The following is a 72,089-nucleotide window of genomic DNA, read 5'->3' on the forward strand; positions in this document are numbered from 1 at the left end:
GGAGCTCTATTGTACCCAACATTTCTTGGGGCAATGGTCGTGTTTTCAGGTTCCAAACTGCACCATTATGATAAATAATTGCTAAAGCACAAACATTGTCCTTGCAGAAGCCCCTGAAAACAACCCACAATGGAGATTCTTGGCTTCTCTTGGTGAAGGCATCCTCATATTAACAAATGTTTAATGTGATTTTTGTTTTCAGGGTGGGGTTGTTCCTTTAAGTATATCAGGATTCTTTTGGCAGTCGCAGAGGACATAAAGTGTAATCCTCTAATGACAGTCAGGCCCAGCTTGGCTCACATATTACTGTGAAGAGGTTGTAGCTACAGCAGATCCTGTTAGTTTCAATTTTCTTACTGCTGCTGAGCCAGCAGACTGAACTGAATGATAAGGAACAAGAATCAAGCCTAATCCTTCTATCTCGCTCCCTCTATGTCTCTCTTTCTCAAACTAACCACGACCAGTTGATCTGCCGTCACCCCTGGCTGTGGGAGGAAGCCAATAAATGTTCCTCTGGGTGTGATGTGATGTAAATTTTATTGTCTTCCACATCGACTGATTCTCATTTCTTACTGAGATGCAAGCAGGGAAGGAGGGGAGCCTTAATGTTTTTTTCCATTCAGCCTCTGCTTTCTACCTTCTCCCCTGGCAGCATAGAGGGTTTGGATTGGAAGAGGCAGCCTTAAAGCCTTCCCTGGGTGTATTTGACATTATGTGGCGATGCAGAGATGGCAGTCTAAGCAGCATAATCTGGACCCCCTACCATCTGCCTGGGATGTGACCCATGCTCGCGCTTTGAAGAAATATTGCACACAGAAATGTGCTTACAATTTCAATGCTATAGCGTATGATTTATTTATAAGTTTTTGGTCATTTGCAGACTGGCACACCTGATTTCTCATATTTTTTGGTGCAACTACTCTAAAATGCATGCAGCAGGATAGGAAGGCTTCACTTCAATACGGCAGTACACTTGGTAACTTTATGCCACTTCACTGTTAAGCAGGGAAACATTTTAGGTGAGTGATTCACCTTGAATAAAAACAAGTCGAGCTCAGTGCTAAAAGAACATATTTTTTGTTTCTCCTTTGAAAAAGTTTTTTTCTCCCTGTTTATTGTACTTCATTTGACTGCTGTCAGTGCCGTTTCATGTGCACCAGCATTTGAATTTTGACTCAAAGGGAGCACCTCTGTCTGAACCAGAAACTCAGCGGGAAGCTCAGCAGAGGAAAGGCAAACGACCCAGAAACAGAATTGCGTGTGTGTGTCTGCGTGTACGCATGTGTATGTGTTGTGGGGAGGAGTGAGTAACATTGGGTTGATGTAGATCAGAAGAGCCATTTCCAAGTATGTTATTTGTATTCATACAGTATAAAGAGCCTCATGTGAAGAATTATTCTTAAAGAAAGAGGGACGGTCACAGACATCACAATTTGTCTTTTTGTTATTTGTGCAGAGCAATGCAACAATGTCTGGATATTTTGAATATGCATTCATTGTTCTGAAACAACCTGTGATACATGGAAATGGAAATAATAAAATAATATATTTAATTAATTAAATAATGTAGAATCTCAACATTATGTTTACAATTAGATGCTGATCATCCCTAGTTTTGACAAATGGAGTCACTAAATTCACATTATGCTTTTCAGGATGTCCTTGTTTGATAATTTTGTGTATTTTAATGCAGTGTAATGCATGGATGCAATGCTGTAATTTGCAACCAACTCTCATATCTCAGATTTCTGAGCTACAAGCAGAACATAAAAACAGACTTTTGAATGTATTGCCATTATATGATAAGGTGTTTTATGCATCATTTCGTTATGGATTACTATAGCCATAAGCAAGTTCTAAGTAAACTGAAACAAGTGGAAGCATGGGAAAATTGGTATCTAAAAACACAGGACAAACACTTTTATTGATATTGTTGTTTTTTTCTCTGTGCTATAGCCTTTCTCGTTGGTATCTGTATACATATAAAAAAAAGAAAAAAAATGTTATAAAATCCATTATTTGCGTGTGGCTTGATACTGTATTTGGATTTTAGGGAACTTCCGTATGAGAAATGCAATCACTTGGAGCACCTGGTGGTGTCTCTATAGCGATATGTTGCTGACTCTAAAGTCCCGGCTAGGGCAAATGCTTTGTTCAAATGGAACTCATGACATTGTGTTTACAATATGGAAAGCTGTGTACACAGAGTTGTGAACTTAGAAAGTTTAAAGGTATGAGGTTGTGAATACCATATTATCTGGTCACTTCTCGTGGAAGCAGTAAAAACAACCCCATTTGAACGCAATAATTTGTACAAAGCTGAATGGATCGAGATAAATACATAATAATCTTTGACATAATTTGCAGCCAAAAAGTCATAATTATAAAGGTTTAGATATGATAACATTTTTGGCATTAACAAACGAGAATGGCAATAAATAGAAATTTTAGCAGGTTTCACATCTAGCAATACCGAGTTGTGAGCAGTCCAGAGATTTTTGTGCATGCGTGTGTGTGTGTGTGTGTGTGTGTGCGTGCGTGCGTGCGTGCGTGTGCATCTGTGTGTGTTTATGGGGAATGACTGAAGGGAGCAGTGTGATGAGCCTGGGGACGATCAGACCATCTCATAAGGGATTTTTGCAGCAGATGGTTGTCTGCTTGGTTGGGGTGAGCAGTGATTCTCCCTGCCCTTGTCTCTGACCTGGTGTCATCCTTTTCCAGTATGGAGGGCAGCTGAAGGCCAGTGATTTTTCATACTGGAGCTTGTCCTTGGAGCAAGAAACCAGCAGGCTTATTTAGACCTGTGAGAATGTTTTTCCTTACAGACTGGTATCATTAAATTGCTTGTGAGGTTTTTGTTGAGCCTCATTAAATGCTCTTAGGATGTATCATCGGCTCTGAGCTTTGAAAACAGGCTTCCTGATCTCATGGTCAGTCTTATCATTTGTCTTCATTCATTCTTTACACCTCCAGATTTTACATCCGTGTTGCGTCACAGATTCAAGGCTTTGTTGGCTTTGGGAGGCTTTACTGAGGTGGTTTTAATTGCCCCCTCCCCCCCCATTTCTATATTCTCTCATCAAGAGGTATTCCCCAATATTGTTTCAGAGAAGTGTTTCGTGGGACACAGACAAAAAGCCCTGACTGATGATCACATACACTCTGGATTGAAGAAAAAAAAAATGAATTTACCATGGAGTGATAAAATATTTATGATGCATTTGGAACAAATCCCATCATGTATTCGCCTCTGCAATTTCCTTTGAATGTGGAGCAGAGTGAAAGAGGCAGGAGCTCTGTGCTGCTTTCTCCAGAGAAGCCTGTAGACAAATGCTGGCTATATCAAAACTTCAGTGAGGGAGGTGACAATGTCAGCTGCTGAACTGAGGGGGAGAGCAATCTGCAGGTGGAAAAGAGCATTTGAGACTGGCTGCTCTTAGATTCTGGCTTGTCCTTTGCAAGGTTTCTCTACTGACACCTAATGGTTATAGTGATACTATAAAATATTCAAAATTATCCCCACAAATTTAGAGATTAAATATAGACATGACACACATATTGTATCCTCACAACACCAGGGGCTCCCTGCATAAATCCACCTCTTGTTTTTCTTTTTCTCTCTATAAATAATAAGCATCCTCTTTTCTCATCCTCTTTTTCTCCTCACACCTTTTATGCACTGTGATATTTATATTAAAAAGGGAGTAATAGTATTTTACCACAGCCTTCTTATTGTACATGATTAAATCAGTGACCTATTAAAATGTATTTGTTTAACAGGCAAATCAAAACTTACACCCAAAAAATGTGATGTTTATCAGTTACTATCTTATTTAAAAGGGTAGTTTGATTTTTTGAAGTTGGGTTGTATGAAGTACCTCTCCATAGTCAGTGTATTACCTAGGCTACCGTAAATGATATTTGGTACACCCCAGTTTGTAGAGGCATGACTGAAGTATCGCCATGGAAGCTAAGCAGTGTTCTGCTGTGGATGAAAGTCAGCAACCAAATGAATTTTAGCCACCTCCTACATGCATCAATAAATATAATTTTAAGTTCCTGCCATTTTGAGAATATTTTCATTGCTTTACCTTCTTCTTCAGTTGGTGATTTCTGATGGAAAACTGAAGTTGTTGTATCACTCTCTTAAAGGCCAGACTCCACAAAAAAATTCCAAACAAACAAACAAAAAAACTGTAATTTAACAACGCTGAAGACAGGAGCTGCTGCCTCGATCAGTTAGTTTGTTTGTGTTCCTGAGTGACTTTAGGAGTTTAAAAGATTTGTTTGGATTTGCCAAAGTCACACAATAACACTAACTGAGGTAGTGATAGACCAGCAGATGCTATGTTCAGTGAGCCAAAATTACTGTTTTTGTCTGGTGGCTTTGAAAAAAGCACAAATGAGGAAATTAAGCCGTTACCAGCTTCCTCATTGGAATAGGCGGTCTGAAAGAAAGGTAAAGCAATGAAAATGTTTTACTATAGCATATATGTAATCTGTTATAGATTTTTTTAGGTGGCTAAAATGTGTTTTTCTGCTGACCCCTTTCCACAGCAGTACATTACTTAGCTTGCATTTTGGCACTCTTGTCACTTCTTCAAACTGGAGGCTTGCCAACTGACATCTACTGTATGTAATACACTGACTATGAATAAATGCCTCATACAACCCTACGTCAAAAAATCAAAACTATGATGATGATCATGATCACTATGATCAAACATTTAAATGCATTCTTAAACACATTGCTGTAGTTTTGTTGGATGCACTATTTTGGTTTACCCTTAAATGTCAACCACACTATGAGCCTGTGTTGGAACAGGCCCAAAAAGGAGCCAAAAAATAGAACATTGGCTCCTGACTTTTCAAGTCCTTGAAGGTTAATTATTCAAGAATTCCCTCTTCTCGCAAGAAGCCAAGAACAGCAGGATAGCACAGTGTGCTACGGCTTCTTCCTTTTTCCCTCGGAGAGTGTCAGAAGTTTAAAACCACTGTTTGACTATAATTGAAATGCACATGTTGTCTGAAGTCTGGTGCCTTCAAGCAAGACAGAAAGAAAACATAGTACAAATATAACCTCAGACACTCTCTCGGTAAGCAGAGCAATCACCGATATGGTTCTAATCAGCAACAAGACTAATCTGCTCTTTGTTATTTCGATTATGCATGCATTGTGAGTGTAAAATAGGCTATGTGTGTAGATTAGTTGGTTCCTCTGATTAAAGATTAAAAAACATACTGATACATGAATATGTTGGACATGTAAACAACAACACAACAAGAATATGGGTTCCTTAATTAGATTGCAAGTTGAAAAAAATCAATTGAAAGCAATTAAGATTCACATAAGGAGCTGAAATTTCTGTGAGACTTGCAAGGGGATATAAACAAACCCCGAACAGACAGAAATGAAGGCAGAAGAAGGCCTTCACTAGACTCACATGTTGAAATTCCCACAAATTGTCATCTGTGTAAAAAGGCCTCTTTTATTCTTCTTTCATGACAAATTCCCCATCCCAGTCTTTTGTCATCCTTAACAGACAGGACGAGATACAAAAAATACTTTGAAAATGGGAAGAGCAAAATTGCGGCCTTGATGAAACAACCTTTAGACTCTTAGGCACATTGCTGAATAGTATTCGTTGACATTTCTAACAATCTTAACAACACACCCTAACTTGGGCACTTTCCATTTCTAATAAAAATATCAGCTAGATCCAAGAAGTAGGCTATAGCACTGATGTTTTTGTTTTTTTTCATATCAACTAACTCATATTGCACCTGTATTAGATCCTTCATGAACCAAAAAAAAGCTTTTGTACAAGGCCATGTAGGCTACCAATTGAGCATTCAACAAAACCAGCTTTTTAATGGAAGTGAAAATTTTTCAAAATGTAGGTCTTTCTGGTCTCACTAATCACCTGCAAATGCAAAAAAACATACTTCCAATAAAGGTTGGGGCAGTTGACCTTTTTTGCTTTTATTGGAAACAGGAAAAACAGTAATCTAAAGACCAAGTGCTGTAACATTACTCTAAAAACAAAAAATCATTCCTGGTTAGTAGAGTGAAGAATTTGTCTGGCACAATGAAGTAAATTGGCATAGCGGTCTCCAAGTCTGATGAACCATTAGGTAGCAAAACAATAAGATAAAACATAAATAGAAATCAATGTTTTACACCACTATATTATTGACTATCTGTAGAGAATTGGTGTGAAAACATCTGTGAGTGATCATTGCTGATTTTATACCCTTATTTGAGCAATGTACCCTCAGGGATACAGACACTGAATGCCTAATTATCAAAGTTGTGATAATACAAATATTTTTTTTTCAACAAGAACTATAAAATCATCCTTAAAATACTTTAAAAAAAGAAGAAGAAGAAGTTCCCCCCAAAATACAATAAACATGAAACAAGAACACGCATGTCATTAGCTTTGTTCATGTGTGATTACATTTTGGATTTTGCTACCTATGATGAGAATATTTTTTAATGTTGGCATGAAGTCACATGACCAGAGTAGTTGACCCATCTTCCTCTTCAGTGTTTTACATTATTATTAGGTTCGCCCACTTATACCCCTCCTTCCACAGCCTGTCAAATAACTCTATCCCCCAGGATACAGAAACCATTTAGTTAACAGAATAGTTTATTAACATCATAATAGCCGTAAACAGCTAATGGCTAGATTGGTTAGTAGAAAACTGATTGCAGGAAATAACAAACCAGCAATCAGTGCCCACAGATAATGTTCCAAAAAGTTTTTGGGGAGACTAAATAAAAGATGCTTGTCAATATTTACTTGGTCACACATCACAGACAAAATTGTGGGTGTAACAATGCCAGTTACACTGTTAGAGAACTGTGCCAGGAGTGGTTGCTACTAGCAACATAATGTTCAACTGAAACCAACCTCCAGTGGCGGCACAGTGGGCGTCAAGACCTTCATTTGCTTCTGCATTTTAGATGAAGGAGATCACCCCTCTTTCTTTTCTTTTCACTTCACAAATGGTCATTTTCTATTGAAAAGTATTTCTGTCAGAATACAACTTTAAAACTTGCTGACAACACTGTAGCTGTGAGCCTCAAGGGCAGCTGGGTGGTAAATGGAAAAAAAAATCACCTAATACTGAACAGAAGGAAATCAAACTTCAGACTAAATAGTGGAGAATATTTCAACACTGATCTCTAACAAAGCCTGTTCACTAGGCTATTTATGCCATGTCCCTGCTGAGCATTACATTTAAAATACTCTGGTGATTCTATTCAGAAACATAAGCTGACTTTATTTTTTTGAGCGCCTTAAGAAATATAAAGCAAGAATAAATTGTAAGAAACTGTATTAGTTCAACTTACTTTACAACTTATGTTAAAAAATGGTTGAAAGACAATCAAGTTGGTCATTATGGTGTTATGATGTCTCTCTTACCATTTTTGCACTGGTCTGTCCTACAGTTCTAAGTTATTAATGTTGTGTGGTACTACTTTTATATTGTTGTGTGTATTTGTTAATGTTTCGTGGAACTGACATTTGTGCAGCATATGTCATGCCCTGAGACAATAGATGAAAATTAACCTTGTGCTTTATCAGCTACATATTGAGCACCATTCCTGTATTAAATAAACCTATAAATAAATAAATAGATACCTAAATAATTGTTTTTGTTAGAGAAAGTATTTTATACAAATTATTGTATACTGCAGGGTTTGCTTTGTCCAAACATAACAGCAGGTCTTTTCACTGATTTAAGACAACTGTGAGGGTGAGTGTGTGCTAAAAAGTGAAATGAAATGCTCATGTGTTTTTACCTGCAAAATCTGGCTCCATCAGTTCAGAGTGATAACCTGGTTGTCAGTAACCATGTTGTGCAAGAGCACAACAAACCAAGAAACAAACCAGCATCCAAATATCACCAAATATCACCTGCTGGTTCCCCTTCCCTTCACACAGAGACACTATCAAGATTGCAGAGAAAACTAGGAAAAGCTGCATTTTCCGAGGATAGTGCTGCTTGAACTAAAGTCTTTTGGACCTATTTTGCAGGGGTGATTATGATGATGATCATCATCATTAGGGCCATAACTATCATTGAAGACCCTGAGATTATGTCCTCATATATAGCTCTCAAGATGAACATCTGCAAGCCATATGTTTGTGACCCTTCAAGCTGTGTTGAGCAAAATTCTGTACAAATGTGTATGACAATTAACTGATTTTTTTTCTTTTTAAGTAGCCAAACTGAGCCCATACAAAGGGACACAAATTCTTCCTCATGTTTTTTTGGAAATTCTTCCTCATGTTTTTTTGGAAATAAGCAAATGTCTTCATGTCTGTAAATCACTGTGGACTTTGGACTGCAATGATATCTCTGTGTTGTACTCATATTTATTTTATTTTTATACTCATATGGATATGTGTCTGAAATAAAGTTTCATTTAATTGCACAGACTATTATACCATAATAATAATAATAATAGATAAATATATAGAAAAACATGAAAAACAATCTGTTGTTAACAAAAATTACAGAAAAAAGAAGAGTTAAGTAAATACATATAACATGACCATTTTTTATACCAGGTATTAGAAATCTCAGAGAATGTAATTTAATTAACATTATTATTTGTGCATGGCGACAATGATGCATTGGGGGGACTTGAACTCATGAGACATGACCACGATGTTGTTGAAATACTATCTAGCGCCTTCACCGTTTAAATGACATCTTTTTAATTTTTTCCCCTTGTGTTGGTGATGATACCTACCAATAAGGCTACTGCCATTACTTTTAAAAGAAGAAAATAGTCTATTATTTTAACATAAGAATTGGAAAAGTGATGTCAAAAACTTGGAAATCTGGAGCGACATCACTTTTTTTGGGCTGCTTTCAGATGCCTTTCCCAGTAAACTTTTGAACCCTGAGCAAATTGGTGTGGTTTCTTTCAGAAATATGAGAAAAAAGGCAATTTTCAAGCACTTTTTCCAGATCATTTCCTTGATTTTTAAAAACTTACACACACACACATATATAGTTAATCATAATGACTAGTGTTATCCACTAACATACAAGCACCGCCCATTTCGGTAATGTTAGTCATTTTCATGGTAATATTGCATCAGAATCGCAATATCCGGATACGTCATCACCCCTCACCGGCTTCCTGACTGCCTGCTGTACTCATTGCCCGGACTTTCGAAAGTTGTCGTTCAAAGTGAGGTAACTTTTCCCTCGTTATGGCTGACGAGACTGTGGTGGAGAAAATGAGCGAATTGCAGGTGGACGAAAAGAAAAAGGTAATACCTTTAGTCTCGTAACCGGCTACATTTAGGTCGCATTAGCCAGCTAGCAGCTAGCCTGTGGTCAGATTTAAACTGTCACTCAGCATCCGAAAACTCGGTGCTAACTTTGTGGCTAGCAAGCTTTTTTTTGTTAGCTTTACTTGTATTGTCACTGACAAATATATCAGAAGCGTTACTTTCATGTTTGTATCAATCTGTTTTGACGTTTAAAAACTGTGACTTATTGCCACTAAGCGGCGAGTACAGCTAGCTACACGTATACCATTAGCTCGGGTGCCTTACGCCATTCAAAGTTCCGTCAATTGAATATTTCACTGCTTATCGCGAGGCTTTTACACGTGTTTGAATAACTGTCATGGCCTTGCACAAGTCATTTATGTTTCATTTTCAAATCGGCATTCACCAAATGGACCGAGCGGAATATTTTCATACAAAACTCTCTAAGTCTTGTCTGTACTCCCACAAATGTCTAATAATAACCCTAGTGTGCGTTGCAACTTGGAGGTCGCTGGTCCACTTGTATGCTGGATTTGCCCCAGAACTTTTTATGAAATGTCGTCTGTCATATTCTAACTGCTCTGTACCAATAGCTATGTAACTACCAATAAGGAAGTTCCCTTTAAAATAATAGATTTTTGTATAGTGTTAATGTGTTTAATGGGTATTTTTAGAAGTGTGTGTTGTTGCTATGTCAAGCATTGTGTAGGTGTGTACGTCTCACATCTGTTTGTAAATACTGTGTAAGTTGCATTCATGTAGTTGTGTCTGAACCAGCTTCATCCTAGTGTGATTTTGCATAGGGGGGAGCTGAAAGCGGAAAAGATGGAGGAAAGAAGAAAGCTAAAAGTGCTGCTGGCGATTCTGGAGGCAGGACAGAGGTGAGTTTCAAAAGCATCAGAAAGAATGTAGATGCTATAATTAGACATCATAATAATGTTTTGTTTCACATGAACTTAAATAATGTAGTATTTGTGGAGATATCTGTCTGCATGCTCACGAATTTCTAAGCAGCCACACATTAGTGTCATGGTTGTGGAGGTTTTTTATCAATTGCTAGTACAGTCAAAACATTAAAGGTGCTAAAACAATGCACAGATTTCTAAGTGCCATTAATAACAGGTAAAACTGAAACAGTGAAATAACACTGAAATGCTTTCAGTCTCATTATACTACAGACCATGTACAGTGCTGGTGTGTCTTATTGCTCTCACTGTTTTGTCCTGATATTTCTTCTGTAATTCCACCAAATAAAAGTTGAAGCAAGATGAGAAGATTAAAAGATAATGGATGGATAAAAAAGTCAGGTTATTGTATTTTCTAACTATATTTCCTCTCAACCTCCTGCAATGCGTTGCTGAACATAGATGGATGTGCAGTTGACTAAGACCATCAGCAATTGATGCTTTTCATTAAGGACATAAATGAATTGTGCTGATGCACACCAAGAAGAAGTAATACACTGTGGCAGCATTTTACACCATCTTCTATGTATTCACACCTTTTTTTTTGTTTCTGTTTAGCTGATGCCACCACCCCAGTACATTGATGAGCGTCTTACTTTGTACAATAAGCTCAAAGCTGAGCATGAAGCTCTAATGGCAGAAAGGGCTGCGAACAATAGTCGACCCATCAAGGTAACTCTTCCTGATGGAAAGGTGGTGGATGCTGAGTCCTGGAAGACCACACCGTACCAGGTGGCCTGTGGAATCAGGTCAGTGTGATGATAGGATCGCTGTAACTGTTACTTGATAATGTGACACCTTGCTCTCATTTAGCACAAAAAAAAGATGGAAAACCTCAAGGGAGCTTCAGGATTTTAATTTTCAAAGATTAGCTGTCAAGTTTATTTATAGAGCCTGTAATCAGTGTTACAGTTTCAAAAGGCTTCACAACACCCACGCTATGAAAACAGTAATTAGAAGTGACACCTGCCAACCTAAGACTGTCCACTGAAGACAAGAAAATACCCTGACAAAAAAACTCATTAGTGTTAAAAAAGTAGTGGAAACTTTGCCATTGGATAGTCTGAGAACAATCTCCCCACCAGCATGGTTCAATACACAACTGGGGTTAAGACTGTGTTTGCTAAGATAACGTGTTGATAGCCAACGTTCACATGACCAGACCACTCAGTAAACATGGGAGGGAAATGTAAGCAGCTCTATCACTATTGTTTTGAGAGTTCCCGCCCCACTTCTTAGTTTTCTTTAAAGGGGATCTAATATGCTTTTTGGGTTTTTCCCTTTTCTTAATTGTTTTGTGTAGCGTTTTTGTGCTTGTAAAAGGCCTCCTTAGTAATAAAGCCCGAAGTCCAAGCCAAAGGGAGCACTTTCCCTCAAAAGACAGCTTGGTGACATCACAATGTCACAAATAGATTAAATTGTGCATAGAGAGAGCCAGCTGACCAATCAGAGCAGACTGGGCTTCTTGGGAGGCGGGACATAAGCTCAGACAGACTGTTTCATACAGAGGTGCTGCAGCAAAGGGCATTATGAGACACGTTATGTGTTTTTGGAACATTAGAGCAAGTAAACCTATTCTAGTAGACCCCCAAAATACAAACATGATCCAGAAAATGAGCACAATAGGGCCTCTTTAAGATGCGAAGAGCACATTGGTGTGTTTGGCTGGTGTTTTTTAACCTTCTATGGCCCATAAGTCTGTTTTTTAGGTCCTAAAATTTAGGGATACACAATATTGGATTTTTTGCAGATATTTGATATGCCGATATATGACAACTTATTTGGCTGATAGCCGATACTGATGTCAGTATATACACTTTTTTTCCCACCAAATTTTAGTGATCATCAAGTCTCTTATGTAGTGGGATTAACATATTATGCATACTCATATTGTGGTGGTCCACCAGCAGATGGAGGTATAAAATACAATGCTTTTCAGTGTATGTAAAGTTCATTTGTTGTACAAAATAAGAAAAATACCTCATTGATGTTTTATACATGCTGACTGACAAAAAAATATCAGTTTTATGTATTGGCAGAAGTCAGCAGTACAGATATTTCATTTTAAAGCCAATATAGGCCAATACCGATTACATGCCAATATTATTGTGCATCCCTACTAAAATTCCCATTGTATAGTGGGGTAGTTTTGTATGTGTATTGTTATTTCAAAAGCATGGGCAGGGGGACTTAAATGGTGTGACGCTGCACTGTAAGCAGCATCCCATTATCTCCTCAGAGAGTACAGGATATAAATCTGTCAAACCAACAAACCCCTTAGACCAGTGGGATTGAAGGAGATGTAACAGAAGATGTTTTGTTTGATCTCTTTTGACCATATTGGGTTTTTTTCCCAGTACATGTTATAGTATAATTTATGTTTTTGTACAACTGCACATTCATTTGATATGGAATATTTTTCTGTTTTGCGTCCAGTCAAGGCCTTGCAGACAACACAGTGATTGCGAAAGTGAACAAAGGTGTGTGGGACCTGGACAGACCTTTGGAGGACGACTGCAGCCTCGAGTTGCTCAAGTTTGATGATGAGGAGGCCCAAGCTGTAAGTCCACCTCATCCCTGGTCTGACACAGTGCATATATTTGTTTTTTTTTCCCCTACATATGTATTCAGGGAATATCATAGGCACTGGACACTATGAAAATTTCATGTTACAATTATCCTTGCCAAAATAATTGTAATAATTGTAAATATGTGTAAAACTCTTAAATTAGCACCAAACCATACTGGAATCACTTTACATTCCATTTTGGTAAAAGAAAAATATTTTCATTGCCTCACAGATAAACTGTTTAAAATTGTATCATATCTTTCAGTATAAATTATGCCAATTCTTGATTCATTAATTATTTGAGTTTTTGGAGATTGGTGCATATGCAGCCTGTATTTGCAACATCTGTTTTATTGTTGCTTGCCGAGCAATCTCTGTTAATGTTGCTGGACACGATAATCAAAATTTTCCGGGTAATGGAAATTCACTGTGATTATCTTGTTGTGAGTGGGTTTTTTATTGTTAGTTTTTTATTCTGATCAGGGATAATATCTTTATATCCACTCATTCATTCATTTTCGGCAGCCACTTTTTTAGCACCTGAAACTGTACTCACCTGCCAACATTTTAACTCTGAGAAAGCCTTTGAAAGTATGTCTGACATAATAGCAATGTCATTGACATTCGGTTTATCTGAATTGCTTTCTAATTGTACTAACTTTATGTCTGTGTCATATAGATTACACTCCTACATGGTGTACAAATTCCAACAATTGTTAATATTTTCCACCATTAAAACTAAGTATTAATAGTTTTTCTTTATAGTTTTTGAGACATGAAATGCCAAGGTTATGAATAATCATATCACAAGTAAAAGTGTTAATTTTCTTAGATTTTATTAGTTTTCAGTGATTTTAAAGCAAACTCCAAATTGATCCATATTTGGCATTTCATGATGCTATATTTGTGTTTTTTTGTTTTTGTTTTGATGCTGCATCTCTTGAATGCCTGATGCTTATGATCTGTGGCACCTGGTCTCTTTATCTTTTTATAAAGCCCTGATCTCACCTGCGTGCTAGGGGGTACACACAGAAAGTGAGACAATCTAGGCACAAGGCAGAGTCTCTGCAAATAAATACACCACCAAACACTTTCATTGGGTCATAAGTGATGACTGAGAAAAATACTTTTCTGTGAGTGCATACATTGTCTGGAAATGCTGCATAGTATATCTTTAACAAATCTGTCGATTGCTTCCCACCCTTACACAACATCTTGCAGAGTTCATTCAACCTTATTGATATGTAGTTAGGGCAGGCAAGGTTAAAGTGATGAATGAGAGGTTTACAATCAATAATAAACCTCAAAGCTCTGTGATGCAGCCACTGTCCGAGACACAAAGACATTAAGAGGAGACGTGAGAATGTAAAATACTGCACTAATCATGTACTATCATAAAAGTGGCAGGAACTGATCTCTGAGAGGGAATAATGGGACTCATTCTTAAATTATAAGCCCAATTTCAACTTCATTGTCTACACAAGGTACTGAATATTTTACCTGAAGAAGAGCCATTTGTCAGTTGACATTTTTAAGTACCTAGGAGATTCCAAAGTCGAATGGTACCATTTGTCAATAGGTTTTGTCGCATATCTTTTAGATTTTCTACATGTTTTGTATTGTTACCATCTAGAAGAAGAGTCCTTACACAGGTTAAATGGTTAAAATGTCCTTACGGGCTTCAACAAGGTCTGCAGCATATAAATGGTTGTGCGATGAAGGTCAACAATCTTTATTTTTTTTATTTATTTATTTTTTTAGCAAAGTCATACTTTTCATTCTTAAAAAATGATGCCGTTTTTTTGTATGTTCTTTAGGTTTACTGGCACTCCAGTGCTCACATCCTGGGTGAAGCCATGGAGAAGGTGTACGGAGGCTGCCTCTGCTACGGTCCCCCCATCGAGAATGGCTTCTACTACGACATGTTCCTGGAGAGCAATGAGTGAGTTACACAGGCTTTGAGTTCAGATTTGTCTGTATAATTATTGTTAGCCTGCTCTCAGTGTTATTTTGATGTGTACTTCAAGGCTTAGCAGCTTGTCAGTCTGGTTTACTGGAAGAGACCTGTGACAAACACAAAACAGGTTGATTGTAATGACACTAATGCTGTCAAGCCTGATTTTTCATGGGTGTGCATTTGAAATGACATCTTTGTATATCTGCACAGGATTGGAAGCCTAAAAGCAACTCTATTCAAAACACAAAACTAGAGGTTATATGTGTGACGCTTTCAAAGTGTGTTGAGACACTCTCAGAAATTTGAACACTTCTTCTTCGTAAACAACTTTTTCACTTGACCTTTCCCTGGAACAGATGCATTTCTCCCTGCTTCAGGCTGCAGGAGAGCGTGAGGAGTGCTGTCTAATTAATTCTACAACCTCTTTAATGAAGTCATTTTATGCTAATGGCATTCTTGGAAACGTTTTTTTTGCAAGGATGTTTTGACATTGCTCCAGCCCTAAAGCCAAGGACTTTCAACTATTTGCCTATGCTTGGCTGAGGTTATCAGTTTCTGGAAGTCAAAGAATTACATTGGTGAACAAAAGGCACGGCTACATGGCTTATTGTCTGGTCACATCCATGGTGCCCTCTAGAAACACTGGCAGACTAAATTTAGCATCAACTGCACTTTGCATATTAATGTGAGACTAAGTACAGACAGTCATTGTCATTGGCATTAGATGTAATGTGCTTGCATGTTGTGTTTCTCTTTTGATGCATGGGACAGGGGCGTATCGAGCAATGACTTCCCATGTCTGGAGACCTTGTGCAAGAAAATTATCAAGGAGAAGCAGCCGTTTGAGAGGCTGGAGATAAAGAAGGAAACTCTGTTGGAAATGTTCAAGGTATCTGAAAACAAAAAACACACTCACAAAACAAAAATAAAGAACATTTACCAAGGAGCAAAACTCTGAAACTTCTTTTTCTCCTTGACAGTACAACAAGTTTAAGTGCCGCATTTTGAATGAGAAGGTTACCACTCCCACCACCACAGTTTACAGGTGAGTCCAGGCCCTGTGCATTTAAAAGGTTTTATCCTTTAAATGCTAGTTAGTTATTTAGTTTGACATGGACATCACGTTTGCATGTGTAACCTGCATTTATGCATATGGAAAAGATGCAGGGTGTTTAGTGTTTGTAGCAAAACACAAATTTACTGCAGGAAGCTATTTTAGTAGTTGACAGGGAAAAAGGAAGAGTGCATTCACAAATACATACACAAAACACCAAATACAGGTGTGTCTACAGGGGTATAATATGTGGAAACAATGTTGCTGTTTTTTGCCATGAATATTATATCATGGCAAAAAACAGCAACATTGTTTCTCACATACATAATGAGAAAAAAAAGAAGCGATCTGGATTGTCCTGTTTTACAAAACATATTAAATCCTGTGACTAATAAAGTCCTGTGACTTATTTCAACATTGCTACTCTTGACACTTCATCCACCTTATGTTTGAGGTTTTGATGTTCTACCGTGTACTACTGCATTACTCCGTAATGGCCCTTTTACAAGCTGACAATAAGATTTTAAGTAGATATCTCACTTTGCTAAACACAATATCTTTATTGAAAACATTAAAGATGTGTTGCATTTTCAATTTAGTTGGTACACAGTTTGCTCCTTTATCCGAGACGACTGATTGTCCAAATGAGGTTATGTGTAGTGCAATGTGACACAGTTTATTGAATCAACTGTAATTCTGGTGATATTTTATATTTTGTTATGTTAACAAATCCTTTTAAAAGACTAAAACCAGGAATGAATCTAGCTCACTGACAAGTATCGTCGGTGTTGCCAAAGCCAGATAAAGCTTATTTCTCTGTGTCGAAGGCCTCCCTCATTTCTATAAACATAAGCAATGTGTTATGTTTTGATTCAGTCCCACCTACACTGTTGTGCAGTGGTAAACACACACCAAGGCACCAAATTTGCAACCAAAAATATCCTCTAACAAATGCACCATATTTGGGTAAAGTTTTTTTTAAAAACCTAGTGCCCAGTTTTACTTAGAAAATTATAAATTTTTAATTATAGAATTAAATCATATATTTGTGTTTTTAAGATTCATTTCTTTAGAAAGCATTTAGCTTGGAGCCGAGTGTCATAGACAGCTTCAGGAATTAAGAATGCACTGACAGAGTGAAGATTGAATCCTTGGTTTTGGTTTATTTATGGGATTTGAAACCAACAACAAAAACAGTGCATATGTGGAGTATTTCTAGCTTACAATGTTCCACAAACAACCGTTTTCATTTAGTATTTTATTCAGTATTCTAAAAAAAATGCTCAACACTTTCAAACATTTTGCGTTTCAGGTGTGGTCCCTTAATTGACTTGTGTCGTGGGCCCCATGTGAGACATACAGGGAAAATCAAGGCACTTAAGATCCACAAGGTGAGCCTTTTTTTCTCTGTGCTTTACACACAGTAAACCTGATGTCAGTGTATATGCGGATTCATTGTTGATTAAACCAGGTAGGACTTCAGGTTCCGTAGACTGTGCCCTGAATGTCTGCAGTAAGCACATTTGTCCCCATTTGTAGAGCTACCTTATGTTTTATTCTCAAGGGGTTTGAAGGACCTAAAAGACTGATGAAAGTTAACATATTCCCTTTGTGGTGTGCTAGAATTCATCTACATACTGGGAGGGAAAGGCGGACATGGAAACCCTCCAGAGGATCTATGGAATCTCCTTCCCTGACCCCAAAATGCTCAAAGAGTGGGAGAAGTTTCAGGAGGAGGCCAAGAACAGAGATCACCGCAAACTGGGCCGGGTATGAACTGAAATGTGAAGAAGCTCTTAGAAAAAGAGCTTGTCTCCATAGTAATTTTAAAATAGTCTCCTCCAGGTTTTACTCAAAGGAAGGTTATTTGCAGTTTGTTATGAAATACAGGTAGAATTCTTCTAATGTATAACAGCCAGGATTGGTTTTGATTTGGGTCTAAAGTCACATCTTTTCAACAGCCTTCTCAAAGCCATTTCTGAATGTGTGAAAATATAGTACACCTGGTGCATTTGCAGTAGTATAGTAACAAAAACTATTAATCTACAACCAGAAAAGCACATTTTCTGCTTTTGTATGTTAAGCAAATGCTACAGAAAGTATCAGTTACTTTGTGAATTGTTAAAGTTGGCAGTTAAAGTGATTGTTTTCATTTAAATATCAATCTAGAAAGAAATACTGAGAATGGCTTTGTTTAAAAAAAAAAACATGACCCCTTTTTTGAGTCACAAAATTAACCCATGATGTGAGGCAACACTTAGTTAGATGCTCTTCACAATCTTTGGAATAGTTTTATTAAACTGTAAGGCTATACTTATTGCCATATAATGAATAAACAAATCTTGTTGACAGGGTATTGACAAGTCAGGGTGAGTGTGTTGATGCCATTCTTTCAAAAACAGGTGCAGAGAAGCTGTCTGAGCAAGAAATTACGTGCATTGTCAGACAAACCCTGAATGCAGTTAAACAAGTGATCAACTCTTGCATTATTTGTGAAGGGAGTTTTGCCTGAGTGATGGCTCTGTTTTGAATTGTTTTTCATCGTACTAACAAACCTTTTTTATTATTCAGGAGCAGGACCTGTTCTTCTTCCATGACCTGAGTCCAGGGAGCTGCTTCTTCCTGCCTAAGGGGGCCTTCATCTACAACACCCTGATTGAGTTCATCAGAGTAAGTCAAAGCGGTCTGACCCACAGTGGGTAATTGCTGTGATCTCACTCTAAACTTTTTGACATAAGAAAAGACAGAGGTTATGAATCAGAAAGTTTAAATTGGCATTGAGACCTGGGGAGATGGAAGGAACAGATTTGGATCTTGAGTTGGCCTGTGCAATAATAATGGCTTTATATACGTATTCACAAGATGTATTGCTGCAATTTTAAATCTCTTTAAGCATCATTTTCTTTTAAACAGAGGCACAGGGAAGGATTGGTCATATGTTGAAGTTACAGCTTTATGTTATGGTCCTGAAACTGATAAATTAAGGGCTAATAAATAAAGGCTTAAAACCTTGGGGCTGTGCATATAAAAGAAATTAATTTTAAAACCTGAACATGTGCTCGCAGATACAATAAAATGCAAATTTATGTCCGTGAGCTCTTATCCCACAGCAACAATGCAGTAAATAGATGTTGACAAACCAAATTTATGCTCTCTCAATAGGCCATTTCTCATTTTTAGCAGGTAATAGAAAAACTTTGTGTTCAAAGGTTAACTCCACAATGAGCAAACTTATTTACGAATCTCAAAATAGCTTATTGTTATTACTATTATTTGGAATAAATTGAAACATGTAAAACAGATGTGATTGACAGCATTGGAAAAAAGAGCTTCATTGCACCTGTTTTCTTATAAAGAGCCACAAAATCGATCTGATTTAAAATACTTTCTTGGTTTTCAGTCAGCACCGTCATAATGCAGTGCACATTGGAAGCAATTTCACTTTGATGTGGTAAAATAGATTTCTGACTGAGGAGTAATGAGATGTGTTTATTAAACAGCCCTGCCTGTACAGGCAGCAAAACACCTAAAGCATTCAAACATTTTCTGGGTATATGACTGTCGGGATTCAAAATAAATTACCCCATTTTATTTTATTGTTGCCATCAGCTTTCTGTTTTGAATTTTAAAGTTATAGCAGATAAAACAGGCCAACTCAAGGTGCATTAAAGCACAATAAAAATGTTTCCTTTCAGCTCACCGGAAGTCCTCTTCAGAATGTGCAAACAAACTGGGTTGTTTATATAGAATAGAATCCCTTTTTTCTCATTGCACAATATACAACAAAATCTGTGCTGCTCCTGAAATGGATACATTAATATTCTACACATGTACACACACTGACACCCACACTCACATATGTGTACCTGCCAGATAATAATAATAGTAATAGAAGAAAGATGTTATAAAAAGTGGCATCTCAGAAGCAGCTGTTTTAACATTGTGCCAAATGCTGTTTCACCTTCAAAAAAAATATTCTATCCATCAGTTCACATTTATGGAAGTATTATTGCAAGTTATAAAGGATTTTTTCACATTTCCTCATTTGTATAGAAAATACTATTCTAATTGTTATTCCTATGGCGCGGAGTATTATGATAATATTTGGGAGGGTGGTTGTGGTTTTGGAGTTGGTAACTAAAGTTGGTACTTTTGCAAGGGTACTGATCGAATTATTTTGGAAGTATGGATTTATGTTTAATGAATTGTGGCTGAATTTTGCTACTTATGAGCAGGGCGGCAGTAGCTCAGTCCCGAGGGACTTGGCTTGGACTGGCCTCTCCAGCTACCAGGTTGGAGAGGCCAGTTCACCTCCTGGGCACTGACGAGGTGCCCTTGAGCAAGGCACTGAACCCCCAGCTGCTCCTGGCGCCTGACCATGGGCAGCCCCCTCACTCTGACATCTCTCCGCTTAATGCATGCATATAGGTCCTGTTTGTGCATGTGTGTATTTCGGGCCTCTTCGGACAACTTGTGAGATATGACAACATAGTGAAAAAGAAATTGAATTTCCCTTCTGGGATAAATACAGTGTGTCTTCTTCTTCTCCTTCACATCTGGGCCTCACCTTTTGGCATTACCTGCTTTCAGTGTCCATGTTAACAAAATGGTCTGTTCAGATGGCATGCGCCGTGTCTGGCACATACACACAAGCAGACTGAGACAGAAGCTGAACATGTTATTAGAAAAGCAGAAAAGCAAAATATCTTGTTGACTGGCACAGAGTAAAGTAAAAACCTACTACATCACCCCTGCAGCTTGTTCAAAAATTATATTTTGTTATTACAGAGAGAGTAAAGTACCCCAAAAAAAGGTACTTTTGGCCACTGGTACTGTTATTGGTTCGAATGTGAATGCTACCCGACCAAAGGTGTTGGTGACAGGGCTGTGTTTTTTGAAGTTCAGTTCATTGATATCTCTGAGGCAGAAGCTGTTTTTAAGTCTGGAAGTGTGGGTCTTCAACACCCTGTAGCGCCTTCCAGATGGCAGCAGAAAAGAGATGGTGATAGGAGTGAGTTGCATCCTTCAGATTGCTGCTGGCTCTGTGGAGGCAGCGTGATCACAAGATTTCTTTCAGTGAGGGCAGGTCCAATTATTTTCTGGGCTGTGTTTATGGTTCTCTGGGGAGCTCTTGTAGCTGCTACTTAGCAGTTGGCATACCGTACCATAATACAGTACGTCAGTACGCTCCCTGTAGAGAAGTGGTAGAAGGGCACGTGCAGCTTCACAGACAGGTTGGTCCTCCTAAGAGGCAGGGTAGAGGTAGAGGTACTGCTGAGCCTTTGTTACCATAGCAGTGGAGTTGATTGTCCATGTGAGGTCCTATGTGATGTGTGATCCTGAAAACTTGAAGCTGAAAACTCTGTACTGTAAGTCTTGTGATGATAAGAGGAGAGGAGTCCTCACAGTGTTTCCTAACGTCTGTGAGGAGTCCTTTTTTTTCATGTTCAGTGATTGATTGTTTTCTGTACGCCATCCCGCCAGTTTGCAGACTTCATCTCTGTGAGATAAGATAAACTTTATTGTCAGTCACAAGGCAACAGAAATTCTCATTTGACAAGACTCTACATCAAACAGACAATGATAAAAAACACATTTATAAACATCACAGCCACGCAAAATAGGATTAAAACGGTTTAAGCTACAGTTGACAAGAACAATACAATTGTAGGGTATTTTGTCCCAATTTGAGATCAGTCCACCACTGTTGTATCATCTGCAAATTTAATGATTTTGTTTGATAGGTGTGTAGGGAGGCAATTATATGTCTAGATGAAAATAGAGAAAAGGGCTCAGCATGCAGCTGCAGTATACTGGTGCTGAGGGTCATGAGAGGTTTGACCGAGTCAGTCAATGGGCGGTTGAGTGGGGACTCCATGATCCACATACAAAAGGAGTTGCTGAGACCCAGAGCAAGCAGTCTGGTGACTAACCTGTTGTGGATAATAGTGCTGAATGCAGAGCTGTAGTCTATGTATAAAAAGCATCCTCCCATGTGCCCCCCTCTGTTACAATTTGAATTGCGCAGATTTGTTATTGTTATTTATTATAACAGTCAAAAAACTGTTGTTAATGAGTTAAAAACCTGTATTCTTTAGTGTTCTAGCAACAATCTTACAGCACAGTAATTACTTGCATTCATTAAAGAATTCGTTCATTATTGATTTAAGAAATACACTAATTTGTGTAATCTGATGAATTATTAATCTCTTATTAACACTGAGGATTTTTTTCGAGGAGTCTTTTTGGAAAGGGCAATAACATCGTAAATTTAGATTGTCATTGAAAACATTCTTAGAAAAACTCAATAGAAGCTTCAAATGTTAAAAAAGAGGCATTTATTACAGCCCTAGTGCTGGTCCAGGTTGTGGGGAAAGGTGGCTTTTATGTACTTTAAAATCACTTTTTCAAAGCACTGTGCCATGATGGATATGAGTGCCACTGGTTTATAGTCATTCAAAAAGCTGGTGTCGGTCTGCTTGGGAACTGGTACGATTATGGCTCTTTTAAGGCAGGCTGGCACAGTAGCCTGGTTCAGGGACAGGTTGAAGATGTTCTTATATACCTCCTCAAGCTGATGGGCTTTGTCTCTGAGCACGCTTCATGTAATCTCATCAGGCAGATGCAACAGTTTAAACATTCTCAGAGGTAGTTTACTTTTTTAAAAGTTCAGCCTTTGCTTGTCGCGTTAAAATGTTTTAGAAGATATTCACTTTTTATCAGTGACTCTTCAGGCATTGACAGTTTAAATCAGATGTTTGAAGTTGTGACATGAACAGAGCAGTATGAAGCTGAGGTGCTTGAGCTACCAGTAACTACTCTAGTAAAGAGTTTTATCAGTAAATTGTTCGTTTAAAAAAAAACCAAAAACCCTTGTTCTGTCTTTGGCAGGGTGAGTACAGGCAGAGAGGTTTCCAGGAAGTGGTGACACCCAACATCTTCAACAGCAAGCTGTGGCACACCTCTGGCCATTGGCAGCACTACAGCGAGAACATGTTCTCTTTCGAGGCAGAGAAGGAGATCTTTGCCCTCAAACCCATGAATTGCCCCGGACACTGGTAAGGCCTCTATTTTATCACATTCTGATCTCTGTGAAAGTATGATGTTCATTTTAGTGAGAAACGAAAAGAACATGAAGTGTAAAGAAAAACACACCCACTTCTGTTACACACTGTATATCAAGTCTTGCTTCAGTGTAAAAAAAAAAAGTCTGTTTTTGCCTCTAATCAGAGAAAAAACTGTGTTTGATGGAGGCAAGGCTATTCGTTCCTCTCCAGCACTAAATGTGTTTGTAGCATTTAATGAGCTCAGTTGTTTAACCTTGGTACAATATTTAATTTAATATCTAAAAAAATCTACCACAGTACTGTGGCAAACGGAGATAGCCATTAAGCAATGTTTTATCACACTTGAATAGCTTTGTAAGAGTTTGCACAGGGGTTTATTATCAGGAGCTGACACACTCTTTGTGAAATAGCTTCACATTTCACTGCTACGGTAGATTGTCATCCAGTTCTGCTCAACTTGTAATGGACTGATGCTCTTGCCATGTTTTCTGTTGTTGAGTGACCCAGTTCAATTTGCTGCTGAATGCTGCATTGCAGTGTAACGAGCCAGGCTGCAGCTCTTTGTATTAAAATCTTTTATCTCTTTTTTACTCTTCCAGTCTTTTTGTTATCCACACTGGCAGCCTCTCTGGAAAGCTGACTAAAATGGAAATTAAGCTTGCACATTTTGTCAAAGTGTTGGATGTCAGTTAAATCAAATATTGAATGCAGTCTTTTATAGTAGTATTAAGGCAGTAGAGCAATTTAAGGTTATTTTGATAAGTCATGGTTGGAGTAGGCAGTTGTAATCTGTGTGTTTTTACACAATGCCTGTCTGTCTGTTCGGCTGTAGTCTGATGTTTGATCACCGGCCGCGCTCCTGGAGAGAGTTGCCCCTTCGCATGGCCGACTTTGGCGTCCTGCACAGGAACGAGCTGTCAGGAGCCCTGACAGGCCTCACCCGTGTCCGCCGCTTCCAGCAGGATGATGCTCATATCTTCTGCACTATGGACCAGGTAAACCCTGCACTGATACATTGACATGATTCAGGAAAGTTCACACATTTTGGGGACATACAAGTCTGATGTAAAAAGCTGCCTGGTGGAGCCAGTAAATTTCACTGAATGGTTAATTCCACCAGTTTTACACATCAAAGTCTGTTTACAAATGTGACTGTGACTGTATGAAAAAAATTGTGTAAAGCAGAGAGAAATGCCTGATGTCTGATTAATTGCTGAAGGCTACAAAATTGAAAATGAAAATAATCTGGGGGTGTCAACTAGAGTAGCAATGATGAGCTGAAAAACTGATCAGACAATCAACAGAAAATTAGTTCACAACTATTTGGATAATTTATCGGAACCAAACATTTGCCGGTTTCCTGGTTCTTCCTGGTTCCTGTATCATAGATGACAATAGACTGAAAAGCTTTGGATTTTTGAACTGTTGGTCGGATAAAATATACCATTTGAAGACATTACTATGGGCTCTGGTAAATTACAAAGCACTATTTTCTGACATTTTATAGACAGAACAATTCATTGAGAAAACAATGGACAGATTAATTAATGAAAAATTAATTAATGAAAAAAATCAGTAAGCTACCAGATCTCTGAGGCGAACTCCTTGCTTGAGGCCAACATCTTGAGGCTACATTAACTGCATCCAGAATAACACACCATAACTTAATCATTTACTGAGCTGCTTGCAGTTGAATTGCATTGTGGGTAATGTAGGTGCCAGGTTTTGATTAGGAGGAAGAATGTGTGGAATAAAATCAGCCAATATTTCCGCTATTGCTGCATTGATTTTGATGCTTTTTAAAAACACAACTGTCCATCATGAGTCTGACAATGTCACACAAGTACGATGCTAAATCGGTGCAATACTCTTTGAGACAGGATTTTATTCTACCAATGTCACATTTTCCCAGCAATACCTTAAATCAATAACACAACAGATGTATTTCTAAGAAAACACACTTCAAAGCAAGTTTAAAAAAAATGTTGAGACAAAAAAACAAGCACACAGTGGTAAACATAGTGGGAAGCTATCACACTTTACTGAGCAGTGGCTTTCTGTAGAGAAGAATGTCTACCAGTTTGAAGAAGCCCAGTTTTGAAGGCTCTCAGTAAATCAGTGTCTTGCTGGCACCGTTTATTGAATAAATTCAGGTAATGTTGTCAGCGGACAGTCTGTCACATTCTCAGGTTAAGTGAGAGGACTCCACAGGCTGCTGCAGTCTGGTGAAGCAACTTGCATCTTAAGTCCTTTCACCACAGAGGAGCGCTGCCAACATCGATGCACACAAACAGGATTTTGGAAGACATTAGAGATTTCTTAATTAGTTTGTTGTTCTAATGTAGTAACACCGCAACTTGAAGCCAGGATCCCACTGATTTTGTTTTCTCTTTATCAGTAGTGGTACTGGATTGGATGGTTAATTATTTGATTGCACTTTGAAGACAAATTATTTCACTTTAAATTTTTCACTTTGACTTAAGCAGCAGCTGGAAAGTTCTGTTTGTCTTATCTTTTGTGACTTATCAAATTCAAGTTTGTAGGGTTTGTAGATGGTAGCTCATATATAAGACATGAGGGAGCCTTTTCCCTCCAACATTGAGGGGTTTCTTTTAAATTTTTTTTTCTTCTTAGTTTTTTTTGCCCTGTTGTTCCTCTGCTTTTTTCAAACAAAGGTTTTTCCACATCAAGTTAGTCACTTGTAGTGGAAGTGCATGATTGCCCTACTGGGACTAGCACTGCGTTGCGGAGCACCTCAGTACTAATATTTTAATACTACAGCTATTAGAAATATTCTGTCATGAAGTATACTCACCAATAAAATGAGCAGTTTATTCTCATATTCCAATGATTGCATCATATGACTTAATTCTCTGTTAATTGCCAACATTATTGTCCTCCAGAGGCTGTAGTGGGCTGAAGCTCTTGCTTCACAGGAAGAAGCTTAATTATTGCTGCAAATTCAGGTAAAAATTTGGTGAGGTAAAAACTTGAATGGGCATTTTCTTACCTCAAAATTTTTAAATGAAAATGTGTCCTATGGGTACCCATAAGTATCACCTTTGCAGACATTCTCACTTTGTGCCAGCCTCATGCAGTTTTGGGCACAAACCAAGCACCTTTTGGCATTCAGTACAAATGTATTATTTGTGCCTATTGTATTTAAATATTTCTGCATTCTTGGGGCCCAAAATAGACTTAGAATTGCATAAATTGGAGATGACTTCAAAAGCTGAGACTCTTTTGGTTTCAGTAAGCCCAATTGTATTAATGTAAATTCACACTTGTTGATTTCAGCTCCCATCGTAGCCATTTTTTTGAAGTGAGACAAAATCACAGCATGGATAACAAGGTCTTGGTAATTAAGTATTTGAAGGGATTTTCTACCATTTCTGTCAATTTTTAAGTGGTCAAAAATGCTTATATTAAGCACAAATTCTGTGTTAGAAAAGGTATCAGTCCACACATTGCTGCAACAACTTGTGAGATATGACAGAGCATGACAATGGCCATCGTATACCTCCATCACAATGTTCTAAGCCTCTAAACCCTTTTAAATTATTAAGTTTGAATAGGTTCCTAACCAAACACAATGTTAACTAGATGACTAGAAAAACTTGACCATGTGCCAAGGTGCATTTCAAAATAATCTTCAATTTCCCAGCTTTCAGAAGATGTAGACCACTTTCATGTGATACATACTGCTGACTTGCCATCTCCCCTTAATGACCCTTTGCCCCACTCCATTAAAAAAATGTCTACGACAGGACAAATAAGGGCCAAATCAGTCATAGATGAAATTACAGCTTTGTCCACATGAATGATGCATTGCCCATTGTTTACATTTTGTTTTTGATTCCAGATTGAGGAGGAGATCAAGGGCTGCCTGAACTTCCTGCGAACTGTGTATGACGTGTTTGGCTTCACTTTCAAACTCAACCTCTCCACAAGACCAGAGAAGTTCCTGGGGGATGTGAGCGTCTGGGATCAAGCAGAGAAGGTAATCCGAAGGCCTCTTGTTTCCCTCGTATGGCTGAAAGAGTGAACAGCAGTGTCACAGCAGTGTCACAGGAGAACTGTGATACTGACCTGTTCTATTATCAAGATGGGAATGTGTGAGCCACATCACAGACGGCAAAATACAAGTTTGATTTGTACACCAGAGAACATCTATTTTTTTATGTGTTATTCTGTAGAGCTGCTATTAATTCAGAGGAAGAAAATGCTCATTCATCTCCAGAGAATCTACATCAGTGCAGTCACTGTCTGTCTTTGCTGTCAAATCACATTCACTCTCTGTGGACTCGTGCTATATTTTACATCTTGGGTTGAGCTCAAAGTTTCTCTGGGAGACAGCAGGTAGTGTTAAAACGATCCTGAACAAAGTAATAACAAGAGCGAGAGATAATGAGTCTTTATTGCTTGGTGCTTTCAGCATTAGATGAAACACAGTGGGTGTCTCTCTTGCGACGACTTCAAGTCGAACAGATAAATCTGTAAATCACAAAATGACAGTTGTTGGATAAAGATGCCACTAATATTGTTTTATCAGTAGCACAAGTATACGAAGCAAATCAAAATTGTTTATTAGTCTGGCAAACCTTTACTGAAAGGCTCTGAATGAATGAAAAGGTGTCTGTTGACACAGCATGCATTGAGTTTCAGAGCAGTGTGATATTTTCTTTCAAATGACGGTTGTTGTTTTCTTAATCTGATTGTTTAGAGGTATGATTTATTTAACCAGTGAAATATTACTTCTACAGTGTGCATTGCAGCACTAGATTATTGCCACAAAGTTGTTTGTTTGGTTTTTCCTCTGTTTAAAGGAACAGTGCGTAAGATTTGGGGGATTTAGTGGCATTTAGTGGTGAAAATTGCAGAGTGCAACCAACTGAAACTTCTCCTGGTTAGAACTCGAAGAGATATTTTGCGGGAGCTAAATTATCCTAAGAGGTCTCTTCCTCTCCAAAATTGATTTAAGCAGTAAAAATACTCAATAAAGCTGTTTCATAGAACAAATCAGTATTTCTCTGATGCTGTTTGGCAAGTCTGAGACGGGCAGATAGCCCAGGGCCTCCTAATGTTTGCTCACCCTTCTTCTCTATAATTTAAGATCCAGACATTTACAAGTGTTTTGTTTTGGGAGCCCAATTATCCACAGAGGTCTTTTCCTTTCATTCCCAACCATGTGTAATCTCTCCCTTCATTGATTGTTTTAATCATGTTAATTGTCTCGTCCTTTTTTGTGGCAAAATGTATCTTCTGTTTTCTCATGCATGACCTTCTAGAAAGATTTTACTTGGTCTGGGGTTCCAACAAATTGCATACAGTGGCCCACAGGGGACTGTATCCACACTCATACTTCAATAGATGACAACTCAATAAGTATGGTAAATGAGACAGATATTATGCAGCCAGATACGAGTATCTACTGGTATTTGATAAACGCTAAAGAGCTCCTTTTAATTTCCGTCCCTGGTTTATAGTTGTTCTGTCCTCAGTGCACGTCTTTTGCCCGCTAGCAGCAGAACATTATTGATGATGGTGGAAGTTATTTTTAACATGTTATTTTATTAACAATCAATCCAATGGCTACAATATCTATAAAATATTAAAGACTTTGTAGTCTGTTGAGAACTTCAAGACTACAGGATAGAGATCGTGATGCTTCTTACTCACTGCAGCTGTTTGTAATGATAAACCTCTTGAGTTTGTCACAGTGGTCGAAATGAGGATAATATAAGTTCAAAAAGGAAAATATCTGGAGTAGGGATGATGACAATTAAACATGATCAATTAATTGTTAAGAATTTAATCGAACATGAAATTTAATTGATCAATCGATAGTCCATGCAATGCAAAGTATATAAAATATGTTGCTGTGAGTTTTGATTGAGGTATTGGTATTGTTTGAAGTGACTAAACCTTTTATGTTTTTTTCAAATAACAATCAATGTATTAATTGATTGTTAATCTTTACCAATAACTGATAAAGGAAAGTGCTTACAATCTGGAGATGTGGGGGAAAAAAAAGAATTATAACAGCTTGTAAGTTGCACAGCTGTTTTGTTGACCTATCAGGACACTTTCCCGGGGAAAAACTTTTCCTAAATTCAGCTCTGACTTTTTATGATTAATGTTTACATGCACAAAGGTGGAAAATTATATACACAAAAAAATTGCCTCGCAAACTTGGCACAGTGACTGGAACAGAACTTGCTGCATGTTTCCCTCACCTCATTAACTCCCATAAAATATTATTGAGACGTTAACATTTCTCAGTTCAGTGATTAGTTCCAGATGAGGGAAATGTCAGGTCTAAATATACAGCTTTGCTTTACACAGCTGTTTACTTGTGTGTTGGTCAGCCATTGATATTGTAACAGAGCAGTAATTGTTTGTTTTTACAGCAACTGGAGAACAGCTTGAATGAGTTTGGGGAGAAGTGGGTTCTCAACCCTGGTGATGGAGCTTTTTATGGACCAAAGGTGAGCCATGCGCTGCAGTAATGATGCACTTAAACTGTGAAACAGCAGGAGGGTTGCTGCTGAACGCCTGTGTCGTTTCTTTGCAGATCGACATTCAGATCAAGGATGCCATCGGCCGGTACCATCAGTGCGCCACAATTCAGCTTGATTTCCAGCTCCCCATCCGCTTTAATCTCACCTTTGTCAGGTAACTGTTCTACTGCATTTATACACATTTTAAAGTCAAATGGTAGAAGAATAGAACATTATTTTTTGTGGCTGCAAATTTGTCTTATAGAATTTAAAATTCAATACAATTAATATCACCAAAGATCAAAGTTTCACAAGAAATGTTTAAGAAATGAATAGATGTTATGGCCAATAGGATGACTTTAAGTGCTGATGTGAAAGCAGAAAATAGGACTGGCTTGAATGAAACTATATGATGTGCAATCATCGCGAAGAACTAAAACTTTTGTGTCTGCCCCGGAGGCTATAGATTTTTTTTTTTGTTTTGTTTTGTTTGTTTTTTTTAATTGCCTTTAAAATCATGAAGTGCAGCCCAAATAATGGCAATATACTCATTTCTCCAGATGACCAATGTTGTTTTTCTTTTTTGGTTCTTTTCTTTTTGTGAGCTCCTAATTTCTTTCTCTCCTTCATATGATTTTGTAGCCATGATGGTGACGACAAGAAGAGACCAGTGATCATCCACAGAGCTATCCTGGGATCAGTAGAGAGGATGATTGCTATTCTGACTGAAAACTACGGAGGCAAATGGTTTGTAAATAATCCATTTTAAAAGGTTTATTTGTCTAGAAGGCGCTGACTGCAGACAGATGTTTTTGTTTTATTGTATTTCCCTCTGAGCACTGTTAATGATTTTCAAATTGACTTAACAGAAATATATTTTTGAAAAAAATGCTTCTGTAGCAGTGTCAATATTTGCACAGGTACCTGGCCTGCTTTTCTGCTAACCAGTTCAGTGTGTCCTGTTCTGTTTCAGGCCACTGTGGCTTTCTCCGAATCAAGTGATGGTTGTACCCGTGGGACCGACATGTGAGGAGTACGCTCAGAAGGTAACCACTGACCACAGCTACATTAGTCCACAATCTCACTCCAAAGGTTAGATTAGATTTAGATTTATTGTCATGGCACAGACTACAGGTACTGAGAAAACAATATGCAGGTCAGCATCTAAACACAAGTGTAAAGAACAGTAAAGTGTAGAGAAATGTACACAGTGGTATTATAAATAGTTAACAGTAGGGGACTGATATCAATACACTGTGCATACACAGTATTAGCAGTGTGTAATGAATACCCAGATATAGACAGTATGAACATGTGCAGTATGAACATGAGCAGCACAAAATATATATATATATATATTACAAAAAAATGGCTGATGAAAACTCTGTCAGATCTTGTTAAGTTCACGTTTCTTCACCTTTAAGACAAAAAAACCCATTCTAGTACAACTTATTTCTGATGACATTTCACTCATCAAAGTGACCTCAGAATGGGGCTACTTTGTTAAAATCAGGTCCAGTGGAGCAAAAGACACAAGTGGCCAGAAAATCATACAGGTTTTAATCAACCTTATTTAAGCAGATCAGCACTCTATTTAGAGAAACTGAAAAAGAGCACACAGGAAATATTGGGATGGTTTCTTAACAGACACTTCACCTCTGCTTTCTCTTCCAAACACATTTGATTATCCTGTTGGCTTGTTTACAACCTGATTGTCTGGTTGCTTGTGCTTGTTGCTACGTTGCACCTATTTTTAACACGTACAGTATTATTACAGTTGATGGCCAACAAAAATAAAACCCACGTTAAATTTGTGGAACCTGAATTTGATCATTTTTTGTGTTGAGCGCATTGCCACTTACTGAAAAAGCCCATTTGTAAAATACACTTTTGCTGTCCTGATATCAATGTAATTGGAAAAGACAGCAGGTCGATTCACACAGAGTGATAATAGTGGCTGCAGGAATATAATCTTCATTACAGCCAAACTGACAACCTGTCCAAAATGTGCTGGTTCACAATTGAGAAACAGAGTTTAAGGAAGTTTATAAAGTAAATTAATGAACTTTTAAAACATGCTGGCATGGACTTAACTGTTTTTAACCGTCGGTTGTCTCTGAAAAATGCGGCAGGTCAAGCAGGAATTCCACAACAGCGGCTTCATGACTGAAGTGGATCTCGACCCCGGCTGCACTCTGAACAAAAAGATCAGAAATGCACAGTTGGCGCAGTACAACTTTATCCTGGGTCAGTGGCAACACACTCTTTCACTATTATGTCTGGTTCCTGTCTTTTTCTCGCTGTCAGTCTTGATATTGATTTTTTTCTTCTTTGCATGTTTCCCTTCTTGGAAAAGTGGTGGGAGAGAAAGAGAAGACAAGTAACACGGTGAACGTACGCACCCGGGATAACAAAGTCCATGGCGAGCGCACTGTGGAGGAGTGCATTGAGCGCTTGAAACAACTCAAGACCTGCAAGAGTCGAAACGCAGAAGAGGACTTCTGAGCTTTCTCGCTCTTCTGTCAGCTTGTCCTCTCAACAGCACCTTGAGTCTGGTAACTTTAAAAGGGCCATGTGGTTAAAATTGGTTTTGGATGAGGGATAAAAACTACTCTCACAATGTTGCCTAGTCTCTGCTAAATCTTTTTTTTTTTGCAGTTGTCTTTTTTTTGTGGTGTCTTACTATTTTGTGTTGAACACATCTGTGTCTTTAATGTATTATCATAATTTCGGTTATCAAGTCTCGTGGCTGCTTTACTCTCTCTGCTCATACAGAAATACCAGCCCAGTTGCCAGAAGGAAATGTTTTCTTTGTTACTTTTTGCAAACCATGAATGTTACATGTTCATATTTCATATTAAGGTCTCTAAACTGATGCAACAGAAGCTGATTTTTGTCATCTGGAGGTGGAAGGGATGTTGGATGACTAATATTGAGGCAAGCCGCCTGCCAAGCTGCATGCCGCATTTGAACCAACAACCCGGTTGTTTTTGGCAACCTTTTGCAGCGTTTTTACGGGTAAGTTTGTGGCACCAAACACTGCTGGCTTTTTAAAAGACACAAGGTGTATCTAATGACACATTGCGGTGTCTTTCACCGTCCTGCCCCTGCTTATGTGCCACCACAAAAGCCAAAACTAGTCTTTTCATAACTATAACAAAGTCTTTTTTGTGCCCAGACCTAACCACACCTTCGTACATAAAATTTCAACATATCTGCTACAAAACTATGTACAAATGTATCTTACCCATGGTTTGCAAAAGCATTCAATACAAAGATATTTTTCCTGGCAATTTGGTTAAGAAATACCACTGAGACTCTCAATAAGATTAGGTCTTTAAACAGCTGATTGATAAATGAAGAAATGGTTTGTAACACTGTCTTAACTGGAATTGTACATGCGTTACAATTTTGATAATTAAACAAATCTATTCTTTATCTGCATGTCATGCTTTTTTTCAATTAGATTTACCTTTTTCCTTGGTGAAATATAAGCAGTTTTTTTTAGTTGTATCATCTCAGTTAGGCAGCCACAAACATCAGTCAACTCTGTCAGGCTGTGGAGAGAAAAAAAAGACAGTTAATATGAGCATTAATAGCATAAAATTCATTACAGCAATGATGTTATCATGCAGCTGACAAAGCTAACGTACTGAAATTAAGACTATAGCAATATATTCAATATATAGTTATAGCTTTTAGTAACAGTCTATATCAAATGGTTTTTTCAAGTCATAACTCAATTTACAGGTTCAACATGCTGCATATTGAGGCCAAAGTTGAAATTATCAGATAGTTTGGGAGTGGAAACATTTAATTTTCCATAACAGGGTGGATGAGGAGGTTCAGATGAGAGTCTGAGAGATGAATGTCAGAAAGGTGTTCCGCTACAGTAAAAGTGGATCCTTATCACCTTCCTCCATGAGTCCATCATCACTTAGGGCAGAAATTGGTGATGTGCTGGAGGGTAAACACCTGATGCTTCTCATTATTACATGCTTACTGAACTCAGAAACCATTTGCTCTCACTGTCAGCACCATTACACTGAAGCATGAGTGAAATTTTACACTCTAATACTCTGTCTGCTGTACTTTATTTATAAACAGCAACAGGAGTCTGTTTATTCCTGTTTTCATAAGAGGAATTTTTTCCAATTACACATAACCAGCTGAATGAAACATGCCAGAAAAACAAACAGAAGATCACACAACTAAGTGCATATTACTATTAATTCTCCAGGTATTAATTTCACAGCATTTCTTGACTTTCTCTCTGCCTGCTCTCATTACTTTTGCTCCAAACATGTGGAAACATACTAAGCCTTTTCCAATTAGTTTGCTTACAGTTTAAATGATATTTTCCCTAAATCCTCACTTTCAATGTTATATTATTATTCACACCACTAGTGGGTGCTATATCTGTGTGCTTGAGCTGCACAGCTGGAGCACACATACAGTGAGAGCAAAGTGTCTCAGCAGTCGTAACAACCACAGATCAAGTTCAAGGTAATTTATTTTGTGGAGAAAAATCACGACAAAGATGCCAAAACTTGTGGCTCTAACTTTTTCACTTTTTTACTCATTCTTTGCTTACCAACCTTAGATATTCATGAAGTACTTAACAGGTAAAATTTGGAAACTCCTTATAGTCATAGTTAGGTGGCCATAGTTGATATTATTAGCTGTTTCCTGTTTTATTTAGAAATTACCTACATGAATCATGCAAACTAACTCATTATTTTAAGTAGGAACATTAGCAATAAAGTTAAAGTTGGAGTAAAAGTACTCACACTTGCTGTAGAGGCCCCAACTGTGAATGTAGGCCAATGAAAACATTGATTTTGGCTGCTCTACAAGTTGCAAGTAATTAAAATAAGAGAGATGCCATCAGTTATTCTGGCCAATTCTAACTTTTCAGCACCAAATAAAATATGTTCTAGGGTTTGGTTACTTGAGGGCTGCATTTTATGCTTACTGAAACATAGGGGTCTGTGACCTCATGGACAAGATGTATTTAGAGTTTTTTGTTATTTTTGTGGGATTATCATGGTTTTAGTTTTGTAAAGGCAAAGTTTCTGATTTAAAAAAGGCTCTCATTTCTTAATATTTCATATAATATTGCTCGTATTTTACTAACTGCATATTTTTATTATTTGTCATTACTTACATTTGTATTCTAATTTAAATTTGTGCTAAGTTTTTATTTTCGTCTAACAGTATCCACCACTGGGGTTGGCAGAGTTGTAATTATGTTATGCTTTTGCATAATGACATGAACTTCTTAAAAGTTAAATTCAGAAAAAAATATCATATTGCTTTATTTAAAAAAAAAAAGAGAGAAAAAAACGTGGGAAGAATGTAACAAGCATTTTCTGAGCCCCTATTTAAAAGCTTTGAATAGCTCATCAGGGTGTCCCATTTCACATGTCTATAGCAAGAAATGTCATGAAAATTACCTAAGATTAATAAGGAAATTACTTTGGGAAATAGGTGTTAAAAATTAGTAGTTCTACAACATTTCCCTTAGCTTTTAAAATAACAATAATAATCAGAATTTACAAGTTTTTGTCAATTTGAAGAACATTTTTGCTGAGTTGCCCATTGCCTGTTTTTCTCATGTTTCTAAAAGAAATGAAAACCAATTTGCTTTGGGTTGAACGGTTTAAATTAAATTTTGTGGTACGTCCGAAAGTAACACAAAAAAGTGATGTTAATCAAGGTTTCAAAAGGTTAAAGAAATTAAAACAAAAAATGGTTTCATTCTCCTGTGCAAGTACCATCCTGGCCCTCATATTCCATTCATTCTCATACTCCACTGTACAACTGAAATGCTATTTGGATTTACTTTATGAAGGAAATTGAGAACAATTTAAACTACCAGAAAAAACAAATCTCTATTGGTGTGAGGAGGACACCTTCATAGCAATTCTGACCACAAGGTGGAACAGCTGAATAAGGATGTTGTGGAGGGGGGAAAAGGAGTTCGGCTAATGTCAGTGGAGTGTGGGAGAGAAAAACATTTTGATAAGTTGTTAATGAAAAAGTCAGTGGAGTAGGAGAGTGTCAACAGACAGCCAGAAACCTCTGGGGAACTGGCTTGTCAGTTGACTCTCAGCCTTCCTACAAATTCTCACTCCCTCCTACCCCATTGGATCCTTCCTGTATGCCTCACTGACAACTTGGCCGTGAACGGTCACAATGCTTCAGTAAACTGAGCAAACTTTTCTTTCTCATACCGCACATGCATTTTACAAGGATATTTTGAAGTTACATTATATTAAATTTCAATGATGTTTGCTATGACATTTTTCATACATCGTCAGACATTTGATATTTTGGTCTTTTTTAAAAAAAGAACCTGAAAAACCCAACATGCTACACTATGACACTTGGGTCAAATTTTTAACAACATACTATACTATGACATTGGGATTGGGTGAAAGAGAATGTTGAAAACAGATGAAGTGTCAGGAGGTTTGACTCAGTGGGTTAGACGGTTGGTGTCTCTGAGGGGGATTGAGCCTTATTCGGGACAGATGCCTTTTAAAGGTCGTCCAAATTTGAAGTTCACGGCTGTAAAACGATATATCACTCAGCTTTACTTGCCTTAATTTGTTCTGCAATATCACTATCAGTGTCAGTGTCTAAACTGTATGGACCTACAGCCAAATGATATTTTATGGCATAAATAAAACATCGGCTGATATATCAGTCTACTGTGCTGGTAAGGGTCATATGGTGTTGAAATGGAAAATTCAGTATCCGCAGTGACGTCTGTCGAAAACTCGACTGATAAATGAGTCAGGCCGATAATCAACTAAGTCTTTGGCAGGGAAAATTCAGTATTCAGAATATGAAAATTCAGGAGACAATGTGTGTTTTTTAATTGTTTTAAGTGTTCGTTGCAAGGTACGTTATTGATGAAGTACCGGACTGCCTTCGTTTTAGGACTACTCCCTGTTGTTCAAGACCTTAAGGATGTATTGTCCCCTGCTTTCATCTTTCCAGACTCGAGCGAGGCTACATCATGCTATGCTGACTTTCCTACCTCACTACTCTGCCACTTCCCTGACTTTCCTATTCCAGTCCCTTACTTTCTGCTTTCTGCCCCTTCTACTTGCCCTGCTCTTATTCCGATTTTTACCTTTTACACTGTCATCCTCTACCTTCACTGAACTTCCTGTCTCTCAACTCAACTTCCTGTATCTCAACTTAACTTGTTGTAACTTGACTAGCCTTCCTGCCTCTCAACCCAACTTCCTGTTTCTCACCTAAACTTCCTGTCCTTTGACTGTCCTTCCTTTCTCACAACCCAACTGCATGTAACTTGACTTACTTTCCTGTCTCCTAACCTAACTTCTTGTCTTTTCCCCAACTTCCTGCCTCTTGACTGTCCTTCCTGTCTGTCAACCCAACTTCATACGTTCAAAGTTCACTTTAGCTCTGTGCTTTGGTCTGCAGTCTTCAAAATTCAACTGTCCCAGATAAGACTTAAACCAGCAACCTCAGGCACATTAACCACCTGATTTACCCAGAAAGACAAACCTCCTGACACTATACATGTTTTCAACATTCCATAAAAAGTATAGTATATATAGCTTAGCTAGCTTAGCTTAGCCTTGTATCTGGTAGTAATGGCATTGTCACTACCTGGAGCTTACATAAACGGAGCCTGGGTCTGTTGAAGGTGGCAGTACTATTTGGGCTATCTTTCTAGTAATTGGTTCCACATGCTATTTTATGTGTTGTTGGGCCGTATTTGGATTTTTTTTTTTAACACTGTATACCATAACATGCCTCTATGCTCTAAACTAAGTGGTTTCAGCAGTTTTTTTGGATGTGTCAAATTTTGACATTTCCGCGATAATATAGCCCTGCTTCTTTGGTCATTTTTTCAACATGCTATTTCTTAGCTTTTTGGGCCGTTTTTTGAAGTTTTTTTTCAACACTGTATACCATAACATGCCTCTACATGGTATACTAATTGGTTTTCAGCTGTTTTTTGGACATGTCAAATTTTGACATTTTCGCCATACTATAGCCTTGCTTTCCTGGTCATTTTTTCAACATGCTATTTTTTGGGTTTTTTAGGTTGTTTTTGGATGTTTTTTCAACACTGTATACCATAACATGCCTCTACGCTCTAAACTAAGTGGTTTTAGACGTGTCAAATTTTGACATTTTTGCCTTACTATTGCCTTGCTTTCTTGATCATTTTTTCAACATGCCATATTATGATGTTTTTTGGCTTTTTTTGCAACATTCTTTGCCATGGCGTGTCTCGGCACGCTATTTTACACAGTTTTATCCATTTTGAAGCATTTTTTGGTGACATGTCATTTTTTCACATTTTTGCCTTACTATAGCCTTGCTTTTTGGGTCATTTTTTCAACATGCCATATTATGGTGTTTTTGGCATTCATTGTAACATTCTTTGCCGTGGCGAGTTTCGACAGGCTATTTTATACAGTTTTACGCTGTTTTAAGTTGTTTTTGGGAAATGTCATTTTTTGACATTTTTGCCTTACTATAGCCTTGCTTTTTGGGTCATTTTTTCAACATGCAATATTATAATGTTTTTGGCTTTTGTTGCAACATACTTTGCCGTGGCGTGTCTCGACACGCTATTTTATACAGTTTTATACGCTGTTTTTACCTGTTTTTGTGACATGTCATTTTTTTCACATTTTTGCCTTACTATAGCCTTGCTTTTTGTGTCATTTTTTTCAACATGCCATATTATGATGTATTTGGCTTTTTTGCAACATACATTGCCATTACGTGTCTCGGCACACTATTTGATGCAGTTTTAAGCTGGTTTAACCTGTTTTTGGGACATGTCATTTTTTGACATTTTTGCCTTACTATAGCCTTGCTTTTTGGGTCATTTTTTCAACCTTCCATATCATAGTGTTTTTGGCTTTCGTTGCAACATTCTTTGCTGTGGCGTGTTTGGACACGCTATTTTATGCAGTTTTACGCTGTTTTAAGTTGTTTTTGGGAAATGTCATTTTTTCACATTTTTGCCTTACTATAGCCTTGCTTTTTGGTCATTTTTTCAACATGCCATATTACAGTGTTTTTGGCTTTTGTTGCAACATTCTTTGCCATGGCGTGTCTCGGCACGCTTTTTTGATGCAGTTTTACGGTCTTTTAAGCTTTTTTTGGGACATGTCATTTTTTCACATTTTTGCCTTACTATAGCCTTGCTTTTTGGGTCATTTTTTCAACATGCCATATTTGAATGTTTTTGGCTTTTTTTGCAACATTCTTTGCCATGGCGTGTCTTGGCACAACATTTTATGCAGTTTTAAAACTGGTTTTTAAGCTGTTTTTTGGAAATGTCATTTTTTTTTAACATTTTTTGCCTTACTATAGCCTTGCTTTTTGGGTCATTTTTTCAACATGCCATATTTTTATAATGTTTTGGGCTTTTGTTGCAACATTCTTTGCCATGGCGTGTCTTGGCATGCTATTTTACGCAGTTTTATGCTGTTTTCAGCTGGTTTTGGGACATTCATTTTTTCACATTTTTGCCTTACTATAGCCTTGCTTTTTGGGTCATTTTTTCACATTCCATATTATAGTGTTTTTGGCATTCATTGTAACAATCTTTGCCGTGGCGAGTTTCGACAGGCTATTTTATACAGTTTTACGCTGTTTTAAGTTGTTTTTGGGAAATGTCATTTTTTGACATTTTTGCCTTACTATAGCCTTGCTTTTTAGGTCATTTTTTCAACATGCAATATTATGTTGTTTTTGGCTTTTTGCAACATTCTTTGCTGTGGCGTGTTTTGGACAGGCTATTTTATACAGTTTTACGCTGTTTTAAGCTGTTTTTGGGAAATGTCATTTTTTCACATTTTTGCCTTACTATAGCCTTGCTTTTTGCGTCATTTTTTCAACATGCCATATTACAGTGTTTTTGGCTTTTTTGCAACATTCTTTGCCATGGCGTGTCTCGGCACGCTATTTTATGCAGTTTTACGGTGCTTTTTAAGCTTTTTTTGGGACATGTCATTTTTTCACATTTTTGCCTTACTATAGCCTTGCTTTTTGGGTCATTTTTTCAACATGCCATATTTGAATGTTTTTTGGCTTTTTTTGCAACATTCTTTGCCATGGCGTGTCTTGGCACAACATTTTATGCAGTTTTAAACTGGTTTAAGCTGTTTTTTGGAAATGTCATTTTTTTTAAATTTTTGCCTTACTATAGCCTTGCTTTTTGGGTCATTTTTTCAACATGCCATATTATAATGTTTTTGGGCTTTTGTTTGCAACATTCTTTGCCATGGCGTGTCTTGGCATGCTATTTTATGCAGTTTTATGCTGTTTTCAGCTGTTTTTGGGAACATTTCATTTTTTCACATTTTTGCCTTACTATAGCCTTGCTTTTTGGGTCATTTTTTCAACATGCCATATTATAGTGTTTTTGGCTTTTTTTGCAACATTCTTTGCCATGGCGTGTTTCGGCACGCTATTTTATACAGTTTTACGCTGTTTTAAGCTGTTTTTGGGAAATGTCATTTTTTGACATTTTTGCCTTACTATAGCCTTGCTTTTTGGGTCATTTTTTCAACATGCCATATTATGTGTTTTTGGCTTTTTTTTAGCAACATTCTTTGCTGTGGCGTGTTTGGCACGGCTATTTTTTATGCAGTTTTTACGCTGTTTTAAGCTGTTTTTGGGAAATGTCATTTTTTGACATTTTTGCCTTACTATAGCCTTGCTTTTTGGGTCATTTTTTCAACATGCATATTATAATGTTTTTGGCTTTTTTTGCAACATACTTTGCCATGGCGTGTCTCAGCACGCTATTTGATGCAGTTTTAAGCTGTTTTAAGCTGTTTTTGGGAAATGTCATTTTTGACATTTTTGCCTTACTATAGCCTTGCTTTTTTGGGTCATTTTTTCAACATGCCATATTTAGTGTTTTTGGCTTTTTTTGCAACATTCTTTGCCATGGCGTGTCTTGGCACAGCTATTTTATGCAGTTTTATGCTGTTTTAAGCTGTTTTTGGGAAATGTCATTTTTTGACATTTTTGCCTTACTATAGCCTTGCTTTTTGGGTCATTTTTTCAACATGCCATATTATAATGTTTTTGGCTTTTTTTGCAACATTCTTTGCCATGGCGTGTCTCGGCACGCTATTTTATGCAGTTTTAGCTGTTTTAAGCTGTTTTTGGGACATGTCATTTTTTCACATTTTTGCCTTACTATAGCCTTGCTTTTTGGGTCATTTTTTCAACATGCCATATTACAGTGTTTTTGGCTTTTTTTGCAACATTCTTTGCATGGCGTGTCTCAGCACGCTATTTTATGCAGTTTTACGGTCTTTTAAGCTTTTTTTGGGACATGTCATTTTTTCACATTTTTGCCTTACTATAGCCTTGCTTTTTGGGTCATTTTTTCAACATGCCATATTTTAATGTTTTTGGCTTTTTTTGCAACATTCTTTGCCATGGCGTGTCTTGGCACAATATTTTTATGCAGTTTTAAACTGGTTTTAAGCTGTTTTTTGGGAAATGTCATTTTTTAACATTTTTGCCTTACTATAGCCTTGCTTTTTGGGTCATTTTTTTCAACATGCCATATTTAGTGTTTTTTGGCTTTTTTTGCAACATTCTTTGCCATGGCGTGTCTCGGCACGCTATTTTGATGCAGTTTTAAGCTGTTTTAAGCTGTTTTTGGGACATGTCATTTTTTCACATTTTTGCCTTACTATAGCCTTGCTTTTTGGGTCATTTTTTCAACATGCCATATTACAGTGTTTTTGGCTTTTTTTGCAACATTCTTTGCAATGGCGTGTCTCAGCACGCTATTTTATGCAGTTTTTACGGTCTTTTAAGCTGTTTTTGGGACATGTCATTTTTTCACATTTTTGCCTTACTATAGCCTTGCTTTTTGGGTCATTTTTTCAACATGCCATATTATTAATGTTTTTTTGGCTTTTTTTTGCAACATTCTTTGCCATGGCGTGTCTCGGCACGCTATTTTATGCAGTTTTACGGTCTTTTAAGCTGTTTTTGGGACATGTCATTTTTTCACATTTTTGCCTTACTATAGCCTTGCTTTTTGGGTCATTTTTTCAACATGCCATATTTGAATGTTTTTGGCTTTTTTTGCAACATTCTTTGCCATGGCGTGTCTTGGCACAACTATTTTATGCAGTTTTAAACTGGTTTTAAGCTGTTTTTGGAACATGTCATTTTTTTTTTACATTTTTGCCTTACTATAGCCTTGCTTTTTGGGTCATTTTTTCAACATGCCATATTATAATGTTTTTGGCTTTTTTGCAACATTCTTTGCCATGGCGTGTCTTGGCACGCTATTTTATGCAGTTTTATGCTGTTTTCAGCTGTTTTTGGGACATGTCATTTTTTGACATTTTTGCCTTACTATAGCCTTGCTTTTTTTGGGTCATTTTTTCAACATGCCATATTATAGTGTTTTTGGCTTTTTTTAACATTCTTTGCCATGGCGTGTTTCGGCACGCTATTTTATGCAGTTTTATGCTGTTTTAAGCTGTTTTTTGGGACATGTCATTTTTTGACATTTTTGCCTTACTATAGCCTTGCTTTTTGGGTCATTTTTTCAACATGCAATATTATGGTGTTTTTGGCTTTTTTTTGCAACATTCTTTGCTGTGGCGTGTCTTGGCACGCTATTTTATGCAGTTTTATGCTGTTTTAAGCTGTTTTTGGGAATGTCATTTTTTCACATTTTTGCCTTACTATAGCCTTGCTTTTTGGGTCATTTTTTCAACATGCCATATTATGTGTTTTTGGCTTTTTTTGCAACATTCTTTGCCATGGCGTGTCTCGGCACGCTATTTTATGCAGTTTTATGCTCTTTTAAGCTGTTTTTGGGACATGTCATTTTTTCACATTTTTGCCTTACTATAGCCTTGCTTTTTTGGGTCATTTTTTAACATGCCATATTTGAATGTTTTTGGCTTTTTTTGCAACATTCTTTGCCATGGCGTGTCTTGGCACACGCTATTTTATGCAGTTTTAAACTTTTAAGCTGTTTTTTGGACATGTCATTTTTTTTTGACATTTTTGCCTTACTATAGCCTTGCTTTTTGGGTCATTTTTTCAACATGCCCATATTATAATGTTTTTGGCTTTTTTTTTTGCAACATTCTTTGCCATGGCGTGTCTTGGCACGCTATTTTATGCAGTTTTTTATGCTGTTTTAAGCTGTTTTTGGGACATGTCATTTTTTCACATTTTTGCCTTACTATAGCCTTGCTTTTTGGGTCATTTTTTCAACATGCCATATTATAGTGTTTTTTTGGCTTTTTTTGCAACATTCTTTGCCATGGCGTGTTTCGGCACGCTATTTTATGCAGTTTTTGCTGTTTTAAGCTGTTTTTGGGAAATGTCATTTTTTTGACATTTTTGCCTTACTATAGCCTTGCTTTTTTTGGGTCATTTTTTTCAACATGCATATTTGTTGTTTTTTGGCTTTTTTGCAACATTCTTTGCCATGGCGTGTCTCGGCACGCTATTTTATGCAGTTTTATGCTGTTTTAAGCTGTGTTTTTGGGACATGTCATTTTTTGACATTTTTGCCTTACTATAGCCTTGCTTTTTGGGTCATTTTTTCAACATGCCATATTTTATGTTGTTTTTTGGCTTTTTTTGCAACATTCTTTGCCATGGCGTGTCTCGCACGCTATTTTATGCAGTTTTATGCTGTTTTAAGCTGTTTTTGGGACATGTCATTTTTTTCACATTTTTGCCTTACTATAGCCTTGCTTTTTGGGTCATTTTTTCAACATGCCATATTAATGTTTTTGGCTTTTTTTGCAACATTCTTTGCCATGGCGTGTCTCGGCACGCTATTTTATGCAGTTTTATGCTCTTTTAAGCTGTTTTTGGGACATGTCATTTTTTCACATTTTTGCCTTACTATAGCCTTGCTTTTTGGGTCATTTTTTCAACATGCCATATTTTAATGTTTTTGGCTTTTTTTGCAACATTCTTTGCCATGGCGTGTCTTGGCACGCTATTTTATGCAGTTTTAAGCTGTTTTAAGCTGTTTTTGGGACATGTCATTTTTTGACATTTTTGCCTTACTATAGCCTTGCTTTTTGGGTCATTTTTTCAACATGCCATATTATAGTGTTTTTTGGCTTTTTTGCAACATTCTTTGCCATGGCGTGTCTCGGCACGCTATTTTATGATGCAGTTTTATGCTGTTTTAAGCTGTTTTTGGGACATGTCATTTTTTCACATTTTTGCCTTACTATAGCCTTGCTTTTTGGGTCATTTTTTCAACATGCCATATTACAGTGTTTTTTGGCTTTTTTTGCAACATTCTTTGCCATGGCGTGTCTCGGCACGCTATTTTATGCAGTTTTATGCTCTTTTAAGCTGTTTTTGGGACATGTCATTTTTTCACATTTTTGCCTTACTATAGCCTTGCTTTTTGGTCATTTTTTCAACATGCCATATTTTTAATGTTTTTGGCTTTTTTTGCAACATTCTTTGCCATGGCGTGTCTCGGCACGCTATTTTATGCAGTTTTATGCTCTTTTAAGCTGTTTTTTGGGACATGTCATTTTTTTCACATTTTTGCCTTACTATAGCCTTGCTTTTTGGGTCATTTTTTTCAACATGCCATATTTTAAATGTTTTTGGCTTTTTTTGCAACATTCTTTGCCATGGCGTGTCTTGGCACGCTATTTTATGCAGTTTTAAACTGTTTTAAGCTGTTTTTGGGAAATGTCATTTTTTTTTTTTACATTTTTGCCTTACTATAGCCTTGCTTTTTGGGTCATTTTTTCAACATGCCATATTATGGTGTTTTTGGCTTTTTTTGCAACATTCTTTGCCATGGCGTGTCTCGGCACGCTATTTTATGCAGTTTTATGCTGTTTTAAGCTGTTTTTGGGACATGTCATTTTTTCACATTTTTGCCTTACATAGCCTTGCTTTTTGGGTCATTTTTTCAACATGCCATATTATAGTGTTTTTGGCTTTTTTGCAACATTCTTTGCCATGGCGTGTCTCGGCACGCTATTTTATGCAGTTTTATGCTCTTTTAAGCTGTTTTTGGGACATGTCATTTTTTTGACATTTTTGCCTTACTATAGCCTTGCTTTTTGGGTCATTTTTTCAACATGCATTATTATGTTGTTTTTTGGCTTTTTTTTTTGCAACATTCTTTGCCATGGCGTGTCTCGGCACGCTATTTTATGCAGTTTTATGCTCTTTTAAGCTGTTTTTGGGGACATGTCATTTTTTGACATTTTTGCCTTACTATAGCCTTGCTTTTTGGGTCATTTTTTCAACATGCCATATTTTAATGTTTTTTTTGGCTTTTTTTGCAACATTCTTTGCCATGGCGTGTCTCGGCACGCTATTTTATGCAGTTTTATGCTCTTTTTTCAGCTGTTTTTGGGAAATGTCATTTTTTCACATTTTTATTTGCCTTACTATAGCCTTGCTTTTTGGGTCATTTTTTCAACATGCCATATTATAGTGTTTTTTGGCTTTTTTTGCAACATTCTTTGCCATGGCGTGTCTCGGCACGCTATTTTATGCAGTTTTATGCTGTTTTAAGCTGTTTTTGGGACATGTCATTTTTTGACATTTTTGCCTTACTATAGCCTTGCTTTTTGGGTCATTTTTTTCAACATGCCATATTTGGGTGTTTTTGGCTTTTTTTGCAACAATCTTTGCCATGGCGTGTCTCGGCACGCTATTTTATGCAGTTTTATGCTGTTTTAAGCTGTTTTTGGGAATGTCATTTTTTGACATTTTTGCCTTACTATAGCCTTGCTTTTTGGGTCATTTTTTCAACATGCCATATTTTATGTTTTTTTGGCTTTTTTGCAACATTCTTTGCCATGGCGTGTCTCTCAGCACGCTATTTTATGCAGTTTTTATGCTGTTTTTAAGCTGTTTTTTGGGACATGTCATTTTTTCACATTTTTGCCTTACTATAGCCTTGCTTTTTGGGTCATTTTTTCAACATGCCATATTTATGTGTTTTTGGCTTTTTTTTGCAACATTCTTTGCCATGGCGTGTCTTGGCACGCTATTTTATGCAGTTTTAAACTGTTTTAAGCTGTTTTTTTGGGAATGTCATTTTTTGACATTTTTGCCTTACTATAGCCTTGCTTTTTGGGTCATTTTTTCAACATGCCATATTATGGTGTTTTTGGCTTTTTTTGCAACATTCTTTGCCATGGCGTGTCTTGGCACGCTATTTTATGCAGTTTTATGCTGTTTTAAGCTGTTTTTGGGACATGTCATTTTTTGACATTTTTGCCTTACTATAGCCTTGCTGCTTTTTGGTCATTTTTTCAACATGCCATATTATTAGTGTTTTTGGCTTTTTTTTGCAACATTCTTTGCCATGGCGTGTCTCGGCACGCTATTTTATGCAGTTTTATGCTCTTTTAAGCTGTTTTTGGGACATGTCATTTTTTCACATTTTTGCCTTACTATAGCCTTGCTTTTTGGGTCATTTTTTCAACATGCCATATTTTAATGTTTTTGGCTTTTTTTGCAACATTCTTTGCCATGGCGTGTCTTGGCACGCTATTTTATGCAGTTTTATGCTCTGTTTTTAAGCTGTTTTTGGACATGTCATTTTTTTTCATTTTTGCCTTACTATAGCCTTGCTTTTTGGTCATTTTTTCAACATGCCATATTACAGTGTTTTTTGGCTTTTTTTGCAACATTCTTTGCCATGGCGTGTCTTGGCACGCTATTTTATGCAGTTTTATGCTCTTTTAAGCTGTTTTTGGGAACATGTCATTTTTTCACATTTTTTGCCTTACTATAGCCTTGCTTTTTTGGTCATTTTTTCAACATGCCATATTTAGTGTTTTTTTGCTTTTTTTGCAACATTCTTTGCCATGGCGTGTCTTCGCACGCTATTTTATGCAGTTTTAAGCTGTTTTTAAGCTGTTTTTGGGACATGTCATTTTTTGACATTTTTGCCTTACTATAGCCTTGCTTTTTGGGTCATTTTTTTCAACATGCCATATTACAGTGTTTTTGGCTTTTTTTGCAACATTCTTTGCCATGGCGTGTCTCGGCACGCTATTTTATGCAGTTTTATGGTCTTTTAAGCTGTTTTTGGGACATGTCATTTTTTCACATTTTTGCCTTACTATAGCCTTGCTTTTTGGGTCATTTTTTCAACATGCCATATTTTAATGTTTTTGGCTTTTTTTTGCAACATTCTTTGCCATGGCGTGTCTCGGCACAATATTTTATGCAGTTTTAAACTGCTCTTTTAAGCTGTTTTTTGGACATGTCATTTTTTCACATTTTGCCTTACTATAGCCTTGCTTTTTGGGTCATTTTTTCAACATGCCATATTTTAATGTGTTTTGGCTTTTTTGCAACATTCTTTGCCATGGCGTGTCTCGGCACGCTATTTTATGCAGTTTTTTGCTCTTTTAAGCTGTTTTTGGGACATGTCATTTTTTGACATTTTTGCCTTACTATAGCCTTGCTTTTTGGGTCATTTTTTCAACATGCCATATTATGTGTTTTTGGCTTTTTTGCAACATTCTTTGCCATGGCGTGTCTCAGCACGCTATTTTTGCAGTTTTTATGCTTTTTAAGCTGTTTTTGGGACATGTCATTTTTGACATTTTTGCCTTACTATAGCCTTGCTTTTTTGGTCATTTTTTCAACATGCCATATTTTTGGCTTTTTGGGCTTTTTTGCAACATTCTTTGCCATGGCGTGTTACATGGCATAACATGGCTATTTTATGCAAATTTAAGGGCTTTTTAGCTGTTTTTTTGGACATGTCATTTTTTTGATTTTTTGCCTTACTATAGCCTTGCTTTTTTTTGGTCATTTTTTCAACATGCCATATTTTATGGGTTTTTTGGCCTTTTTTTTGCAACATTCATTGCTTTTGGCACATTGTAAACTATTTATGCATTTAAGTGTCTCGTTTTTCGCACCTCCATTTTTTCATTTGTTTTTGGCATTTTTTTTCAACATTTTTTTACATTGCAAGCTCCTGCCCGCACGCAAGGTCACATTTGCTTTTTGGGTCTTTTTCACCATCTTTATGGCTGCAACATTCTTTGCCAAAGGGAGGACGCTATTTGATGCAGTTTTATGCTGCTTTTAAGCTGTTTTGAACTTTTTGCTTTTTGGTCAGTTTTTTCAACATGCCATTTTTTTTGCAACATTCTTTGCCATGGCGTGTTCGGCACACTTTTATGCAGTTTTATGCTCTTTTAAGCTGTTTTTGGGACATGTCATTTTTTCACATTTTTGCCTTACTATAGCCTTGCTTTTTGGGTTGTTTTTTCAACATGCCATATTTTAATTTTTTTGGCTTTTTTGCAACATTCTTTGCCATGGCGTGTCTCGGCACGCTATTTCATGCAGTTTTAGATAATTTTTAGCTGTTTTTTACATGTCATTTTTTACATTTTTGCCTTACTATAGCTTGCTTTTTGGTCAAAGTTTTTTTGTCAACATGCATATTTTTGAATGTTTTTGGCATTTTTTCAACATTCTTTGCCATGGCATGCCTCGGCACGCTATATTTAAGTTTTAGTTTTTTAGCTGTTTTTTGGACATGTCATTTTTTCACATTTTTGCCTTACTATAGCCTTGCTTTTTTGGTCATTTTTTCAACATGCATTTTTTGGTTAGTTTTTGGCTTTTTTTGCAACATTCTTTGCCATGGCGTTCTCGGCACGCTATTTGATGCAGTTTTATGCTCTTTTAAGCTGTTTTTGGGACATGTCATTTTTTGACATTTTTGCCTTACTATAGCCTTGCTTTTTGGGTCATTTTTTCAACATGCCATATTATGTGTTTTTGGCTTTTTTTGCAACATTCTTTGCCATGGCGTGTCTCGGCACGCTATTTTATGCAGTTTTATGCTCTTTTAAGCTGTTTTTGGGACATGTCATTTTTTCACATTTTGCCTTACTATAGCCTTGCTTTTTGGGTCATTTTTTCAACATGCCATATTTACAGTGTTTTTGGCTTTTTTTGCAACATTCTTTGCCATGGCGTGTCTTGGCACGCTATTTTATGCAGTTTTATGCTCTTTTAAGCTGTTTTTGGGACATGTCATTTTTTTCATTTTGCCTTACTATAGCCTTGCTTTTTGGGTCATTTTTTCAACATGCCATATTACAGTGTTTTTGGCTTTTTTTGCAACATTCTTTGCCATGGCGTGTGTCTCGGCACGCTATTTTATGCAGTTTTATGCTCTTTTAAGCTGTTTTTGGGAATGTCATTTTTTCATGTTTTTGCCTTACTATAGCCTTGCTTTTTGGGTCATTTTTTTCAACATGCCATATTTTAAGTTTTTTTTGGCTTTTTTTTGCAACATTCTTTGCCATGGCGTGTCTCGGCACGCTATTTTATGCAGTTTTATGCTCTTTTAAGCTGTTTTTGGGAAATGTCATTTTTTCACATTTTGCCTTACTATAGCCTTGCTTTTTGGGTCATTTTTTCAACATGCCATATTTTAATGTTTTTTGGCTTTTTTTGCAACATTCTTTGCCATGGCGTGTCTCGGCACGCTATTTTATGCAGTTTTATGCTCTTTTAAGCTGTTTTTGGGACATGTCATTTTTTCACATTTTGCCTTACTATAGCCTTGCTTTTTGGGTCATTTTTTCAACATGCCATATTACAGTGTTTTTTGGCTTTTTTTGCAACATTCTTTGCCATGGCGTGTCTCGGCACGCTATTTCATGCAGTTTTAAGCTCTTTTTAAGCTGTTTTTGGGACATGTCATTTTTTGACATTTTTGCCTTACTATAGCCTTGCTTTTTGGGTCAGTTTTTTTCAACATGCCATATTTTAATGTTTTTGGCTTTTTTTTTTGCAACATTCTTTGCCATGGCGTGTCTCGGCACGCTATTTTATGCAGTTTTATGCTCTTTTAAGCTGTTTTTTGGGACATGTCATTTTTTCACATTTTTGCCTTACTATAGCCTTGCTTTTTGGGTCATTTTTTCAACATGCCATTTTAAGTGTTTTTGGCTTTTTTTGCAACATTCTTTGCCATGGCGTGTCTCGGCACGCTATTTTATTGCAGTTTTATGCTCTTTTAAGCTGTTTTTGGGACATGTCATTTTTTCACATTTTTGCCTTACTATAGCCTTGCTTTTTGGGTCATTTTTTCAACATGCCATATTACAGTGTTTTTTTGGCTTTTTTTGCAACATTCTTTGCCATGGCGTGTCTCGGCACGCTATTTTATGCAGTTTTTATGCTCTTTTAAGCTGTTTTTGGGACATGTCATTTTTTTCACATTTTTGCCTTACTATAGCCTTGCTTTTTGGGTCATTTTTTTCAACATGCCATATTTTAAGTGTTTTTGGCTTTTTTTGCAACATTTCTTTGCCATGGCGTGTCTCGGCACGCTATTTTATGCAGTTTTATGCTCTTTTAAGCTGTTTTTGGGACATGTCATTTTTTCACATTTTTGCCTTACTATAGCCTTGCTTTTTGGGTCATTTTTTCAACATGCCATATTTTACAGTTTTTTTGGCTTTTTTTGCAACATTCTTTGCCATGGCGTGTCTCGGCACGCTATTTATGCAGTTTTATGCTCTTTTAAGCTGTTTTTGGGACATGTCATTTTTTTCACATTTTGCCTTACTATAGCCTTGCTTTTTGGGTCATTTTTTCAACATGCCATTTTACAGTGTTTTTTGGGCTTTTTTTGCAACATTCTTTGCCATGGCGTGTCTCGGCACGCTATTTGATGCAGTTTTATGCTCTTTTAAGCTGTTTTTGGGACATGTCATTTTTTTCACATTTTGCCTTACTATAGCCTTGCTTTTTGGGTCATTTTTTCAACATGCCATATTTTGATGTTTTTTTGGCTTTTTTTGCAACATTCTTTGCCATGGCGTGTCTCGGCACGCTATTTTGCATGCAGTTTTATGCTCTTTTAAGCTGTTTTTGGGAATGTCATTTTTTTCACATTTTTGCCTTACTATAGCCTTGCTTTTTGGGTCATTTTTTTCAACATGCCATATTTTAAGTGTTTTTGGCTTTTTTTTGCAACATTCTTTGCCATGGCGTGTCTCGGCACGCTATTTTATGCAGTTTTATGCTCTTTTAAGCTGTTTTTGGGACATGTCATTTTTTCACATTTTGCCTTACTATAGCCTTGCTTTTTGGGTCATTTTTTCAACATGCCATATTACAGTGTTTTTGGCTTTTTTGCAACATTCTTTGCCATGGCGTGTCTCGGCACGCTATTTGATGCAGTTTTATGCTCTTTTAAGCTGTTTTTGGGAATGTCATTTTTTTTTCACATTTTGCCTTACTATAGCCTTGCTTTTTGGGTCATTTTTTCAACATGCCATATTACAGTGTTTTTGGCTTTTTTTGCAACATTCTTTGCCATGGCGTGTCTCGGCACGCTATTTTATGCAGTTTTATGCTCTTTTAAGCTGTTTTTGGGACATGTCATTTTTTCACATTTTGCCTTACTATAGCCTTGCTTTTTGGGTCATTTTTTCAACATGCCATATTTTACAGTGTTTTTGGCTTTTTTTTGCAACATTCTTTGCCATGGCGTGTCTCGGCACGCTATTTCATGCAGTTTTATGCTCTTTTAAGCTGTTTTTGGGAAATGTCATTTTTTCACATTTTTGCCTTACTATAGCCTTGCTTTTTGGGTCAGTTTTTCAACATGCCATATTACAGTGTTTTTTTGGCTTTTTTGCAACATTCTTTGCCATGGCGTGTCTCGGCACGCTATTTGATGCAGTTTTATGCTCTTTTAAGCTGTTTTTGGGAACATGTCATTTTTTCACATTTTTGCCTTACTATAGCCTTGCTTTTTGGGTCATTTTTTCAACATGCCATATTTTACAGTGTTTTTTGGCTTTTTTTGCAACATTCTTTGCCATGGCGTGTCTCGGCACGCTATTTTATGCAGTTTTATGCTCTTTTAAGCTGTTTTTGGGACATGTCATTTTTTCACATTTTGCCTTACTATAGCCTTGCTTTTTGGGTCAGTTTTTCAACATGCCATATTTTACAGTGTTTTTGGCTTTTTTTTGCAACATTCTTTGCCATGGCGTGTCTCTCGGCACGCTATTTGATGCAGTTTTATGCTCTTTTAAGCTGTTTTTGGGAACATGTCATTTTTTTTCATTTTGCCTTACTATAGCCTTGCTTTTTGGGTCAGTTTTTCAACATGCCATATTTTAAGTGTTTTTGGCTTTTTTTGCAACATTCTTTGCCATGGCGTGTCTCGGCACGCTATTTCATGCAGTTTTATGCTCTTTTAAGCTGTTTTTGGGAAATGTCATTTTTTCACATTTTGCCTTACTATAGCCTTGCTTTTTGGGTCAGTTTTTCAACATGCCATATTTTAAGTGTTTTTGGCTTTTTTTGCAACATTCTTTGCCATGGCGTGTCTCGGCACGCTATTTTATGCAGTTTTTATGCTCTTTTAAGCTGTTTTTGGGACATGTCATTTTTTCACATTTTGCCTTACTATAGCCTTGCTTTTTGGGTCAGTTTTTCAACATGCCATATTACAGTGTTTTTGGCTTTTTTTGCAACATTCTTTGCCATGGCGTGTCTCGGCACGCTATTTGATGCAGTTTTATGCTCTTTTAAGCTGTTTTTGGGACATGTCATTTTTTCACATTTTGCCTTACTATAGCCTTGCTTTTTGGGTCAGTTTTTCAACATGCCATATTACAGTGTTTTTGGCTTTTTTTGCAACATTCTTTGCCATGGCGTGTCTCGGCACGCTATTTCATGCAGTTTTATGCTCTTTTAAGCTGTTTTTGGGAAATGTCATTTTTTCACATTTTTGCCTTACTATAGCCTTGCTTTTTGGGTCAGTTTTTCAACATGCCATATTTTAAGTGTTTTTGGCTTTTTTTTTGCAACATTCTTTGGTATGGCGTGTCTTGGCATGCTATTTCATTCAGTTTTAAGCTCTTTTAAGCTGTTTTTGGGAACATGTCATTTTTGACGTTTTTGCCTTACTATAGCCTTGCTTTTTGGGTCATTTTTTCAACATGCCATGTTACCGTGTTTTTGGCTTTTTTTGCAACATTCTTTGCCATGGCGTGTCTCGGCACGCTATTATAGCAGTTTTACGCTCTTTTAAGCTGTTTTTGGGAAATGTCATTTTTGACGTTTTTGCCTTACTATAGCCTTGCTTTTTGGGTCATTTTTTCAACATACCATATTACAGTGTTTTTGGCTTTTTTTCAACATTCTTTGCTATGGCATGTCTTGGCACGCTATTTGATGCAGTTTTATGCTCTTTTAAGCTGTTTTTGGGACATGTCATTTTTGACATTTTTGCCTTACTATAGCCTTGCTTTTTGGGTCAATTTTTCAACATGCCATATTTTAATGGTTTTGGCTTTTTTTGCAACATTCTTTGCTATGGCGTGTCTCGGCACGCTATTTCATGCAGTTTTATGCTCTTTTAAGCTGTTTTTGGGAAATGTCATTTTTTCACATTTTGCCTTGCTTTTTGGGTCATTTTTTCAACATGCCATATTTGAATGTTTTTGGCTTTTTTTGCAACATTCTTTGCCATGGCGTGTCTCGGCACGCTATTTTATGCAGTTTTATGCTGTTTTAAGCTGTTTTTGGGACATGTCATTTTTTGACATTTTTGCCTTACTATAGACATGCTTTCTGGGTCATTTTTTCAACATAACATGCCACTACGCTCTCAACTAAGTAGTCCTCAGCTCTTTGTTTGACATGTCAAATTTTGAAAATTTCACCATACTATAGCCTTGCTTTTCTAGGTCATTTTTTCAACATACTATTTTTTGGTGTTTTAGGACATTTTTGGATGTTTTTTCAACACTGTATACCATAACACACACATATACTGTAGACCAGGCTGGTAATAATAATGAGAGTTCAGCGCGAGCGGCTCGGTCAGACACGGAGCGATTCTTCTTGGTGGTTCTACATAATCAATCCAAAATCTGATTAAACCTGAAACTAACACAAAGTAGTCTGAATAAGTCTAAAGAAGTCACTTTCCACCTCTGCAAATGTGGTGTTGTGAGAAGAAACTCTACTCTGTCTGTCTTACTGCGCTGCTGTTGGACCATCAGCTGTTTTATACGTGATAACGAAACGCTGTGGAAGTACATAGGAGTCGGTTTTCAAATACTCATATGTATTCTAGAGTCAAAGTTTTTTTTTTGCATTACATGATTGTTCAACACTTCTGCTGCTGCAGTGTTTTGCCATGAGATTTTTATCTGTGTCCTGAGAGCGCGAGACAGAGCCTTATTATCATTAAATAACCAATCAACTGACATGGGCAGGATTACACCGGTTAGAAGTTCTGAATGTTGGTTTCCATTATTTTTCAACTAATTGCCCAGCCCTACTCTGTAAAGATTATTGTTCTCATTCTTACATTTTATTACAACTTGCCCCTGGATCCAGACCGTGGTCCGCCAGTTGGTGATGCCTGTACTACAGTATATATAGTATTTAATGAGCCTTTATTTCATACAATATTATGATTTTCATGGCATACTATATTACGACATTTTTTATGACATGCTATACTATAACATTTTTTTATGGCACAGTATACAAATGGATTTTTATGACATCTTTTACTTTACTATAACATTTGAACAATTTTGTACTACATACTACAGTTTGATATTTTTCTCTTCATTCCATGATGCTACACCTTTTTAACGATTTCCTGTGACATACCACACTAGATAATTGTTTATGATATTTTTTTAATGCCATACCATATGATGATATTTTCATGGCATACTGTACGACAGTTTCATTATTTTTAAGATAAACCATAATCTGACATTTTTCATTGTTTTTTTTACAGTATATTTTACGATGACATTTCTATGATTTTTGATGGCATACAATACTATTTTAGTAATACTATACTTTTAGACATACTACTTTATGACTTATTATCTTTTAGGCAGACTATACTATGACATTGTTTATTTATTTATTTTTTAAATATCATACTGTGACATTGTTCATGACTTGTTCCAGCATAGTCTGCTATGAGATTTTTTTCTATCAAAATATATTATCAGAGTTCTATGTTTTATGATAGACTATATGAAAAAAAAGAAGCAGACCATACTGTGACACTGTTTATGTTTTGTTTTGTTGTTTACATATCATACTATTTCAGTTTTAAAAGATATTTCATGGAATACTACTACGACATTTCATATAAATATTTATGCAAAGCTAAGCTAACAGGCTTCAGACTGGCTCTCACTTCACTTTTAACAAATAGATTTGACAGTGGTGTCAACCTTCTCATTAAACTCTCAATGAGAAAGCAAATAAAATGAAAGTCACAATATGTTGGACTCTCCCTTTAAAGCACATCACATATGCTGAGATTTCTCATCCCTTTTTTTCAGCATGAACAATTTGTTGTCTTTGTTTTTGTTTATTTTCCTGTCACCATAACAACTGATTGCAATCACTCCTGTTGTACGTTCAGTTTGTATGGTGTATGCAATAGTTTTTCCCTCGGCTTTTTTTCGGGCATTGACAGTCAAAAGCTAAAAAGCCTCCCTGTGACACGCTCATGTTCCTAGGTCCTCTCCGCCCTTTCATCCTGGAGTCATGTAGTTTCTGCACTAAAGAAATGCATATTTGAATGCTTACCAACCATTTTCTCCGCAAGAATATTTCTCTGTCTCTGCAGCAACTCCTACAACCCCTACCACATGCACACACACATGCACACAACCTCCTCCTGCACCATTACCCCTCTGCATAAATGCAACACAACCCCAAATTATGGTCAGCCGCTTGTGAAGTTAGTTTTGCTTGGGAAAACCAAGCTGCCATCTTTAATATCATAATGTTACCAAATTATATACTTCTAATTGGGAACTGTTTGATCACACTTTCTGGCATCTGGAAAGCTTGCGTGTGACCTTAACAGGCTTTTTCCCATCTCAAAAGCATGACCTTTGCTTCTGACCCAGCATAAATTAAGTACAACACTTTACACCAAGGAGACGCCTCCACCAGTAGTCACACCCTGCATGTAGCCGACATCAACAATTCACTGTGAATATCTGTGATGTAGGTCTGCAGCATCTGCACAAGACAGCTGCATGTCAAGGCAAACTGAGCAGCAGTACAAAAGCATAGTTAGTAGTGAGGATAAAAAAAGAAAAGACAACAAATGGATTTGTGGCAGCAGCTGGCAGATTTCTCTTTGACACAGTATTTGTTGCAGGAATCTGGCCTGAACTGATAACATGCTAAATGAATATCAAATCATCTTAGACAAGCCGGTCCCATCAAATTTGGTCAGACGAACCCCTGCATCCCCATCAAATGAGTTCAAGAACCCAGTCATGGACATCACCCATCATAATCCAAATTTGTTTGCTTAAATTTATTTTGAAATAGTAGTTACATTATTATACAGTTATAGCGTAAACGTTTGGTTATGTTTGTATTCATACTACTACTCTGAATGGCTGATGCCGGAACACTCTATCATTCATCCATTACCCTGAGCTGATTATTTCAACTGTTATTCATCACCTTGAGCCAGTTGTTTCAGCTTTTTATACTTTTAGCAAATTATGTTAGCTGTTAATCCGTTACTATTAGCTAATTATTTCAGCTGTGTATTTGTTAGTTTTAGCTAATTATTTCCAACTGTTTATCTGCTATTTTAGGCTATTGTTACATCTGTTAATCCATATATGTTCACCTTATTATTGTAATGTTTTATTACTTTTAGCTAGCATTAATAATCTCAACAATTTAACAAGTATGTACCATTAAATATAGCTAATAATTTCAGTGTTTCTCATACATATACTCATCCAGGGTGGCCCGCCCAGGAAGATAAAATCCTAATTCCACTGTTTTTTCCAATCCACGATACAATTTTACAGAGCAAACAGACCGTACGCCCTCCAGCCCCACCAGTGTTTCCCATTAATTACAAAGACTATGGCAAGCCGCCATAGTGTAATTTGTCCCACCATCGTCTCAATGGAGCTGGACTATTAATTAAGAGCTGTATTAAAACACTGTTGAGTTATTTGTAGTGCAGTAGCGGCAGAGACGCACAGCAGAACTTCAGGCACATTAAAAGTGAAACTGAGCCGTTTATTCTGCTGGGCCTAACACTGTCTTTCACTTCTGCAAATCTGCAAATACCTCCTCTCATCTATCGATCTGATCAGCTGTGAACGTATCAACAGACCAATTATCCACCTCAGGAGTGACATTCAGCTGCGAAGGAGATAAAAAGAGCTGCATTCACGCACCCGCAAAAACTTCGTCCCCCACCCTTGTAAGGTGTTGTAGCTTGGCTGGTGGAAGGCGCCATGGGGATATATTTAAAAATATCAATGTATTATTTTGTTCCACTACTCCACAATCTTTCCACTTAACAACTGCAGCAGTACCCCCTTGAGTATGTGTTTGGGAATCACCACTACGTCTTCTGATTTTTCTTTCAGTACCATCCAACAGGACGCTTCCCCCAAGTATTATTTTAACAGGTGTTCAATAAAGTTTAACATTCTTGGGCTGCAACTGCAGTAAAAGCAATTAGCCCCTGACACTTTAAAACCCCAACGTCTTCTACGCAAATCTAATCTCAGGTGCAGCGCCCTCAGCATCACAGTAGCAGCCTTTTTGTTGGTAATATGCTCCTTATGGTAAAGAACTGCAAACAGTAAATCACCCATAAGCACAGTCCACCTTCCCTTCATGCCTGTGTTTGTTTAAATTGGCCCGCAGCACCAGTCCGGACAGAATCTAGCAGCCTCATTATAACCAAGCCAAAGCCCATTACTCTGCTCTGCCCACGGGGAATAACACCTTTTTCTTCATTAACCAGCGAATAAGAGCTGTTACCCGCAGTTTCCATGACTGTACAACCTGATGCAAAATAACTCACTGCTCACTCAGTCGACTAATTTTCAACAGATTTTCCCCTTTAACACATTTTGTCCTCAAGCATAATATCCTCACATTAAACAAGATACTTGTGTACTTTTGGAAAATTTACTGCCATGAATACAGCTATTTTTTCCTCTACACAGCACTTTTCCCAGCAACACTTGCCCTCAATAATTCTGTGCAGCCTCTGACTGATCCCCAAGCACTTCAACTGTTAGTTGGCTGTTTCAGCCATGAATTCCTCCTTTCTCACCTTGCTTTAACTCAAACAGTCTTTTCCTTGCATGCAGCCAGCCAGATGTTTAGGCTGGAAGTTCTCCACAGAGGAGGCCTCAGTGGTATGCATGGTTGTTATTTATCTAAATTGTATTTTTCTCTTTAACAGCATTTTTTTCCTTCTTTCTGCTCTCTGGGGTGGTTTACTTTAGCCCCAAAGTAGGAGGTGCGGAGAGGAGAGGCTTTGCCAGCATACCCACAATTCACCAGTGGCTGATGGAGCTGATGAAGTTGAAGTTGACAGCTGCATAAATCAATGGCTCATGGTGCTAATAGGTGGTAGTATAAAATCAAGAGCAGACCACCCATGCTGCGGGGCAGAAATAGGAGCATCAAGTCATATCTACCGTGCAGCACTGTACAGCCATCCGAAACACTTAACCCCCCTCTGGCCGCCCGGCCTGTTCCAGTCCAAGGGGCTCTCTTAGCAACACAGGAAAGGCCCGTCTGGCATCCGCAGTGCAGTGATTCATATTTGGCACTTTCATAAAGGTTCCAAGCTGGTGGAGTTTTTTTCGGGGCCTATTGTTGAACGTTTCACTCCTCAATCGCCCTTTCGGAAAAACCTATAAACATTTCAATGCCAATAACTGAACAGGAGCCTGTGCTCTTTCCTCTTTCATATGAAGATCTCAGTATGTCCCAGGATACTTCTTTTGTTTTTCCTCTTCACAGTGAGGAGAAAGAGCTGCACATTCACAACTACCCTGTTTTTTTTTTTGCGCGTAGTATATTTCCACATATGAATGGAGAGGTGCTTGAGCTCGTTCAGTAGAGCTGCTGAGAGAGGTGTGAAGGTGGCTGTTTGCAGGGCCTCTTCTTTTGTAAAAGGGGAGATAAAACACAAGCAGAGCACGAGGGGGGAGGACCCCCATCACACAAAGCGGAGCATATTGCTCAATAACATGGCCTGAATCCCAGAGTTTGAGCACAACAAAACTCTACCTTGGGTGATGGGCCCCCCGTCATTGGCTTAGCCATGTATGTGAAGACTGAATGTAGATCCTCCCCACAATCTGTTTTTAACATGTTTTCTAGCATGTCTGAGCCTCTGTTGTGTCCCATGACAGCCACATATGGTGAGTGTGTTGCAAATAACTCAGGAGTGCAATAGTGCAGTAATAAACACAAATCCAAACAACTAGAACATATTTAGTTTCTTATATAAAATATTTTAATCTTAAAATCTCCATGATAATCATTTTTTGCAACCCTAGCAGCCCGGTCACCAAAAGAAAATATAACTTTTGAGGCACCAAATGTTGGTGTTTGTTAGAAACTCATCCCCGCTTTTCCAGCATCTTTACAGGCCTTAAACATGGATGTTTTTTAGTTGTTGAACTAAAAACTACTAAGCTGTGTTTAGTTTTTTACTTTCTTTTTTTTTTTAAACCAAGACATTGCTGCGTTTCCAGCTGGGATAGTGTCACAAGAAGCGCTTTCTTTTTTTTCTTTCTTTTTTTTACAGGGACATTGTTGCATTTCCTGTAGGGATAGTGCCACAAATGCAGGTATTTTAAGCCAAAACCTGATCTTTTCCTAAAAGCAAGAGGGTTTTGTGCTTAAACCTAACCTCACACTAACAGCATGGTTGAAACATAAACTTTAATATATCCACTACATAATACAGACAAATGTAACTTGTTTGTGGTTTGCATAAATGTTCATCTCAGTGGGAGCTTTGTGGTTTAAAAGGCAAAACTACAATTTAAAAATATTTTTATCACAATTAACAAATCCCCCGCAGAGGCCATAATCATCAATAAAGTTGTATTAAAAGAAAAAAAATGCCTCATGTACCACACTTGGTGCACATTTTATTCTACTCATTAAGGGATTTTCCTCAGTTCATTTAGGTGTGGGAAAAGCTGAGACCTGCCAAACCACACAGCAGAATTAAATATGAGAATTAAATCAAGGTAAGAACAAACTGATCACACCTGGAATTCACTTCACCACTGCAACAGAGTCTTCATCTGACACGTCTTCTGTCCTGACTGACCGTATACACTTCAACCTTTGCCGGAAAGCTCTGGCTCTGATGCTCTAAAGCTGATACTGGGTGTCCTTTACTGCCTATAAATGACTTGAGGTCATCCCTCGAGCGTGCAACAAAATGACTCCTGGCTGTGTTTGCCCCTGACGATAAAGCCTGAGTGTTTATGGCAACTACCTCAACCCTCACTCTCTGCCCAGGTGGGCTGACGTGGGGAAAAGTCACTAAATTATGTTGATGTTTGTAATGCTGCAAGAGGATAAGCCTGGTCTGTGGTTTTTATTATTGGTTAATGTCAGCAATGAAGCTGATGAATTTGAAAAAGTACCAGCTGTTGTTTAAAAAAAGTGCTTTGCTTGAATAATTAGTGTGAAGTTCGTTTTTCATGGAGAATTTGCCATTTGGGCAGAATTTATGAATACTAATCTTGTGTTGAATAAGCGTCAGTGGGTTCTTTGTTTCATTATATAAATAAGTAACCTTGAAACGTTTTAACAGTAATCTTCAAATTAAAACTGTCTTGAACTTTAGCTAATACAGTGGCTAAGTGCGCAGAGGATGACTAATAGCATGTTTTTAAAGGTTTAAGGGATTTTGAATATGGTGGAAAAAAAATTATATTAGTATTTATGTGAGAGCCTTTCAGTGGTATTTTTCTTCTCATTTCCTTATTGCATTCATCATAGACCAAACATGATTGATGTTGGACATACCTGATGTGTCACAGTGGACAGGCAGCAGTTTGTGGTGGTCGTGGTCAGTGATCTGTTAGGAACGAAAACAGAGTCACAGTCAGTGGTCAGACCGTTCTCACAGAGGGAGGGCTGAGCCAAGGCTGTTAGGCTGACCAGCAACCACAGCTCAGTGTAAATGGTGGAAAGTGGTGAGTTTGGGCTATCTATCTACCAGAATTTATCTCTTAAATTTATGTATATTTAGATTTTGATTACCTCTTATATTATTTTTATCGTCTTTTATTGCAATTGTTTTTATATTTTCTAAAACTGTTTTATTCTTGTTGACCTTTTACACATTTTGTTCTGGCCTTTTTGCTTGGCTGTCCTACACCTTTTTCTGTTTGGCATGTTTATTGATGTGTATTTCTATTATTCCCTGAGCTCCTGCCCTTGCCTTGTCTGTCAAAGCACTTTGTAAACAACTGTTTTCACAAATGCTATATAAATAACGTTATTGTTATTATTGTTATTTATACTAAGTTGACAAGACTTTTATATTTGTAATTTTTCAGCTTATTTGTTTACCAATGGATCTAGCTAATAGATAGTTTAGTGCTAATCAAGGATTAGTGTGTGTATGGTACGTTTTTCAGTTAAAACTAAGCTGCTCTCACAGCTAAATTTGAGCAGTTATTGCTGAAGTTGGCCAGCTCTGGAATAAGCCCCTTTCACACTAAGTTAAAAAAACAAAAACAAAACAAAACTACCAACATCTGACTTTTTTTCTCAAGTGGGAAAGGTTACATTCAGCATTTACTCCCTGGACAAAATACTCCGATCAGCAGTGAGGGAAAAATAACACCTTGGTTTATGCATTAAATTTCCAGTGATGCATTGACATGCTGCCACAAATTCTGTCCATCTCCATCCAAGCAGCGCTCAAACACAATTCATAATTAGTTGGCACGTAGTTTCAAAGACAGTATGAATAGGAAAAAGAAAAAGGAGTAACCGCCATAACGCTTTCACCAGCATCCATACTGCTTTCTACTTCTTTTTTTTTTCTAACTCTGACAACAACAATGAAAGAGAAAGGCATACTCTACTGCAGAGTCATGTTCACAGTTCTGGTCTACTGGCAATGGGAAATGGGTCTATCTTTACAGGTTTTCCTGCATTTAAAGAATGTGCATATATGTTCAAATTTTGGTTGTATTACTGGCTTAAGATGAAACTAGCACAAGGTGAGTTTCAGTGAAATTTCTGAGAAAAAAACTGAAACATGCCTGAAGATGTGAAGAAATTAGTGTTATTTTTTTTAAATGTTTGCTTGCAGGAAGGAACAGAAACCCCTTTTTTCTCCTTGGAAAACCCTGTTTTGTTGTGATAAATTTCAATTTGAAATAGCGAAACTGTAAATAATTAATTATATGGTGCACTCTGATTATGACTGAGGGAATGAGTTGAGAAAAGTTTTAATAAACGCAATCTGCAATCTGGTTAGCTCATTATTCAAAATTTAGATGAACCATTTTAACAAAGAAGAACTGGAAGAAACCACGGCTGTTAAGGTAATAGCGGCATTGTGAGGTGAGTCCTTAGCTACAGTGGTTTTGTGGTAACATTAATAAGGTTTAAAGAAAGCGTGTATGCTAAAAATCCCAGGTTTTGCAAATATTATTTCAGGGTAGAAGAAGTGGAAATTCCTGAGATCACAGGAAAAGACTATCGAAAGAAAAGTAATGTAACTTAATAATCATAAAAGCACACAAAAAGTGATGTTATCTGCTGACAGTGAAGCAGATGGAGTAGTTCTTATCTGCACTCAGGTATATTCCTGTTGACAGATCTTACAGCTCCGTCTCTGCTCACCTGCTTGTATTTACATTTCCACTGTTGACAAAATATTCAGTTGCTACGTTTAAATTGTTCAGTGCAGTTTGAGTAATCTTCTTTTCTTAATGGATGAAATGCTGCTAATTGCTCTGCAGTCAACAGGATGTCTCGCTCTAATGCTGCCTGACGTGACGTCCCACCCAAGAGTGACATCATGCCATGAAGAAATGTGACCTCATCCCGCACTCTGAGCAGCGAACCAATTGGGCTGCCAGTGACTTCGGCCTGCTTTTTTAATGCTGTCATGGGAGAGGTGGCTGCATTCACAAGAGCCAAACAAAAGGCTCTTTTGTCCCTCCGTCCACATCTGTCCGGAATCACCCTCCCTAATTACCAAGGTTAGTTTCTGGAATTGACAGCATAAATATTAAACTGTCAAACTCTGTCTGTTGGCAACACCTTCCAGCGTGAGTCACTGACTGCTGAGGTCGAAGGAAAACAACATTCTCTTTCTCTGTGCTGAGCTGCAGCGCTGGTCAGTGAGCACCTTAACACTCATTCCTTCTTGTGTCTGTTTGAATACTTTTGTTACACTTGTGTCTGTTTTGATATTTATGTTTTTATATTTCAACTCACAAAGCCATAACCACATGCTATCTGTTTTTGTTACACTACCCAGGCCAAAAAAAATGTACATAGGTTGTTCTTTTTTTTTTTTTTTTTTTTTTTACACTTTTTTTATACCCTGTATGTTCCTAATCTGTTCAAACTCTATGAGCAGAACAACCTATTGAAGGAACAGTTGGAAATTTTATGAAATGGATTTATCACTTTGTTGAGAGTGATACCCATGACTCCTGTCGATGCAGTAAATATGAAACTTGTGCATCTGGTTAGCTTAGCTAAGCATAAAGGCCCAAAAGAGGGGAAAAGACTAGCTTGACCCTCCACAGCATAAAATTCTGTCTCGCGCCTCTAGAGCTCACCAACACCCTTTTTTTTTTTTACATCAAAACAAGTGTGTATATGCAGTTTTTTACACAGGAAAACCCAGTAAAAATAGTTGTTACAGTAGATGAGTATGCAGTTGTTTTTGTTTTTTTGTTGTTGTTTTTTCCTGGTGTGTCATGTTCAACATCCCAAACGTGACAAAAAAGGGGGTTAGTAAACAGTAGAAAGCAGCATGGAGGCTGGTGAAAATGTTACAGTGTTACTTTTTTGTAATATCCTGACTAATCTGTATGATTTTTTTTTTTTTTTTTTTGAGTGCTGCTTGGACAAAGTGAGGAAGCAATGTGTTACGGAGATGACAAAGAGTCACAGAAGTTGACAATGGAGGCGACGCCCATCTTTGCATCATGCCAGAGAAGGAGCAAAAATAGCATGTTGAACTGGGTGTTGTGTTTCCATGGGAGCATGAGCTGATACATATCCTTGGCTATTGCAGAATATTTTTTTCCTGGGAATGAATGCCAATTGTAATCTCGTAATTTTCCCCATTCAAGACAAAAGCTAGATGTTAATGGGCGTCAGTGTTTTTCAGATGTCAAGTGGAAAAGGGGCTTAATTAATACATGTATATATAAAAAATAAATGTCACTTCGTTGCTTCAGTCAGGCATTTAAGCTGTTTTTTTCACATTTCAGTTTTGTGCAAATCAAACAATTGAGATATAACTTTTTTTTAGTGGGCTAAAATGTGCTTGTGTGTGTATTTTGTTACATTCTTACTAAAGCCTGACTGACACTGGGTTTTTAAGGCAGATACTGACATCAGTATCTGAGAACTTTTACAATCTGATAACAATATGTCAGTCGACAATATCAATTAAAAAAAAAATTACATGGCTCTCCTTGATTCCTTTGTTTTATAAAGAAAAGTGAAAAAAGAAATGTCAGCCTACTAGGTGAACAATTTACATAGGAAAACCAAAAGTGTCAGTGCCCAGTGTGGTGGACAAACTCAAGTCAAGTCAATTTTATGAAGCCCATTATGACAAATAGCAATTTGCCTCAGTGGCCTTTACAGCATATGACATCCCTCTGTCCTTAGACCCTCTCACTAACTACGGAAACCCCCCCCCCCCAAAAAAAATAAGGAAAAATGGTAGACAACATAGGAAGATAAGCATATTGCATCTTAAGGTGAATGTGAACTTTGAGAGCAGTTAAAAGGAAAAAAAAAACAAAAACATTTCTATAGTTGCTCTTTCACAATCTTCCTCATGGATTGTTTTGTGTTGAAAGGAAAGTGAACTGGCAGACTTTCAGTAGCAGAAAGATGTTTTCTTTGCTGCTGTTTAGGGCAAAACACTCCTTAATCATTTTCCAGACAAAGCCCAGGATTGCGGCTGAGAAAACGTTCTGCCTGCAAATCTTTCACAGATGATCTTTTCAGATGTACCCCGAGACGGAGGAATACAGCGGTATTGACGGGCATAAAACCTAAACAAACTACACTGACAAGGCGGAGAGCTGTGCAAACAGAAGATTAGAGGGGAGATGAAAGAAAGAGGAAGCTGGTTCAGTCAGTCGCTGCCAGCAGACTGTGGCTTTTTGCTACTGTATCCAATGGAGTGTTTGGAAACCTGAATAACATCCATAATCTGAATTAAATGAAATGCTGTATTTCCCTAGATCATTAAACATGAAGCAGTTTGTTACTGATTACATATTTTTTATGCATATTAATAGCAAAAGTACAGAACTGTGTATTATCAGTTTGTCAACAATTTATCTTTTTGGTGGGAACAAGAAGTAGCTGGGTCGTGCTTTTTTTTGTCATGATTAAAAAACAATAACAAAAAAAAAAAACAAACAAAAGTAGAGCTGAAATGATTAATTCCCTATTTAGCTACAGAGTGAACAATCCTCATTTTCATGGTCCTCTCTGGTACAGGCAGGTGCAGACCAAGACCCAGGAGACAGTGGCAGCTTCCTGGAGGAAGAGAGGCTTGTCCAGACTTCGAGATAACATTTTCATCTGCCTTCTGGTTAGACATGATGAATCTACAGCTCACAGAAAGTTAACATGATATGTTGTCTGATTTTAGTTTGATACAGTGTGAGCAAAAACTTTTGTTGCACATTTCTGATCCATCATTAGCATCATTACCGCACATTAGTTTGTAGGAGTAACTTAGCGACAGTTACGTAATTTAGCCAGTTAAACAAGCTGTCACCCTAAAAGTGCCAACAAACCCATTTAAAAGTCTGAAATTCTCAAATGGAAAAGAGGGAGCGAATAGTGGAATATACGTATTGAACAATCAATTCCACTTTGATGGATAGAATTCTGAGTCGGGTACTGTGCAGCTCTAGAGTCTGCAAGACAATAATTCTATGAGTAAAAGTCTATAATATAGGACAAAAAAATGATCCAAAAATAATGGTTTAATTATTTAATAACAAAAAATAGAAAAAACTAATTGCAATACAAAAAATAGAAAAATTAGACAGATGAGCTTTTATGTTCAATTAAACAATGAAATTTGCAGTTAATGGGAAAATACAAGTACAATTTTTGTGACACTTACAGTACACATTATACATTGTGCTTGTGCGTGACTGTGTGTGACTGTGTGTGTGACTGTGTGTGTGTGTGTGTGTGTGTGTGTGTGTGTGTGTGTGTGTGTGTGTGTGTGTGTGTGTGCACGCACTTGCTCTTCCAATGACTCGGAGCCATGAAAGGACACACAGTGGGCTCCCCTGGTTGCTCCTCCTCTTTAGTGAGGCAACAAAAGTGCCCATCGTGTTGTTTGGTTAGTTTCACTGTAACCCCCACATCCACCGCTCCATCACACAGCAGCCAAACACGAACGAATAAACGCTGTCAGGCAGTGTCGGTTGCTAAACAACCAAGGTAGGCATCCTTGGAGATTAGTGGCGTTGCCCTAGGTCTTTAGGACCCCTAGCTGTGCCGTGGGCTGGCCATGTCCCGCCTGCAGAGAAGTGTGACAGAGAGACCTGACAGCTCTGCTGCCTTGCCCAAGGACACGCTGTCACTGGGGCATAATAAGAGTGGACTGAGCAGTCCCCGGCCGTCAACAACACCACCCCGCTGGACGATTAGAAAGAGCTTCCCAACAAAGACGCAGCCAACAAAAGGCCCATGTTAAATTAGGCATTTAATTCAACACTCGGTCACAAGGGCAAAGTAATCAGAGGGAAATCGTGAAAACATGTTAAAAGGACAAGGAGAGCTTGAGTGTCAGATAAGCCCACAGAAATGACTTTTGGTTAAGTGAGGAAATACTGAGCACAAACCAGAGAGCAAAAAAACATAGAATGATGAAACTATATCTTGAACTTGATGGAAAAAAAGTGGAAATAAATACCCTAACCACCAAAGCTGGTCTAAACTACAAGCTAAAAACAGATATAAGGAGAAGGCGAGTTGCATTTGTCACGCATTGCAGGCTTAAAACTATTCTCAGCACATCAGAGTGAAGCAGGGTTTTAGATTTATAGATTTCTTCTTCCAGTCCTTCTGGGTCAGACATTAAAAAAAAAACTGAATTAAATGTATTTCCAGTGTTGTATAAATTCTGTTTGTGCAATTAAAACCACAGTATAGCACAACAAAACCAGCCACAGCATAAAAAAATGCAAATTTAAAGCCTGAGTCAGTGGGATACAAGCTGCACGCGGGGTGAATCAGCCTGTACCTGGTGACCTGTTGAAACTTGTTATCTACTGAAGTGTGTCACATTACACTGTGACACTCCTCAGGATGTCAGTGCTGGTCTGTGCTTCAGCGTCAGAGCTCAGAGTCGAGGGCCCCAATAAAAAAATATAATATACAGTGCATGATTTAAAATTGACATCAGTGAAGTCATCTGGCATGCACCCGTTTCCTCAAATCACAGTCTTAAAGTGGTCGTTTTGCAAACTCGGAATTTGCAGTTGTTGTTATTTTATGATTTAATTACAAGTTTAAAGCTTTGAGGTATTGCAGGGGGGTTGAAGGAGAGCTGCTCTCTCAGCGCTTGTTGAGCAGAGGATAATTATAGGGAGGGAAAACCTCGTCAGAGTCACAGGAATTCAGTCTGATTTATTCAAGAGTGAAAGGATTCCTTGTAAGCCTTAAATAAATTTTAATTGCAGTAAGCTGTCTAACACAAGAGACCCCCTCCCCTCCCCCCTGAACCCTGGTGAGTTAGGAACTTTGATTAGAATACAAAAAAGTATTGAAGGGGGTATTAGGGTGCCACAGGGGCCCCTAAACTCACACAAAATACTCCATTTTTATTTACAGAGTTTTACTCCAATGCGATGCACACAACTTGCACGAAGTGACAAAGCACAGCTGCGTACTTACATAACATGTCGATATGTCAAGAAAAAAAAAAACACTGATGTCTTATTTCAGTTTATGTTTTATAGGTGTAACGGAAATGCAAACCTGATGTTATTAACAAACCAGAAAATAATGAGCCTTGACTTTAAACACAGAAGTAAATTGATGAGTAGACAAATCCTAATTGACAGACTTTGGAATGCGTGTTTCCGATATCCTTTGGCAAAACAGCCTCCTGCCCTCATGTCTCACTTGTCAAGTCATGTTGTGGTATTTATTGGTTTGATTCTCCAGATTTGCTCCTGTATTTTATCTTCTTTAAACAGTTGTGTGTATTTGCATTGCTGCTTTCATGCAAGAATGTGCCTTTGTGTTAAAATATGATTGTCTCTTCTCATATAATCTCTTATATTTTCACTAAAATATCATTTTAGATGCATGTCGCATATGAATGATAATAAATAACAGAAAATGTGGGATTTCTAATGTCTCCATCAGAAGATGAATTCCATATTTTTGGCAGTGAGTAAAATATATGTAAATCTGTTTTAAGCAGTTTCCTTACATTCTGATCAGCTGCATTCAAACAAATTGTGCACAAATGAAGGACAGACTGAGGTTGTCTCCCCTGTTTTTATTGTGGGGTTAAGTCAAAAGTGCCTTCTCTGGACGTCCCAGCCTCTGTGCATGTGTGCCCTGGAGAAATGGGCCAGTAAAAGTTTAAAATGAGCACTAGACAGGTGTCAGCAGTCTTTTAGGGCAGACAAATCTGTCCACGCTATTCGATACTTTCTCTGCAAAGTACAGAAGGAAACTGTCTGGGCGGACAGCGAGGAAGATAGAGATGGATGGATACAGAGAGAGGGAGGTACGTGTTGAAGGGAAATGAATACCCACAGATACTTTCTCTTTTTCTCTTGTTTATTTTCTCTTTTCTGTTCTCTCTGTCTGCTTTTAGGGACATTTTGGGGATCTACTATCGAGAAAGAGCATCTATGTTAATAGTCAATTTTTCTGTTCAGTATGAATAAATATTACTGTACAAGAAACAGTGTTTTATAGTTACAACAATATGTTTGGCTTGACCTAGCTTGCCAAAACAAACTCATACACCGTCTATAATATAAAGACTATAAATTGAGCACACTGAATGAATGACAGAAGGGGTGGAGAGTTTTTAAACTTTATGTCTTAAAGACACGCCCTTTTTCCTGGTACGACCAGAGATTCAAGACCCCTGCACAAGTTGAAGCCTGCTGGCTGGTGCTCAGGCCCCGAGGAGTGAAAAGGGCCGATAATTGAGCTGGAAGGAATGGAGAGAGGGAGTCACGTCCCTGCAATGAGTCCAAAACAAAACTCCTGCTAATTCTCCTCATTTTTCCAACTGTCTCCTGTCTCGGACATTTTGGGACTGAATTTAAGCCCAAATCTAAAGTATAGTCTGTAATGTTTCCTGCTTTTTCCACAAGAAAATAACATGCAGCCAAAGAAAGTATGTTGGGTCTGGACTATAATCACTTTATATTAATTCAGACATCAAATATGATCAGCTGCCTCTGACATAAACTGCCCTGCAAAAGTAACAAGGTTAACACAAAAAGTAATGCTTTCATTTTATATCTTTTTGAGTTAATTTAGAAATAAAATCACAACCACACAGCACACACAAAAGCCCATCAAAAATCAAATTCAACACTAAACTCACTGAATAATCTTCTGTGGGTATCAGGAGAAAACAGAATCAAAATGTGTCCTTTTAGCTCTTTTTTTCTTAAAAAAAAAAAGCATCTTAATTGCTTAATGCCCATGTGTTATTTGAACTAAATGTATCTCTGGTGTGCAAGGTGCAGAGGGGAAAATAAACTAAGTATATTTACTCACGCAATGTACTTAAGTACAAATTGTAGGTACTTTATTTTTTTTTTTTCTTTTATTTCCATTTAATGTTATTTTACACCTGTACTCCACCTCAAAGACAAATATTGCACTTCATTACTTCATTGTTGTAATTCACTACATTTACTTGACAACATAAGGTTCTGGTTACTATGCAGATGTCTAATTTTAAAAAACGAATAAAATAGTGTGAAATATTATCGATTAAGCTATGCAGAACTGTAATAATGCATATAAAAATAGTTCCATCCTTACCAGTTGCAACATTAAAGTGACCATCACATCGATGCATCAATATCTCTTATCAACTGATATTAATATATTGTGAAATGGACCATTTTCCATGGTGAGTACTTTAAGTTTTGGTTCTCGAGGTTTATTTTGATACTAATAGGCTACTTGTGTACACTTACTTTAAAAGATTTTGAATGCAGAACTTTTCTTTTGGCGTATTTTGGAGTATTTTTACACTGCCATATTAGTACTTTCACTCAATGGATCTGAATACTTCCTCCACCAGTGGCAGTCATATTGAAATCTTAGACTGTCCACTGAAATAAAACAAATAACTTCATTAATTTATTACAGTTAAATATGCATCTCAACCATAATAAATTGTATGAATTTCACTACAGTTGAAAGCTAAAGTGTCAATTACAGATATTATTCCACACTAGTAAGCTTTATCAAGAGTTTGTCTGTGTTTTTCTCCACCATGACTGGATTGAGATAACAGCATGGGGAAATTAATAAGTGAAATGACTATCTCAACAAGAAGCTTTCACTTGATATGGGTCTCCTAGCAGTCTATAGTTGTAGAAAAGATTCTGAATTTGTTAGTTAGCGGTGTACTGAAATTATATAAAGAACAGAGAATGTTTTGGACACTTTTTGCTAAAATATCCAATAGATTTTAAAAATATGTAATTAAGCACTAGTGTTTTGTAGTAGCTGGTGTTATAGTTAAGTCCAAGATATCAAAGTAATCCAGCGTGGACAGAACAGTCTTCTAGACAAGAGTCATTCACCAAAATGAGGCCATTAGTCAAACAGCCATGTGGGATTTGACTTTTTCAACCAATTCCTCTCTGTATGATGGACAAGGCAATCGATTTAGTGAGGAAAACTCAAACAGAAAGTGTGACCTTTGCTGGTCAAGGTGAAATGATCTCAGTGGCGATGGGCCTCGAGGCTGGTGTTTGCTGATGGATCTGAGCCTGTCAAAGGTCTTGAGGAAACGTCTTATGGTCTTCAGCGACTCTGATGACAAAGCAGTTTCTCTCAACAGTCAGGTCATTTTGCAGCAGCAGCTCCGTCCTGCAGGGTCACAACCTGCGCGGGACAGAGAAGACCCTGCAGGCTCTGAGTCACTCACAGGCAAAGACCTTCTGCATCTGACTGAACACTATCTCTCTCTGGAGTTCATGCAAAGTCAAAACAAAAATAAATGAAAACAAATGCAACACGTTTTTTTTTTTTTTTTGCCTAACCACTCAACACAATTAAGGTACGTAAGTGGAAAGAAAAATGGAGCAAAGAGGCAACATAAAAAGGTACAAATGATTTTTTCATGTTTGGCCATAGTCTTTTTACAATAGATTTAGATTTATGTAAATATGTTGCTCTTTTATTCTCTCTCTGGGGTCAAAAATCAAGCTGTTCCACTTAGTGCTCTCCATAGAGGCCTGGATAACTTCTGTTGTGTTGACTGGATACACTGCATGTTTCTGTTGAATTTTGGGGGTTGTGTGTTTTAGACTTTGCATAATTTCCTTATTTGCAGCCTGTTTGCTGTTAATGTTTTTGTTGTTGCTTTCTGCTTCACATTTTTTCATTCGCAGGACATTTTTGTTGTATTTGTTATGGCTTTTCATGTGTTTTTTAATTGGCATAATTTCTTTTGCAGCATGATTCTTTTTGGGCCATTGTTGATCTTGATCAGTGCCAAGCATGATAAGTAAAACAAATCCATCTATAAAAATATATAAACAAATATTCAGAAAGGCAATGATAGTTTTAATGATAGTTTCAAATGCACCAGGGTTGCTAAGTTTGGGTCAGTCGCACCCGACTGTAATGTGTTTTAAAGTGTTTCTTTGCTGTAGATTTGATGTGTTGATGTGTGACAACATATCTGTCTTGATCATAAAAATAACCACATTGGGGTAATGGTGTGAAATTCATCCAACTTCTATGTGGACATCAGTTAGCAACATATATTCTGTGGATTTTTACATGGCTTAATATCCCTGTGCTTGCATGAAGTTTGGGCTCAGATTTTGCAGCCCGCCCGATGTGATGCTCAAGAACGCGGCAGCAGAAGAAAAGAGGAAATCAAGAGGAAGAGCAAACCACAGGCGTCTCTGCAGAAAGCCTTAACCTGCCTCTGGCTTGATCCCCTCCACAAAGGAGAGCTTTGATGGGCTGATGCGCCGGCTTGTAATGAATATCACCGACAACATCTTCACACATCTTCCTACGCACTGCTGAAATGACACAATGACTATGTCAACAGATGCTCTTTTGTATAAAGGAAAGCAAGAGTGAAGTGTGTCGTTCTTAGTATACACATGGTTCATGCATGAGCACTCTAATAGATACTCAAACAAACAGACTCACAGAAAATGAGACTGCATATGTTCTTTACAAACATTACATTTAGAACTTTAACAGAACTTGTTACTCCTGCAAGGTCTCTATATTTGCTGCACTGAACTCCACAAGCATTTCAAAGCAGTACGTCTTCAGTTTAAATATATCTTCATGCTG

The 72,089-nt window shown here is 37.4% G+C and overlaps 1 protein-coding gene across 1 annotated transcript; it reads left to right on the top strand.

The window, feature by feature from the left end:
• The first annotated feature begins 9,138 nt into the window (after nucleotides 1–9,138).
• On the top strand, nucleotides 9,139–32,855 carry tars1 (threonyl-tRNA synthetase 1). Its single transcript, XM_042488336.1, has 19 exons — nucleotides 9,139–9,302; nucleotides 10,109–10,186; nucleotides 10,829–11,019; nucleotides 12,707–12,830; nucleotides 14,657–14,781; nucleotides 15,568–15,685; nucleotides 15,777–15,841; nucleotides 17,163–17,241; nucleotides 17,474–17,620; nucleotides 18,422–18,520; nucleotides 22,742–22,908; nucleotides 23,750–23,912; nucleotides 26,780–26,917; nucleotides 29,328–29,405; nucleotides 29,492–29,592; nucleotides 30,060–30,164; nucleotides 30,391–30,463; nucleotides 31,550–31,664; nucleotides 31,774–32,855. Exons 1-19 carry the CDS (start codon nucleotides 9,243–9,245, stop codon nucleotides 31,920–31,922), a joined length of 2,175 nt encoding a protein of 724 aa, XP_042344270.1. The 5' UTR covers nucleotides 9,139–9,242; the 3' UTR covers nucleotides 31,923–32,855.
• The last annotated feature ends 39,234 nt before the right edge of the window (nucleotides 32,856–72,089 follow it).

This window comes from Plectropomus leopardus, chromosome 6 (assembly GCF_008729295.1).
Source record: "Plectropomus leopardus isolate mb chromosome 6, YSFRI_Pleo_2.0, whole genome shotgun sequence".
Lineage (NCBI taxonomy): Eukaryota > Metazoa > Chordata > Actinopteri > Perciformes > Serranidae > Plectropomus > Plectropomus leopardus.

Excerpts from the sequence above, each read along its gene's own strand:
- tars1 (XM_042488336.1), top strand. The coding sequence starts at position 9,243 with ATGGCTGACGAGACTGTGGTGGAGAAAATGAGCGAATTGCAGGTGGAC. Across the intron at positions 18,521-22,741 it reads CCCTGATTGAGTTCATCAGA|GGTGAGTACAGGCAGAGAGG; the intron begins GTAAGTCAAAGC and ends TGTCTTTGGCAG. Across the intron at positions 29,593-30,059 it reads TTTAATCTCACCTTTGTCAG|CCATGATGGTGACGACAAGA; the intron begins GTAACTGTTCTA and ends ATGATTTTGTAG.